Source organism: Haliotis rufescens, unplaced genomic scaffold (genome assembly GCF_023055435.1).
Source record: "Haliotis rufescens isolate VD_foot unplaced genomic scaffold, xgHalRufe1.0.p SCAF_47, whole genome shotgun sequence".
Classification (NCBI taxonomy): domain Eukaryota; kingdom Metazoa; phylum Mollusca; class Gastropoda; order Lepetellida; family Haliotidae; genus Haliotis; species Haliotis rufescens.
Window position 1 is genome coordinate 1,048,920 of NW_025964190.1, and position 62,813 is coordinate 1,111,732.

A 62,813-nucleotide genomic window follows, 5' to 3' on the forward strand; every position below is an offset into this window, starting at 1 on the left:
AAATCAGGTACTCAGAAACTAATCAGAACCCCTGTAATCTACATTTAATCTGAAGATCGTGTACCATCAACTCCCGTAATCCGCATTTATTCTGATGATCGTGTACCATCAACTCGCGTAATCCACATTTAGTCTGATGATCGTGTACCATCAACTCGCGTAATCCACATTTAGTCTGATGATCGTGTACCATCAACTCGCATAATCCACATTTAGTCTGATGATCGTGTACCATCAACTCGCGTAATCCACATTTAGTCTGATGATCGTGTACCATCAACTCGCGTAATCCACATTTAGTCTGATGATCGTGTACCATCAACTCGCGTAATCCGCATTTAGTCTGATGATCGTGTACCATCAACTCGCGTAATCCACATTTAGTCTGGTGATCATGTACTACCAACTCGCGTAATCCACATTTAATCTGATGATCGTGTACTACCAACTCGCGTAATCCACATTTAGTCTGATGATCGTGTACTACCAACTCGCGTAATCCACATTTAGTCTGATGATCATGTACCATCAACTCGCGTAATCCACATTTAGTCTGATGATCATGTACCATCAACTCGCGTAATCCGCATTTACTCTGATGATCGTGCACCACCATGAATCACATATTAAGATTTCAAACCTTCAGTCTGATCATGTGCATTTGTTTGTCTGTTTAACGCCGCACTCAGCAATTTTCAAGCTATATGAAGGCTGTCCGTAAATCGAGTCTGGACCAGACAATCAAGTGATTGATATCCTGAGTATCGGTCTACTCATTTGTGATATGATGACATGCATCAACTTGCTCAGCGAGCCTGACCACCCGATCCCGTTAGTCGCCTCTTACGACAAGCAAAGTCGCCTTTTAATCATAGGGTTTTCATGGAAAAAAGTGATGATCGTGTCACCTACTCGGGTTATCATGTTGAAAAGTGTAGTCAGGAAACATAACTACGTAATCATCGTACAAAGTGATGACCTACCCGGGTTATCAGCATGAAACCTGATGATTGTGTAACCCCCATCAGCAACCGTGACAGTATCTTTAGCTATGGGTGTTTCTAGATTCCTCTCTATCAGACCAGCTTCATCCATCATTTTGATCTCTTCTAAAGAGGTTGATTGGTTGACCTGGTAAATAAGAACTTGTTACTAGGAGAGCATCGCAATGTTTGACAGTGAGAAACGTTTACAGTGTACTCGACGTTAAAAGTCAACGCTTTAACTAGGCTACCCAGACAATCTCATTTACAAATGGTCCATCGATATGACTAGTAATAAGTGACGCCTTACCCTGTCCATCGCAACCACCCGGAAGTGATGGCCATGTAGATGTATCGGGTGGTTGGCGTTGAAGGTGACGCCCTCATCAATGAGCACCATCTCCACGGTGTCGTCCAGGTCGACCTTGATGACGTGGATACACTCACAGTATTGATGCGTGCAGTTCCTGGTGTTGTGGGGGCCGCAGAACATGTCCTGAGAGGAGAAGGTATCTGGTCATGCGTGTTTGAATATCTGCATAGCCTTTTGTTTCAATGTTGATCTCACTTACCGCCTCTGTGGTCTAGTGGTAGAGCGTCCGCCAAGAGAGCGGAAGTTCCGGGGTCCGATCCCCGGCCGCGTCAAACCAAAAGACGTTATAAGATGGCACTTGTTGTTACCCTGCCTGGTGCTCGGTATGAAGGGGCTTAACGAGGACTGGTGGGTGTCTTAGTGGGGTATTTATGTTAAACTGTGGCATGGTATCTTAGTGCGAGAGCACTATAAGTTTGGCATTGGTCCGGACACGTGTAATCAGCCAATCTATCTCACACACACACACACACACACACACACACACACACACACACACACACACACACACACACACACACACACACACACACACACACACACACACACACGTGTATGCACGTAGTGAGTGAGTGAGTGAGTATGGTTTTACGCCGCTTTTAGCAATATTCCAGCAATATCACGGCGGGGGACACCAGAAATGGGCTTCACACATTGTACCCATGTCGGGAATCGAACCTGGGTCTTCGGCGTGACGAGCGAACGCTTTAACCACTAGGCTACCCGACCGCCCCTATGTATGCACGTAGCTAAAAAGGGGGCAATAATCTTGAATGTGACGTCAAACCCCATTTCACCTAACATCCTTCTTAGCAGGAAAAACCACTACCAACACAATTGCACTGAAAAGGTTATGTTTTTGTTTGTCCTATTTCCAGATTATGTGCTTTTATTTCATTAATTAACAAAGTGACATATTTCTCTCTTTTTTGCCGGGGGCTGCTAGCGGCTATTGGGTATAAACAGCAGTATTTCAGCTGCATGTCGCCCCCTTGTCTTGGAATTTGTTCAATTACATTTCATCAGTTCATAAATTGCATGAAACCTCTGCATTTACAGCGTAAGTATGACCTCGTTTTACGGTTCCACGGTCGCGACGTTTGACCCCACTTCACCCGATGTTATTAACCCAGTACAGTACCCATCCATTCGTCAAATGCGAGTAATTTAGTAAGTATTGTATTCCATTTTGTTCATTAATAGATCTCAACATCCTGACTAGATATCGGTTTATTATGATTCCATCTTTGACGAATATCGTCAGAATGTAAAAGGAAGTTAAAACTAGTTTCCATGACTGGTTGGTATCAATTATGACTTTGTTGATTGCCCATTTGTCATAGACAAAAAAGAGGTACAATGATTGTTATGTTGGTACAAGAAACAGCTGAACTTGTTTCTAAACATCTCAGCTGAACCATCATGTTTACACACAAATTGCCTCCGATTCACAGATGGCAGAAAACGTTGTTGGCGACGGAGCGGCGAGCGGTATGCCAGGGCAACCATTCTTGACCATGATCGATATTGGGGCGGTAGTGTCATGGTGTGGGGCGGTATATATCACACATGGAAGGCGACTAATTTGGTTGTTGTGAATGGACATTTGACTGGCCAGCAATATGTTGACGAAATTGGAACTGCAAGATGACATTGCTGGACCACATCGTGCCCGGGTCGTCACCGATTATTACCGACGAGAAGGCAAACGAACATTGGACTGGGCCGCTAGGTCCCCTTATGTACATGTCCCCAATAGATGATCTGAGAGATGTTCTCGCCAGAGACCCAGCTAGTAGCCCAGCTTTGGATAGCTCTTCAGGCGGAATGACGGCCAATACCATGGCCAATCATACGACAGTTAATCAAAGGTGTCGTGCATGTATCACCCAACATGGTGGACACAACAGATATTGATCTCCACGCCCGAAATAAATTGTGAAGACATATATGGTCATTACACCTTCAAAATCATTTAATCAGTTCCCTTATTATATCTAAGAGGATGTGCGTGCATATTAGTTGATTACTCCCGCCACAAAGAGCGCCGAAGTTATAGGAAGGGGGATGTAAATCGGTTGCAAGATAAATGGAAAACGGTTATAACGAATTAAGTAATAATTTATATAATTTACAAAATACATTTCTCTAATCTTCCATATTGTGGAGGTTACATTTCTCAGGACATCAACATATGTTCCACTGATATATATCATGACGCTTCATCAAGCTGTTTTTATTGTTTTTTGTTGTTGTTTTCTTTTTTTTTGGGGGGGGGGGGGGGGGGGGGGGGGTAGCCTAATGGTTAAAGCGTTCGCTGGTCACGCCGAAGACCCAGGTTCGATTACCGACACGGGTACAATGAAGCCCCCCGCCGTGATACTGCTGGAATATTGCTAAAAGCGGCGTAAAACCATACTCACTCACTCACTCACTGTTTTGGGGGTAGGGTTAACTCCGGTTAACACTTGCTTGTTTGAACTCACCTTGGGAATATCATCATACTGAGACAACGGGGGTGACGGTGGTGCAATGTTGGTGATGTGGTTCATCTGTGGCAAATACAGTCTCTTGTTCCGGTTGACGGCAGCCAAGGGGTATAACTCTTCGTGATTAAAGACGTAGTTGTCTACCTTGTTGAAGTCCATTGCAAAATAGAACTTCTTATCAGGCACCTGTTTCATGTGAAGGGGGTCTGCCAGGGTGGTGTTCAGCCACGACACGGGGGTCAAATCAGGGGTGCCCTTCTTGTTCCAGGGGTTCAAAAGCTTTAACAAGGATAAGTTAGTGTTACAACACACAAGCTGCCCAACAAAAGACAGTACACATTTGAAAACTACCAAAATATTACAAACGCTATCAAAAGGTTGATGGCTGAAAACAGACACAGCAAACTTAAGGTCCAAAACACAACTATGATACCCGTATCAAAATACATCAGCATCTAATAAGAAATGACTGTGGGTGTGCTATTAGGTAAAGATATATAGATACGCATCTGGAAACGTGCCACAGAGATTGGCAAATGAGGAATGTAAAACATGACTCTGACGGATTGTTATGACCTTGTGAAGCCAACTCTCTTAGTCTGTAGGTCTACCTGGCTGGGTCACCTGTCATGCATATCACCTCCATGCTTAACTTCCCTCCCTCCGCCCCCTCTCATAGTCTGTCGATCCACTGGGCTGGGTCACCTGTCATGCATATCACGTTCATGCTTAACTTCCCTCCCTCCGAGGGTGGTCTGGTAGCCTAGTGGTTAAAGCGTTCGCTCGTCACGCCGAAGACCCGGGTTCGATTCCCGACATGGGTAAAATGTGTGAAGCCCATTTCTGGTGTCCCCCGCCGTGATGTTGCTGGAATATTGCTAAAAGCGGCGTTAAACCATACTCACTCACTCCCTCCCTCCGCCCCCTCTCTTAGTCTGTAGGTCCACTAGGCTGTGTTTCCTGTCATGCAAATCACCTCCATCCTTACCTTCCCTCCCTCCGCCCACTCTCATAGTCTGTAGGTCCACTAGGCTGTGTCTAATGTCGTGTATATCACGTCCATGCTTACCTTCCCTCTGCCTACTCACCTCGTATGCAGGTCCACTTGGCTGTGTCTAATGTCGTGTATATCACGTCCATGCTTGCCTTCCCTCTGCCTACTCACTTCGTATGTAGGCCCACAAGGTTGTGTTTCCTGTCGTGTATATCACCTTCATGCTTACCTTCCATCTGCCTACTCACTTCCTATGTAGGTCCACTTGGCTGTGTCTAATGTCGTGTATATCACCTCCATACTTACCTTCCCTCTGCCTACTCACTTCGTATGTAGGCCCACAAGGTTGTGTTTCCTGTCATGTATATCACCTCCATGCTTACCTTCCCTCTGCCTACTCACTTCCTATGTAGGTCCACTTGGCTGTGTCTAATGTCGTGTACATAACCTCCATGCCTACCTTCCCTCTGCCTACTCACTTCGTATGTAGGTCCACTTGGCTGTGTCTAATGTCATGTATATCACCTCCATGCCTGTTACAGGTGACCGAGATTGACCACCCGATGTTCAAGTCGCCTCTTACGGGTGACCGAGATTTTAACCCGATCTATAGTGTGGCCTCTTACAGGTGAGCGAGACTGACCATCCGATCCTCGCCTCTTACAGCTGACCGAGACTGACCACCCGACCCACGCCTCTTACAGGTAACCGAGACTGACCAACCGATCCACGTCTCTTAGAGGTAAGCGAGACTGACCACCCGATCCACGCCTCTTATTGGTGACCGAGACTGACCAACCGATCCACGCCTCTTAAAGGTATTCGAGACTGGCCGACCGAGCTGATCAGTCTCCTCTGACGACAAAAATAAATTTCTGGCCAGGGGTCCTATTCTAGCCCTATATTTCGTAACTACTTCCCTTCTCAACCCCAACTGCCATATTTATTCTGATACATCATACAGCGATGGCTGTTCTCTTGTTCTATAGTGTCTGTATCATTATCGCCGCTCGTACAAGGCATTACTAAAAACACGGTCGCTTTTGTTTGTAAATTAACGATCTCTACTGTCTTATCGTGTCTACATCAAAGGACGCACGGAATCCAATTGCCTGATTTTAAACGACATATGTTTGTTTTTTAAATGTCCACCTATAGGGTTGGAGAAACATGAAAGACATTGATTAAGTTTAATGCTTCTTTTGATATAAAAAAATAGGTAACTTTAATTAAATACCATGATAGATTACGAGTTTACGATGTTTTTGTATTTAACTGTGAAATAGGTTTGTAGTAGGTTGATCAAAGTCATTAGGAATGATTTATATTTCGTGAAATGTGATTTTTTATTGTTTCTACTTGACCCATTCCCAATCAAACCTCGGATGTTTCTGGTTGAAATCAATAATTTATAGATGAGTGAAAATAATTATGTATTTTTTATTTCAATTTCACAAATACTCTTACCGACATTGACATGAAGAGTGTGTCAATGTGGCCATTCAAAGTCAAATTTCGGAAGGCAAACTTTTTACAGAACAGAACAAAAACAAGAACAAAAACATTAAAGTTAAACAATAAATTGTCGGTAGGTAAAACAATACAAGACCTCATCTAACAACTGAACATCTGAATCATATTGATATATTGTTCGTTGTTTACGTGTTGTTTTACGCCGTACTCAACAATATTCCTTCCAGAGGAAGGCGGCCTGTAATGATGGGAATGATCCGTCGGTGCCAACCATATGACTGACCACCCGATCCATGATGCTATCTTAATGACAAGCAGTATCATTTAATTTTTTTTTTGATTGTTGTTTAACGCCGCACTCAGCAACATTCCAGCTATATGACGGCGGTCTGTAAATAATCGAGTCTGGACCAGACAATCCAGGGGTTGACATCATGAGCATCGTACCACGCAATTGGGATCGATGACATGCATCAACCAAGTCAGCGAGCCTGACCACCCGATCCCGTTAGTCGCCTCTTACGACAAGCATAGTCGCTTTTTACGACAAGCATGGGTTGCTGAAGATCTATCCTACCCCGGATCTTCACGGGTTTCATTTCAAATTGGTGCCTCTGAACCAAGTTGCTGAGAGCTTGGGAATGTGTATTGCTTCTGTCATCGTGTGGGTAACAAATTTATTTTAAATGAAATAGAGCTTCTCGTGTATGGTTCTCGTGGATTTGCGCTATGGAGTTATTGAGGGCGAGTTCATCAACAAGCCGAGAATATACACATGATTGTAGCCTGTTCCAAATGAATCAATAAATTTTATATATATCTCAGATGTTTACCACTTTGATGAAACCCATGAACACGAGTGTGGTTCTGGCAAACCTAGACACATTATCGGGGCGAACCGGGATTCGAACCCACAATCATAGGTTTCTTGCGTGCCCAAGGAATGCAATACTGAGTGAGCATCAAGGAGCAGGTCTAAGGGTTTGTTTTTCTCTTCAGATATCATTGTCCACTCCACGCCTGTGGGGACACGGGTGGCCCAGTCGTCTAAGGCGCCGCGATTCGCTGTGCAGAGTTGCGTCCCTTGGGCACGCCAGAAACCTATGATTGTGGGTTCGAATCCCGGTTCGCCCTGATTATGTTTCTAGGTTTGTCAGCACCATACCCGTGCTCGTGGGTTTCACCGAAGTGGTAAACGTCTGAGACCTGCATCACTTCGAGCTTTCCTCCCACATTAAGCTGACACGCCGGGATATTACTGGAATACTGTTAAAAGCGGCGTTAAACCAAACTCACTCACTCGCTGACGCCTGTACATGAACATACAACTGCAACGCAAGAGCGATGAGAGCGATGAATCAGACTCTCTTACAACAAAGTTCTGTTCACATATCACACATCACTTGTTCGAACAAGACACCTCATTCAGTCCGTCATGAACATTTGTAATACTCTTTACAATTATATTCTTAATGAACTCGGTGCCGATACTGTCTTAACGTTAGTCTCTCGTTTCTGAGAAAAGAAATCCGTAACAGCGACAACGTCATCGGACTGGTTCACTTGCCAAAGATTTTAAGTGATTATGTTTGTGTGCCGCCGATGCATTGTGATTTTATGAGCGCTTCCATATATATGGCCTTTTTTTCAAAATATTAGTTGTTATTGTCTTTAATGCATACCAATGAAAACCTTGACAGTGAAATCAATCTGCCAGATGATATCCAGTCTCAGTTATCTGCCGAAGAAGATTCCACTGGGCATAAAACTGAAAGTAGTGATAATAGTTATATGAATGGATGACTAAAATCAGAAATTCAACTCATTGAAAACAGTCAAGGCAAATTTTGATAGGTCCCTACTATTTCATACGTGTTTCGATGATTCGCCAACCCTGAACAGATATAGAACAAAATTATCATTTTGAGTCTGTTATGAAGAAATACCCTTCAGAGTATACAAAACGGCCAAATAATTTAAAAAAAATTTGAAAAGTATTTCGTAACTATTCATTAAATATCACTCTAAAAAGTTTTTCTTTTTACTGATGCATTTTCATGACAGCCAAAGACCCTATGGTTATTGAAGACAAACAAACATCGAAACGTTTTTATTCTTTCCAATCACCTGTTTGTATTCAGTAATCGCGATACAAGCCGGTAGTTGTGGACCCTCTTGCCAATCCCAGCAACAATTCCGATTCATATAAAAATGCTGGAAACAAAGGAAGGAAGCTGAGAAACATCTCGTAGACATCCATAATGTTAATGGGTCATGGCTGTGTGGACACTCAGTCTCCTTTCTCCCAAGGAAGAAAGCTGAGAATTATTTTCGCCGACATCCATAATGTTAAAGGGTCATGACTGTCTGGAATCGCAGTCCTCTTTTTAAATAGATATGCGTTTCTCAGACCGTTCATTGTCAGTTGAGCAGCCTGTCGTAGATACGTAAATAATAGAACGGTTTTCAGCTATTGTTTTTTGTTCTGTGATACAAAATAGAAAATCAAATTCTATAAGGAGAGCGTAAACTGCCACCTGATATTTCACACTTCTAAGACATTTATGAAAATATAATGTCACCTTTAACATTGTCGCTGACTGAACCCTTCTATCCATTCAAAATTAAAATTACTGACTCTTTTTCAGGTCATTAGTTCGAGTTCATTGGGACTACACCACGTTATAAAGCACAGGTTCTGTATCAATCTCAACATTGAACAAAATGATGTTTCTTGGCTTGGAGCTGGTGTTCCTTTTGTCAGCTGGTATTCCTTATATTAGGATGTATGGTAATACTGAAGACTCACCAAACCAACCTACCCCACACAATCTACAAGACACACTGGATCGTCAGTGTCGACTAATGAGAACTGAAAGCTGTAAGCATGGACCATGGATACTACAAATTTGCCAACGCAATGCGTCACACGTACATCTAAAGAACAAAGAACGACCAAAGACAACAACACTCCCAAGAACGAAATGGACAGAAGAGGATAAACGATCGGTGTTCAATTCCTCTTCACTTCGGCAGGACATACTTCAATCAACGACCCTTGACACTGCGGCCTCAAATGGCAGCTCCATAAACTGCCAGTGTCAGGGTAACAATTGTTCAGAGCCAAAGTTCATGATTGTTTTGTTCAAAGGGCGGTCTGTGTACTTCAAGGCGTATGATAGTTCGAAAAACACGTTTTATAAGTGGGCTTCGTTAACTATCCGTATTGCTGACGCTCGAGCTAGAATGCAGGTGGATTATTCTAGGTGTTACATCTATGTAGTGTTAAAGGGGAGATCAGTTTTGTTGCAATATGGAATAAGAAATGGACGAGCAGTTTCCAAAAGAAGAATTTGTTCAGATGTTACAGCTTTCGCTCTTGATCGAATCAGGAACGACTTGTTTATTCTGAAGCGCCGCCGTCATCAGTTCGAGTTGATAACAGTGCCTCTACAGGAGCCAAAGAAACGAATGACAATACCAGCACAGACCCTAGATCAGAGGGTTCCCATTTTGTGGTGTGACGCAGACATCACGAGTGTGTACTGGTGGTGCCCTTCTGTGCTCTGCAGATACGACCACAGCACGAACAGAGTCACAACACTGGATTTTGTCCGGTCTCATAGACATCATGTCATGGCAGTTGGCTCAGGGAAAGTATACTTCATGAACAATGGCTTACAAATATATGACATAATCATCAATAAAGTCCACAGAGTGAAGCAAATGTATGCCATGAAAAGATATTCCTTCCTAGACGTGACACAAGGAACTGTTATCTTTACCCGTGAAATACAGCAGCACATAAAAGTCATGTTATATAAGAAAGGACACCGTAAAATGATGCATATGAGAAAGGGTCTTAAAGGTTTAGATCACTTTGAGGTAACAGTTGGATAAGAAGCCTGGTATATTTTAGAACATTAACAATTATACTGTGTTTTAAAACCGCCTGATTTTAACTCCACAGACATAGTTGTCAGGTTTGATAAATGGCAAGTCATCCCAAAGCCCAAGCGTATGATGTGCTTGCTTGGATTGTTTTAAAACATTATTGTTTTCCAGAAAAATACTGGAACATCATTATGTCCTCAGGCTTTGCAAAAATGCGAATTGTCTGCTGGACATTCTGAATGTCCTTAACTGTGAAACTGTTGTATTTTGTGTGTGTTGAACCAGTGTCTGAGTAAATATCCCGTCTCTAATCATATTGGTTAGAGGGATGGGAGAACAGAACCTAAGTAATAAAAAGCTTTAAACGCCAACGACCTGCATTATTGTCATCCTTATTAAGCTGACATGCCCTGTATAACTGAAATATTGTTCAAACCCACGTCAACTCACTCACTCACTCACTCGCTTACGCTTTCCTTGCTCCAGAGTCACAAACTATGTATAATCCTTTGAGAATATTGTAACATACTGCTTCCTAAATGTGTAGTTCCATAGTTTCCAGCTGTGTGTGCCTCTTCCAGGCCACCTTGTGAAAAATGGAAACTATTTTCTATATATGACGCCTTTGGCTACTGTCTAATATCTACAGGTTAACTTAATAGCGAAGTGAAATCAGATGAACTGAGGTGAGTTGAAATGGGGTTAAAGGTTGCCTTCAAGATTATTGCACTTATATAATATGGGTGTGTTGCGGCTTGTACTACTCCGGACTCATGCGGCAGCTTAATATGTATATCCCACTGTGTCATATCTCTAATTTACACCGACTCGGGACGTCCTGTCCTGGACTAACACCATGGCATATACAATTGAACCTCGTTGTGTCGAACTTGGATATGTCGAATTCGCTGTTGTGTCAAACTCATTTCGGAGTCCTCAGAATTAAAATATATCATATAATTCCCCTGATGTCTGGAACGAAAGATAACCCGAACTTTATTCCAGGTCCCAACGATTTCGACACACCGAGGTTCGTCTGTTTTTATGTCCCTTCACCATCAGCAAAGAGACAAACACTCGGCCTCTTCAGACTCACATGTTCAATATCGTAATTAAATACGGATGGAGTGATATAAACTATTTTATTAGAAATAATTATTTGTGATAAAAAGACGCCATGTTGATGATTAAATCTGGTTGGAATATAGTACTTCGAATAATGTCTCACATACCCTTTCGGGGCTTTTTAACAACAAACAAACAATTTATTTATTGCCTCATTAAATGGAGATCTAAACAAACAGAAGGAACTGGAGTTTGTCAGGGAAACATATTTCAACTCCAAACAGCAATGCGTAAAACATACAAAGGAATATACAACGAGGGTAGTTCGTGGCTTCACATAAACCATAAATATTAGTCACACATCAGTAAAACCTCCTTTGAATTTCAGCCATGCACCAGCTTTGTAATCGCTGCCCTGTAGCTGGCGTAGACAGGCAGTCAACACGTCTTAACTGGAAACAACTCTACAGAAGTGATTTGAGTTTTGGGAAGAAATGCTGGGGGCATTCATAAGTAATTCAAATCTACAACTGCACCTCCTGCCTTGCGTAACGTGTGCATTCACACTGGCTAATAGATCATATATTGATAAGTAAGGAGCGTTGAAACATCTGATCTGATCACTCATTATCATTTATTCTGTTATTTTGATTACGTCACACAATGTTACATTCAATGTTGCATATTATAAAAAAGCTCATTGTCCATATCTCTAAAACTCGATGTTAAAAAGAAAGTACTTGAATAACGATACTGATAAAACATGTACTTGTTGTTCATATTTAATGCTTTTTCTCTCCATGTCAGATGACACTTTCCTTGAAGACAAAACTCCTAACATAAAAACTGTTATACCAAATAACACTTCATATAACATTAGGCGCCACAACTACACTGTGAATTGCAGATGAAAAGAGTAAAAGCAAACGGAATGAAAGTTGTGGAGCATCGGTCTTTCACTTTGGAATTTCATCAATGGCGAATGTATCAGTCAAAGTAAACATTTACAGTAAACTACATTTATAACGAACAGGTTTATAACAAACTGATGGATACAACAAACTTGTCTTTTCGGTCCCGGCCATTTGTTGTATATACGTTGCATATATGCTTAAAACGAAGGAAGGTTATAACGAACTAAAATTAGCGGTTCCTTTGAGTTCTTTATAACCGTAGTTTACTGTACCAATATTGAGGTGATCAATCGGCATGTGATATTTGTAATTTTCTGTCTTAACCAGACCAACAAAATATGGCAGAGTCGTGTGGCCATACCTCATAGGTCCAACATCAAAGAAAGTTAAAGGTTTGCATCCATGTGGATATTAGTGAGTGAGTGAGTGAGTTGGGTTTGACGCCGCTTTTAACAGTACTCCAGTTATATCACAGCGTGTCAGCTTAATGTTGGAGGAAAGCCCGAAGGGATGCAGGTCTCAGACGTTTACCACTTCGGTGAAACCCACGAGCACGGGTATGGTGCTGACAAACCTAGAAACATATTTGGGTTGAACCGGGATTCGAACCCACAATCATAGGTTTCTGACGTGTCCAAGGGACGCAACTCTGCACAGCGAAACGCGGCGCCTCAGGCGACTGGGTCACCCGTGCCCCCCGAGGATATTAGATGCTTATTACCCGGAGTTACAAGAATTTCAAACTCGTTGTCTATCAGGTCCTCACATGCATTATTAATACTTAATCTTTTTACACAATCTCAAATAATTATGATATCCTGATATACTAGTATTAAATGCTGCACTGATCTATCTGAAAAAAACTTTCCTTGAACCTCTTCTAAATAGCTTAAAGTTTTAAAGATTTATGTCACTGTACAATACAACTGAAATCTACTCCTGACAGACAAAGTGTATCTCATGCTCATCTGTGTGACTCACAGACTCGTTGATGATGGTGAAACCGGCTTTAGCAACCATCTCTCTTGCCAAAGATGCACCCCATGTAGCCCCAAGTGCTGCAGAGTCAGGCCTGCGCAAGCTTTCCGGAATACACAAGAATGTGCTCGCCGAGTAGTAGAACATAGCTGAAGCATTAGCAATGTTGCCAGTTATGCCTCCCTCTATTCCAACCTCAATCATGCTGAAAATACCCCCTGGTTTCAGACACTGGTAAATCTCGTTTAAGGCTTTCTGTGGATATGTTAAGTCATGAATAACTAGACGGGTTAGTATCCAATCAAAACTCTCCTTGTAGCTTTCAGATATAGTTTCAATATTGTCTGTGTCATAAGTGACATTCTGAAGGCCCTGGTTGCTTGCTTCCTCTCTGGCTTGAACCAATGGCACGCTTGCTACATCAGAACCAAGGAAGGTGCTGTTCTTGAATCGCGAAGCTAATTTGTTTAAAATTATCCCAGTTGCACAACCAAATTCCGCAACCTTGATTCCGGATTCTGTATTAAAAAACAAACAAGTTAAGTAAGACATAAGACAGAAACCTTGAAATACTTCAGAATTAGCACTCAAAAGTAAAATATCAAACACAATTCCTACCATCAACATATAGTCGAGTTGTATCAATATTAAATCATGTTAAGTTAAAACATATCAGTGCGATATGCCTTCATTTGGTTTCCCTTGTAAAGTACATAGTTAGAAGATAGGTACGTGGCACAAAAGCATATAACCTTTGAGCTCTTATAAATTTATTAATAAACTATTGCATAATTGTGATCAAAATTGGTCGTTAACGCGGGAATTGTTGTATTGTGCGCCTACTCGTCTATTCGTTTACCCACCTAACTTTGGCAGCAACAGAGGAATGGCAGACAGGATATCTGTATCAATCATATCTTTCTTGACTACGACCAAAATGTCTGTCAATGTTTCAAAAAGCCCAGGGGTTTGACTGTAGACTATTCCTGTAAATATAAGAAAACCATACCAACGCCAACGCAACTGAGAGAAAGCGTCAGGTACACAAGATCACTTCGTTATACAAAAACATGCGTAGAGATAAAAGCTGAAAGTATGTATGAATTTGCACAGTTTATCAAATAGTGATGATACCAAGTGTTCGCGAAAATTTGAGTGTATCCTCCCCTACCAGTGGCACCCATCACAAACACATGCAAAGGCAAATGAATTGTTCACCTGACCCCTGAAGATCCGGGGTAAAATAGGTATTCAGCAACCCATGCTTGCCGTAAGAGGCGACTAACGGGATCGGGTGGTCAGGCTCGCTGACTTGGTTGATGCATGTCATCGTATCCCAATTGCGTGGCTCGATGCTCATTATATCAATCACTGAATTGTCTGGTCCACACTCGATTATTGAGACATTTGAGATACAAAGGTAACTGAAACTGTACATTTGACATCCTTTATTTGACAAGGAAATGGGGACACAGAAATGAACCTTATAAGTCATATACCATCTTTGTATCTGCGTCACATCCTTTAAGGTGTGATTAAACATTGTTTAATGAATTGTATTGAATTGAATAAGGAAGATCATGCATAGATGGACAATATGTCAATGAGTGAAACTTGGTTATTTGTTCCTGATAAAGGACTAGATATTATTATTTTGTCATATTATTGATTCTAAGAGTACCTTTTCTAACAACAGTTACCATTGTTTCATAAAGTTGAATCACTTTCTACATGATGATTAACTTATGATCAACTTCAAAGCATAAATACCCCTGTTTTTCATGATCAATACCATATCGGATTCCTCATTGGAAGAACTGATAATACTTATGTTCCAGACGTGTGTGTCAATTGAAAACTCTACTTGAACGTAACTGTGTTTCTGCATGTTCACTCTCAACAGGATTACAACTCATGTCGAGAAATAGGAATGTAAATAAGTGTCTGAGTATTATATTGATGAAATCCATGTGAATGTACAATGTCCTTACCACCAGTGTTCCGTTGTTGAGCACAGTCCTTGATACTGGCATGTCTCAAACCAAACTGTGGCAAAAATCTGGAAAACACGGATATTGCATTGAATGTGGCCTTGCGGTCATCTGGAACATGGAACTGGGTGGACGAGTCGTCCACGCTGATGACCTCCCCGACAGCGAGTGAACCAAGTATCTCACGCACATACCTGTGGAAATATAATATAATTATAATTAAAACATTTATTTATCAAAAACTTGTTCAAAGCTCATAATGATACGAGGGCTGGTCAAAACGTTCTACGCCTGACTAACTTGCAACTATGGGCCATAACAAAGTGAACTAGTCGAGATAGAACATTATTTGAGTATTGAAACTAGTATTCACAAACATTTACAGACGAATAAGATATCTGCTCGTTGGGTACCAAAAGGTTTCTAAATTCTGATCTAAAGGAAAAGGAACTGACATTGACAGAGAAAATTAAAAGCTAATTGGGGAGGGTTTCGTCAAATTCCAAAAGATTAGTAACGGGGGATGAAACATATGTCTACCACTATGATGGCGCCATTCCACTTCTCTGGCACCAAAGAAATTCAAGTCTTCATGATCAGTGAAGAAAGTTATGGCCACTGTATTCTGAGATGCACAGGGTGTGATCCTTGTTAATTACCTTAGAAAGTCAAAAGACGATTACCGGTGGTCACTATGCTGATTTGCATTTATCGCCTGAGAGATTCTGTCAAAAAAAAGCAGTGAGGAATACTGACTGCTGGAGTTCTACTACTTCATGACAATGCCTCTTCTTACACTTCTCGACTTGCAAAGGATTCTGTGCGACAGGATGGTTTCGAAGAACCTTCTCATCCTCCATACTCGCCAACCTGGCACCAATGATTTCTAATCTATGACGACAACAACGACCGCAAAGCTGTCGTGAATCGGTTTCTTTAGGGTGGTTTCAGAAAACATCTTCCTGACTGGAATTAAAAAGCTTCACTATCGATTTGAGAAGTCTTTTGAAAACCTGGGAGATTATGTTGAAAAACACAATTAACCAAATCTCCTCACAATTATTGCTTTTGTTTGTTAGGCTTACAACTTTTTGACCAGCCCACGTATATAACTCTTACAATATAAACTCAATCGAGTGGACGGTCCCCATTGGTATGGAGCAATGTCACTTTGTTTGTAGGAGAAGTTCTGGGCAGTATTCAGGTTCTTAAACTTTCAGGGTCCCGGACGTAAATGGCGGCATAACAGAATATGTATGAGATGCCCTCCGCGTCTCCCCCCCCCCCCCCCCCCCCCCTTCATCATGAAACGGTATTTACCTTTCTCTGAGGTTCAGCTTGTCAGCCACCTGCTGTGATGTGAGAGGGACTTTGGCTTCCATCAACATCTTCACCACGCCCAACTCCCTTGCCAGGGACAAGCTTAACATGACACCACCGGCGCCGAAATAGTTCATCATCTTCTTGTGGTAGTCCGACATCGTCTCAAGTGTAGTAGTACTTGAGTTTAGCCTGCCAGCAAGTGTAACTAGAACAATTCCCACACTAAACCTATCACAAAATAGGCCAGTTACAGCAATGTGATATTTTATTGTAAGTTTGTGAAGCATTTTTAATGTCAAATTTCGCTTTCAAATCTGTCGTAAGCTGTTCTTACAGTTAAGATCTCGCAGCGTCTCGCAACAAACATCTCCGCACACAAACACGCTTCCTTTCGCACTCACGAACAGTTCAGTCTTTGCTTCACACAACGTTTTAGCTGAGGGGACTATTTGACCTACTCCTCTTTGATATCCACAAAGACACAATAAGAAAACTGTCGTTTCTGTCAAGCCTGTGGTTTATCTCACAATGGTTTGCTAGCCATACTTCACAGACATTCTGTTCACTTCTCTAACGCTCACCTGAATTTCTGTCAAATGTAGGTTCACTGTTAAATCTTCCACTAACACAGCACCAGCACACGTCTGTGTGCTACTTGACGCTCTCTATTTAGGTCAAGTGGGTCAAGTCTCCCAGGCGATGTGTGTTTTCTGCTGTTAAGTAATAAGAAAACCACTTGTAAATCTATCGTTGACATAAGGTTTCATTAAAAAAATATTCAGTATATACACGCATTAGTGAAAATTAACTTTGATAGGTGTTTTGTTGTTGAGATTTAACCATCTTGCAGCTGTCTGTTATAGTTTTCGTATTCACTCACATGAAATCAAGACGAAAATAGATTTAAGTACCGAAATAATGAATGTTTTTTCATTAAATATTTTGTTTACCTCAATGCACAATAAGAGTGAAAGTATTGTTTTAAGAATAGCAACAAATAACACTAAACTGTGCCCAAACAAGTCCATGGTCAACCAGTGTTTGGGGCTCAGGGACGTCTGCTACATAAAATTGGGATATTTCTTAAAAACTTTTAATGAACGTCTTGGTCTTCATTACACGATGGCCTCCGAAGATTAGTATTTCGAGTTATATCCCGTTACTTTCTTGACAACTTATGTCATAGCAGTTCATTCTGTGTGCACCTTTTTATATACTAGTACCTACATTACCCTTCGCTGAATACCTCTGCCCCGTACTCCCACCCCCTGTCATAAATGGCCGGGCCCTTAGCTGCAACGAGAGGTCATACCCAATACCCTAAAGTCAAATACCCCGATTAAGACTCGCTAAGTTTCAGTGAAAGTCCTTGACATCCAGTCCCAACGATTTTTTTCAGTGCTTGTGGCATGCCGATATTTAATGCTAAAGTACAGCCGCCCACCAACTGTAATCTTGGGGTGATTACCCACACATCGCAGATACAGGGTGCAACCGGTGTAAAATGATAAGGGTTAATGGGGGAGCTATGAAGTTGAACCAATGAACCAATTATTGGTTGGAGTGAGCTGTTCACACCGCACCTGTTAGGAGGGCCGACCCTTCATGACCTTATTACTACACTACTGCCCAAAAGTTCATTCCCCTTACACGCATGGGTAATGCGTGACGCAACCCGTGTGCACCGCGTTGGTCACTCGTACAGAACCTGTCCGCTTCGCGGCTGACACCCGTGTGCGACGCGTTGAACACTGGTGTGCACCCCCTTCGCCACCCGTGTGCAACGCGTGACACTCTCATTTCATAAGGCACAAACGTTTGACTAAAGGAGGACCCATGTTAAGTTGAAACTAGAATTAGTAACAAGTAGAACATTTTTTTATATCCTGACGAAAAATGTTCAGACACATTTTATGATATATACTTGCTGGTGTCTCCTTTTTAGATGTGATTTTGTAGGAAAATATGAGTAGCGTTGTGATCAATCAGTTCTTATCTATAAGACCATTGGCTTCTTCATGATCGTTTGCTTTTGTGAGAACGAATGATCCTGGAAAATTTGTCATTATCATATATTGAAAAGTTTGTGTGATTTGATATTAAATGTCTGTAGTGCGACTTCCAGTGATTATATTTATGAGGTTTGGCGGAGCATTGTTTTCATTGGACACTAATCACCTTGTGATGGCTGGGTCTCCTTGTCTCAGCTCAGTAGCCGTGAGAAAGTGCAGCAGTTACTTATTGAGAGTAGGTTATATCATGGAGGATACATTTGAGGGAGAGGGTTCTACTATTGCCTTGCCGCAGGAAGAGACTAGCAGATGTGCGCGCGTGGTTGTGAATAAGGTAACTGTGGCGTAGTGGCCACCGACAGAGGTATAAATAGAGGTAAAATATGAAAGTATAATACTTACCCGACCTGCATTTACTTATCTCTCTGTCGTTATCAATGTTAACACCTGTCTGTTTTAAAGTGTATGTACGTATACTAGAACATCGTACTGATTACGGAATGGTACATCATCTTAACACATTTACTATTATGTGCTGCATATACCACGATATTTTGATTTTGTAGTCAAAAAGAATTGTTACCCCGATTATTACTGTATGATGGTTCACTCCTGTTCAGACGTGACATTCTGACAATTAGGTCATGTGTAATAGTCATCACAATCTCACCGGTTGTGGAGAAGTCTTGCGATAGTTGAGACTGATAGGCTGAGATATAAAGCAACTTATTTTCACATAGACGCTAACGCTTGCCATTTCATAATCCATTATCTTGGTGTTGTGGTATAACTATTGTATTGACAAGACCGCTTGTGTGGTGTGGTGTTTGTTTATTTGTTGTTTAACGCCGCACTCAGCAGTATTCCAGCTGTATGACGGCGATCTGTAAATAATTGAGTCTGGACCACACAATCCAGTGATTGACATTTTGAGCATCGATCCACGCAATTTGCATACGATGACATGCATGAACCAGGTCAGCGAGCTTGACCATCTGATCCTGTTTATCGCCTCTTACGACAAGCATAGTCGCCTTTTACGGCAAGCATAGGTTGGTCTGTTCTACACTGGAATCTTCACGGATATGATATTGGATAAAGAATGAGTTAAAATTTAACGTTGCATCGTCATAAATACATCTATATAGCGGTTAGAACAAGTTGATATACTATACAACTGAGTCATGAATACAAAGCGATATTTGAATACAGATTTGTCAAACATGTCATGACAATAATATTTACAACTGTTTACAACAAGGACCATAAGCTTCCTGCACAATATCCCAGCAGGATTTACGTCATCACCTTTAGCTGCTTGTGGTTGTACTCAATTCTAGTCAATTCTAAAAAGTACTCAACAATTAGTTGGCTGGTTGATGAGCGCTATGTTATGATAGGAATAAGGGGGCAATACGTTTACAGTACTTTAACCTCCTTGACAGAGCTTTGAATAATCTTTGTTGATGCAAGCATCACACAAATTTTATAAACAAGCAATTAGTGACACACATGCATATTTTTTTTCATTCATGATACAGAACAATTTCTTTCAAGTTGCTGAGAATGAGATGCCCGCTTACACGGGAAATCATTTTTCAGATTTACTGTTGGGTAATTTGAATCACTTTGCAAGTTCACACAGTGAAGCAAAGTAGGCTTGACGGTGAACCTTTCATCACAAGGAATACACTTGGATGGTTCGTCCTTTTCTGTTTTAAGCAGATATTCGCGGGTAAACCGACTTTGGCCAATACGACATCGTTGCAAAACGACCACATCATGTCTAGACGGACAAACCAAGTAATTTTGACTGAGTGTAGGTTTAAATTCGTGAAGTTTATTGATTCCTACCTGACTGTCCCACCTTTTTTTGCATTAGATCACGAGAATAACTCCTTATGGTTGGTTTGAAATCACTGTATGGGATAAGAAGTGGAGATAGCGGTTCGTCAAGATCGGCTTTAGCTGCAGCATCGGCTATTGAGTTAACTATTTTTTCAACATGACGAGCAAAAGACGATGTCAAATTAGCCAGAAGGAAGAACATTAAAAGATCAGACTCTCTTACAACAAAGTTCTGTTCACATATCAGACATGACTTGTTGGAACAAGACACCTCATCCAGTCCGTCATGATAATTTATTATACTTTTACAATTATATTCTTAATGGACTCAGTGCCGATATTGTGTCTTAACGTCAGTCTCTCGTTTCTGAGTAAAGAAATCAGTAACATTCACAACGTGATCGGATTTGTACACTTGTCAAAGATTTTAAGTGTTTATGCCAGCGTGTGACCGATGCATTGTGATTGTATGGGCGCTTTCGTATGTGGCCTTTTTTCAAAATATTACTTGTTATCACCTTGAATGCTTACCTAAGAAAACATTGACAGTGAAATCGATCAGCCAGATGATATCCAGTCTCGGTTATCTGCCGAAGCAAATTCCATTGGGCATGAAACTCAAAGTAGTGATAAAAGTTATATGAAATCAACTGGATAGGTCCTTACTATTTCATACGTGTTTCGATGATCCGCTAAAACCGAACAAATGTAGAACGAAATTAACATTTTTAGTCAAACGGCAAAGTAATTTAAAAAACATTTTTGAGAATTGTTTCGTAAATATTCATAAAAGATTACCCGAAAAGGTATTTCTTTTAACTGATACATTTCCATGACAGCCAAAGACCCTATGGTTATAGACAAACAAATCTCGAACAATTTTTATTCTTTCCAATCACCTGTTTGTATTCAGTAATCGCGATACAAGCCGGTAGTTGTGGACCCTCTTGCCAATCCCAGCAAACATTCCGAGTAATATAAAAAAGCTGGAAACAAAGGAAGGAAGCTGAGAAATATCTCGCAGGCATCCATAATGTTAATGGGTCATGGCTGTGTGGACACTCAATCTCCTTTCTCCCAAGGAGGAAAGCTGAGAAATATTTTCGCCAACATCCATAATGTTAAAGGGTCATGGCTGTCCGGAATCGCAGTCTTCTTTGTAAATAGGTATGTCTTTCTCAGACCGTTCATTGTCAGTTGAGCAGTCTGTCGTAGAAACGTAAATAATAAAACAGTTTTCAGCCATTAGTCTTTGTTCTGTGATACAAAATAGAAAATCAAATTCAATAAGAAGAGCGTAAAGGGCCACCTGATATTTCACACTTCTAAGAAATTTATGAAAATATAATGTCACCTTTATCTTTGTCGCTCACTGAACCCTTCTATTCATTCAAAATTCAAATAACTGACTCCTTTTCAAGTCATTAGTTCGGGTTCATTGGGACTACACCACGTTATAAAGCACAGGTTCTGCATCAATCACAACATTCTACAAAATGATGTTTCTTGGCTTGGAGCTGGTGTTCCTTTTGTCAGCTGGTATTCCTTATATTTGGATGTATGGTAATACTGAAGAATCACCAAACCAACCTACCCCGTACAATCTACAAGACACACTGGATCGTCAGTGTCGACTTCTGATAACTGAAAGCTGTAAACTTGGACCATGGATAATACAAATGTGCCAAGGCAATATGCCACAAATACATGCAAATAACAATGAACGACCAAAAACAACAACAATTCCAAGAACGAAATGGACAGAAGAGGATAAACGATCGGTGTTCAATTCCTCTTCACTTCGGCAGGACACACATCACTTCACGACCCTTGACACTGCGGCCTCAAAAGGCAGCTCCATAAACTGCCAGTGTCAGGGTAACAATTGTTCAGAGCCAAAGTTCATGATTGTTTTGTTCAAAGGGCAATCTGTGTACTTCAAGGCGTATGATAGTTTGACAAACACATTTTATAAGTGGGCTTCGTTAACTATCCGTAAAGCTGACGCTCAAGCTGGAATGCAGGTGGACTCTTCTAGGTGTTACATCTATGTAGTGTTAAAGGAGAGATCAGATCTGTGGCAATTGGGGATAAAAAATGGACGAGTAGTTTCCAAAGGAAGAATTTATTCAGATGTTACAGCTTTTGCTCTTGATCGAATCAGGGACGAAATGTTTATTCTGACGCGTCGCCGTCATCAGTTCGAGTTGATAACAATGCCTCTACAGGAGCCAAAGAAACGAAAGACCCTAACTGCACATACCCTAGATCAGAAGGTTCCCATTATGTGGTGTGACGCAGACATCACGAGTGTGTACTGGTGGTGCCCTTCTGTGCTCTGCAGATACGACCACAGCACCAACAGAGTCACAACACTGGCTTTTGTCCGGTCTCGTAGACGCCATTTCATGGCAGTTGGCTCAGGGAAAGTATACTTCATGAACTTTGGCTTAAAAATATATGACATAATCATCAATAAAGTCCACACAGTGAAGCAAATGTATGCCATGAAAATATATTCCTTCCTAGAAGTGACACAAGGAACTGTTATCTTTGCCCTTGAAATACGACAGCACATAAAAGTCATGTTATATAAGAAAGGACACCAAAAAACGACGTACATGAGAAAGGGTCTTAAAGGTTTAGATCACTTTGAGGTAACAGTTGGATAAGAAGCCTGGTATATTTTGGAATATTAACAATTGTACTGTGTTTTACAACCTCTTGATTTTAACTTCACAGACATAGTTGTCAGGTTTGATAAATGGCAAGTCATTCCAAAGCCCAAGCGTATGATGTGGTTTCTTGGATTGTTTTAAAACATTATTGTTTTCCAGAAAAATACTGGAACATCATTATGTCCTCAGGTTTTGCAAACATGCGAATTGGCTGCTGGATGCCCTTAACTGTGAAACTGTTGTGTTTTGTGTGTGTTGAACAAGTGTCTGAGTCAATATCCCGTCTCTAATCATATTGGTTAGAGGGATGGGAGAACAGAACGTAAGTAATAAAAAGCACCAAGCGTCAAAGACCTGCATTATTGTCATCCCTATCAAGCTGCAAGCCCTGTATAACTGAAATATTGTTCAAACCCACGTTAACTCACTCACCCATTGGCTTACCCTATCGTAACCCCAGAGTCACACACTATTTATCATCCTTCGAGAATATTGTCACATACTGCTTTCTAAATGTGTAGTTCGATAGTTTCCAGCTGTGTGTGCCTCTTCCTGGCCACTTTGAGGAAAATAGAAAATGTTATCTATATATGACGCCTTTGGCTAATATCTTCAAGTTAACTTAATAGCCAAGTGAAACCAGATGAGCTGAGGTGAGTTAAAATGGGGTCTAAGGTTGCCTTCAAGATTATTGCACTTATATAACGTGTGTGTGGCGGCTTGTACAACTCCGGACTCTTAACATGTATATCCCACTGTGCCAAATCTATAATTACAACGACTTGGGACGTCCTGTCCTGGACTTCCACCCATGGCATACACAGTCGAACCTCGTTGTGTCGAACTTGGATATGTCGATTTCGCTGTTGTGTCGAACTCATTTCGGAGTTCCAAGTATTAAAATTACACATGAAATGTCTGGAACCAAAGATTACTCGAACTTTATTCCAGGCTCGAACGATTTCAACACAACGAGGTTCGGCTGTTCTTATGTCCCTTCATCATCAGCAAAGAGACAAACACTTGGCCACTTCAGACGGACATGTACATTATCGTAACTAAAACGGATGTATTGATATGAAATATTTTATTGGAAATATATATTTGTGATAGAAAGACGCTGCATTGATGATGTATTGTCGATGCGAATAGGTACATTATGACTCGCATTCCTTTATGTATTTATGTGTTCAGTGTGTGATCAAAACAAGACATTCTCATAACCTATCACGATTCTAAGAAAAAAAGTTTTGTTATGACCTGCTGCACACAGAGCACGGGATTCAAAATTCCTTTCCTCTTACATCGAGTGCTTGGATTCAACCATCAACACTTTGTCCACACGATCCCTTAGCTGAACATCTTCAGTAATGTCACAAACAAAGAAATGTCAGTGCTAATAAAAATTTGATCTTCTTCAAAAAGACATGCACCAATGTCTATGCACGACACGACGACCCGTTGAGTGTAATTATATGAATATCGTTCATTTCACATGGATTTGATGCACAAGATGCTTAACATGGCAGCATACATCAACAGCCAGGACTCTCTGTGGTTGCGTCCTGCTCCATTGACGGGGCACCGAGGCTTCTCCTCCACATCGACCTCCTCTTTGTACTGCCAGTTCCCACACTGGGGGAAGTGTTTAGGGGGTCGGGGCATCTGGTTCAGCTCCCCAACCTGCACGATGAGGCCCATCCCGATTGACTGATGGAAGTCAATGTGGCAGTGCATCAGCCAGAAACCTGATAATATTGAAAGCAAGAGTGAGTGAGTGTATGTTTAAGTGAGTGAGTGAGCGAGTGAGTCAGTCAGTCAGTCTTGTTTTAGGCCGAACTCAGCAATATTCCAGCTATATTACGGCAGTCTGTAAATAACCCTGTCTGGATCACACATATCAGTGACCGACATCTTGAACATCGATCTACGCAAATGAGATGCGATGACATGCATCAACCAAGTCACCAAGCTTGATTACCCGATCCCGTTAGTCGCCTCTTACGACAAGCATAGTCGCCTTTTACGGCAAGCATGGGTTACTGAACACTCCCATAAACCTGGTATCACTATCCAATAAATATGTAAATGAGGGTGCTAAGCAGGAACTATATTCAAAACATCTAAATGATGCGATGGCAAATTTGTCAAAAACCTTACATAACACTAGACAAAAGTCAATTCCCGATCAAGTAAGCTAACGTCGCGGCAAGTACCTCTGGACCCTTCAATCCCCACTTTCATTTCTACACTAGTGAAGTTATGATGTCATTTTGTGTTCTGAATTTGATCTTTTCTACACAGACAGTATTGTCGGCGTTAGATCGAACAATAAAATATCATAACAATTTCTACTTTATTTACGATACAAAAACATACTCGGGTAAAAAGGTATACATAGCAAAAAACGAGTTCTGAACATTGAAGTGACATAAAAAGATATTTCAAATACATAGCTTATGCAAAATCGCTTGTAGGAACATATGTGGTTTGTCATTCAGGAATATTTCAGTTCTGTCGCGGCTGTTTGAAAATAAATCAGGTACTCAGAAACTAGTCATCAGAACCCCTGTAATCCGTATTTAATCTGATGATCGTGTACCACCAACTCTCGTAATCCACTTTTAATCTCATGATCGTGTACCACCAACTCCCGTTATCCACATTTAATCTCATGATCGTGTTCCACCAACTCCCGTAATCCGCATTTAATCTGATGATCGTGTACCATCAACTCCCGTAATCCGCATTTAATCTGATGATCGTGTACCATCAACTCCCGTAATCCGCATTTAATCTGATGATCGTGTACCATCAACTCCCGTAATCCGCATTTAATCTGATGACCGTGTACCATCAACTCCCGTAATCCGCATTTAATCTGATGACCGTGTACCATCAACTCCCGTAATCCGCATTTAATCTGATGATCGTGTACCATCATCTCCCGTAATCCGCATTTAATCTGATGATCGTGTACCATCAACTCGCATAATCCACATTTAGTCTGATGATCATGTACCACCAACTCGCGTAATGCACATTAAGTCTGATGATCATGTACCACCAACTCGCGTAATCCACATTAAGTCTGATGATCATGTACCATCAACTCGCATAATCCACATTTAATCTGAAGATCATGTACCACCAACTCGCGTAATCCACATTTAGTCTGATGATCATGTACCACCAACTCCCGTAATCCACATTTAATCTGATGATCATGTACCACCAACTCGCGTAATCCACATTTAGTCTGATGATCATGTACCATCAACTCGCGTAATCCACATTTAGTCTGATGATCATGTACCACCAACTCGCGTAATCCACATTTAGTCTGATGATCGTGTACCACTATGAATCACATATTAAGATTTCCAACATTCAGTCTGATCATGTGCATTTGTTGTTTAACGCCGCACTCCAGCAATATTCCAGCTATATGAAGGCTGTCTGTAAATCGAGTCTGGACCAGACAATCCAGTAATTGATATCCTGAGCATCGGTCTACTCATTTGTGATATGATGACATGCATCAACTTGCTCAGCGAGCCTGACCACCCGATCCCGTTAGTGGCCTCTTACGACAAGCAAAGTCGCCTTTTAATCATAGGGTTTTCATTGAAAAAAGTGATGATCGTGTCACCTACTCGGGTTATCATGTTGAAAAGTGTAGTCAGGAAACATGCCTACGTAATCATCGTACAAAGTGATGACCTACCCGGGTTATCAGCATGAAACCTGATGATTGTGTAACCCCCATCAGCAACCGTGACAGTATCTTTAGCTATGGGTGTTTCTAGATTCCTCTCTATCAGACCAGCTTCATCCATCATTTTGATCTCTTCTAAAGAGGTTGATTGGTTGACCTGGTAAATAAGAACTTTTTACTAGGAGAGCATCGCAATGTTTGACAGTGAGAAACGTTAACAGTGTACTCGACGTTAAAAGTCAACGCTTTAACTAGGCTACCCAGACAATCTCATTTACAAATGGTGCAATGGATATGACTAGTAATAAGTGACGCCTCACCCTGTCCATCGCAACTACCCGGAAGTGATGGCCATGCAGATGTATCGGGTGGTTGGCGTTGAAGGTGACGCCCTCATCAATGAGCACCATCTCCACGGTGTCGTCCAGGTCGACCTTGATGACGTGGATACACTCACAGTACTGATGCGTGCAGTTCCTGGTGTTGTGGGGGCCGCAGAACATGTCCTGGGGGGAGAAGGTATCTGGTCATGCGTGTTTGAATATCTGCATAGCCTTTTGTTTCAGTGTTGATCTCACTTACCGCCTCCGTGGTCTAGTGGTAGAGCGTCCGCCAAGAGAGCGGACGTTCCGGGGTTCGATCCCCGGCCGTGTAATAAGCCAATCTAACACACACACACACACACACGCACGCACGCACACGCACGCACGCACGCACGCACGCACGCACGCACGCACGCACGCACACACACACACACACACCTTAGCTAAAAAGAGGACAATAATCTTGAATGTGACGTCAAACCCCATTTCACCTAACATCCTTCTTAGCAGCAGAAACCACTACCAACACAATTGCACTGGAAAGGTTATGTTTTTGTTTGTCCTATTTCCAGAGTATGTGGTTTTATTTCATTAATTAACAAAATGACATATTTCTCTCTTTTTCGCCAGGGGCTGCTAGCGGCTATTCGGTATGATCAGCAGTATTTCAGCTGCATGTCGCCCCCTTGTCTTGGAATTTGTTCAATTACATTTCATCAGTTCATAAATTGCATGAAACCTCTGCATTTACAGTGTAAGTATGACCTCGTTTTACGGTTCCACGGTCGCGACGTTTGACCCCACTTCACCTGATGTTACTAACCTGATACTGTACCCATCCTTTCGTCAAATGCGAGTAACTTAATCAGTATTGTATTCCATTTTGTTCATTAATAGATCTCAACATCCTGACTAGATATCGTTTTATTATGATTCCATCTTTGACGAATATGTTCAGAATGTAAAAGGAAGTTAAAACTAGTTTCCATGACTGGTTGGTATCAATTATGACTTTGTTGATTGCCCATTTGTCATAGACAAAAAAGAGGTACAATGATTGTTATGTTGGTACAAGAAACAGCTGAACTTGTTTCTAAACATCTCAGCTGAACCATCATGTTTACACACAAATTGCCTCCGATTCACAGATGGCAGAAAACGTTGTTGGCGACGGAGCGGCGAGCGGTATGCCAGGGCAACCATTCTTGACCATGATCGATATTGGGGCGGTAGTGTCATGGTGTGGGGCGGTATATATCACACATGGAAGGCGACTAATTTGGTTGTTGTGAATGGACATTTGACTGGCCAGCAATATGTTGACGAAATTGGAACTGCAAGATGACATTGCTGGACCACATCGTGCCCGGGTCGTCACCGATTATTACCGACGAGAAGACAAACGAACATTGGACTGGGCCGCTAGGTCCCCTTATGTACATGTCCCCAATAGATGATCTGAGAGATGTTCTCGCCAGAGACCCAGCTAGTAGCCCAGCTTTGGATAGCTCTTCAGGCGGAATGACGGCCAATACCATGGCCAATCATACGACAGTTAATCAAAGGTGTCGTGCATGTATCACCCAACATGGTGGACACAACAGATATTGATCTCCACGCCCGAAATAAATTGTGAAGACATATATGGTCATTACACCTTCAAAATCATTTAATCAGTTCCCTTATTATATCTAAGAGGATGTGCGTGCATATTAGTTGATTACTCCCGCCACAAAGAGCGCCGAAGTTATAGGAAGGGGGATGTAAATCGGTTGCAAGATAAATGGAAAACGGTTATAACGAATTAAGTAATAATTTATATAATTTACAAAATACATTTCTCTAATCTTCCATATTGTGGAGGTTACATTTCTCAGGACATCAACATATGTTCCACTGATATATATCATGACGCTTCATCAAGCTGTTTTTTTTGTTTTTTGTTGTTGTTTTCTTTTTTTTGGGGGGGGGGGGAGGGGGGGGGGGGGGGGGGGGGGGGTAGCCTAATGGTTAAAGCGTTCGCTGGTCACGCCGAAGACCCAGGTTCGATTACCGACACGGGTACAATGAAGCCCCCCGCCGTGATACTGCTTGAATATTGCTAAAAGCGGCGTAAAACCATACTCACTCACTCACTCACTGTTTTGGGGGTAGGGTTAACTCCGGTTAACACTTGCTTGTTTGAACTCACCTTGGGAATATCATCATATTGAGACAACGGGGGTGACGGTGGTGCAATGTTGGTGATGTGGTTCATCTGTGGCAAATACAGTCTCTTGTTCCGGTTGACGGCAGCCAAGGGGTATAACTCTTCGTGATTAAAGACGTAGTTGTCTACCTTGTTGAAGTCCATTGCAAAATAGAACTTCTTATCGGGCACCTGTTTCATGTGTAGGGGGTCTGCCAGAGTGGTGTTCAGCCACGACACGGGGGTCAGGTCAGGGGTGCCCTTCTTGTTCCAGGGGTTCAAAAGCTTTAACAATGATTAGATAGTGTTACAACACACAAGCTGCCCGACAAAAGACAGTACACATTTAAAAACTACCAATATATTACAAACGCTATCAAAAGGTTGCAAGGCTGAAAACAGACACAGCAAACTTAAGGTCAAAAACACAACAATGTAGGTCCACAAGGCTGTGTTTCCTGTCGTGTATATCACCTCCATGCTTACCGTCCCTCTGCCTACTCACTTCGTATGTAGGCCCACAAGGTTGTGTTTCCTGTCATGTATATCACGTCCATGCTTACTTTCCCTCCCTCCACCCACCCTCATAGTCTGTAGGCCCACTTGGTTGTGTCTCCTGTCATGCATATCGCCTCCATGCTTACCTTCCTTCTGCCTACTCACTTCGTATGTAGGTCCACTAGGCTGTGTCTAATGTCGTGTATATCACCTCCATGCTTACCTTCCCTCTGCCTACTCACTTCCTATGTAGGTCCACTTGGGTGTGTCTAATGTCGTGTATATCACCTCCATGCTTACCTTCCCTCTGCCTACTCACTTCCTATGTAGGTCCACTTGGCTGTGTCTCCTGTCATGTATATCACCTCCAAGCTTACCTTCCCTCCCTCCGCCCACCCTCATAGTCTGTAGGCCCGCAGGGTTGTGTCTCCTGTCATGTATATCACCTCCATGCTTACCTTCCCTTCCCTCCGCCCACTCTCATAGTCTGTAGGTTCAGTAGGCTGGTCCTCCGTGGCGTTCTCATACCTCAAGATGGCCACCTGTTTCGCAGACTTCACACCACAATCTGCCATTCCTCGAGTTCGAATCCAGTAGTTACCCACATCCTTGTCAGCGTCCAATATGAAGTCGAACCTAGCAACATGGACAACACACTGAATGAAACGGTAGAGAATGTTAACATGGCTGAATGGTAATCGGAATCCAACAACGTATGTATCAATTGTAAACTGATTGTCGTTGCAAATAAGTTGGGTTTAAAACCTCTTTGAACAAGATTCCAATTATAGTATGCAGTGACAGGCTGACGTTGTATGAGAGCCCAGAGGAATTACCAGGTTTTACACCTTTTTCCACTTTCTTGAAACCCACGAGCACGGGTAGGGTGCTGAGAACCCACGAAACATAATCAGAACGAACCGGTATTCGAACTGTGAATTTGACTCAGTACCTCTAGACGAACACATTTGAGTCGAGATACCTTTCTCCAGCGAAAATGTTGAAGGAGCTGACAACGACTGGTTCGTGTGGGACACCGTCGGTGGCGATCATGGTGATGTCGTGGTGATCCACAGAGACTTGGATGGGGCAGTTCAGGATGCCGTTACTGATGACCCGGAAACGGTACTTTTGGTCCTTCCTGACCTTGAAGACAGAGTAAGGAGTGTGGACGGTTTGGTTGGTGTCTGGATCCACAAACTCCTGGAACGCTCCACGACCTGGAGACAGAGCGAGTGATTTGGCTTTGAACAGTATTGCCGTTATATCACGGTGTGTGGGAGGAAAGGTAGATATGATGCAGGTCTCAGAACGTAACCACTTCGTCGAAACCCGGGAGCATGGGTATGGTGCTAAGAAACCAAGAAACGCAATCGGGGTGAACCTGGATTCCAACCCTGCTCACACGTTTCTGTTGTGCCAACGGGAAGCGCCTCAGCGAATTACGACGCCTTAGGCGACTGGCAGGGGCCACCCGTGGCCCCGCCTGGAGACAGATGACATACACGTACCTAACATAACATTGACAAGTGTTCTCTCAAAATAGTATTGTTTTCCCCTTTCATCCTGATAATATTGTAACGTTTTACACCTGATATACCTTTTTGTAAATCAGAGTTGATAAGAATTATTTTACTGCCCGAAAATTGAACTAAGTAAATGGACTGTTTGTATTGAACTGATTTATGAACAATTCATAGCAATTTGAAACAGGTCAAGAAACACACAAATACCACTCAATTGATTCAATGTGATGACTTGTTTTTTTTTCGAAAACCGCTATTTAACCGTTATTTAAAAAAGAAACAATATTTTAATTGCTTTAGAATGTGTGTTTATATGTATGTATGTATGTATGTGTGTGTGTGTGTGTGTGTGTGTGTGTGTGTGTGTGTGTGTGTGTGTGTGTGTGTGTGTGTGTGTGTGTGTGTGTGTGTGTGTGTGTGTGTGTGTGTGTGTGTGTGTGTTTAGAAACGTTGATGTATCAAATTATGTACACTGCCCTCTGTGAAAGTAGCAAACGGGTACTCAGTGTGAAACTTCGAGCTTATATTGGCGTTAAGATTGGTTGAAAGTATACGTCACCATTGATTAGCATGGACGCAGGTTTGTTGTCGTAGCCCGCGTGATGGTGGCCGGCAAACCTGTTGATGGTTAGTTCAACAAGCCAGTCGTGTACAATCATGGTGTGTTCTGGAAGGTCATGGTCATACAGGTGCGAGGCTGGATCACGTGACAGAGGTTCCCGGATGATCAGCGCCCCGAACAAACCGTCAGAGCGATGGAGGCCGGCATGACCGTGCCAGAAGAGAGTCCCTCGGTTAGCTGCCTTGAACCTTCAGGAAAAAGAAGATTGTGTTTTAATGCTTCATTATTGCCAACACCTGGGTAACATTGTACAAAACAACCTTACCGCATCGACTGTCGTAAGTCTGTATTCTAGTATTGGAGTTATGACCACCTTAGCGCTAAGATGGCTTTGTACAACAGCATCCAGAACGCCAGGTGGCGTGAAATATTGCAGTGTCACTGAAAACCATAACATTGACAAGCATTCTCTCAAACAAGTATTGTTTTACCCTTTCATGTTGATTAATGCTGATGTAAAAGATATAAATGTACGTATTTTACTCTAGCATGCGTCATTTATCATGCTATATTAGACCGCCTCTGTGGTCTTGTGGTAGAGCGTCCGCCAGGAGAGCGGAAGGTCAAGGGTTCGTCAAAGAAAAAGATATTAAAAGATGGTCCTTGTTGTTACCCTGTCTGCTCGGCTTTAAAGGAGTAAAACAAGGACTGGTCGGCTCGGTGTCAGTATATTGTGTCTGAATGGAGTACTCATGTTAAACTGCGGCATGGTATCTCAGTGTGCTAGCACCATAGATCGGCATCAGTCCGGACTAGTACAAGCAGCCACGCACACACACACACACACACACACTTCACCTAACCTCAGCTCACCTCGGCTCACCTCACCTCACCCCACCTCACCTCACCTCACCCTCACCTCACCCTCACCTCACCCTCAACTCACCTCGCCCTCAACTCGCCCTCACCTCACCTCACCTCACCACACCACCTCACCCTCACCTCACCTCACCTCACCTCACCTCACCTCACCCTCACCTCATGCTATATTAATGCAAACAAGTGTCCTGCCAACAGCTATCGGATGAACTTATATTATCTGCTGTTGGAGACTAACTAATGTTCAATGTTGTGCCTGACGAATGTTATGCTTGCATCAAATCCTATATTTCTTGTCAATGTCATACCTCGCGTTTACCCCTGGGAGGAAAGAGGTACAACTATTATTGTGCCAATATGACATTACATAAGGAAGTCTTTAAGGAACATTTGTTGTTGTTTTTGGTTTTTTTCCTGAAATGTCAAGATACCAACTTGAAATTCCAAGATGCTGTGTTGAAATTTCAAGATGCTAACTTAAAATTTCAAGATACAGAAGTTGAAATTTCAAGAAAATGATCTTGAAATTACAAGATAGTAAGTTGAAATTTCAAGATACTAAATTGAAATTACAAGATACTAACTTGAATTTTCAAGATAGATACAAAGTTGAAATTTCAAGGTAATCATATTTAATTTAAAGATAATAACTTGAAATTTCAACTAAGTATCTTGAAATATCATCTTAGTATCTTGAAATTTCAACTTAGTATCTTGAAATTTCAACTTAGTATCTTGAAATTTCAACTTAGTATCTTGAAATTGTACAAACTATACTGACATAGTTAACCACGTTGATGTCGAACCAAGCTTCAATGAAGGTGACACATGTAAAGGATGGAGCATATCTATACCACACTGTATGCCCTCCCTGTCCACCATAGTAAATATTATTTTATTGGTACAATCGCCACAATGTGTGCCGTATGAGCCGGAGTGAGGACAGGCTGGTACAGTATACCTTTTCAACAAATATGTTGTGGGATAGTAAGTTTTCTTGCGCGCACCTGTACTGGAACTTGGAGTGAGATGTTATTGGACACTGGGTGATCATGCTGACGCCGTCATGATGTTGGTATCCTTTCTGGAAGACGCCGTGCCAGTGGATGGTTGTTCCTTCTGACCCATACAGCTTGTTGTGCACGTTGACAATGATCATGTCGTTGTGGCACACCTTCGCGGAGAAGAAACATGTTTTTACGTAAACATAATACAGTTGAACGTAACGTGCTTTCCGCGAATGTAACACACCACATATGGTATTCAAGCGTCAATGTGCCAATAACGTAACAGCAGAGTGCCGGGATATCTTTTCATAGCATAATTGGCCTTCAGGTTTAAAAAAGTAGACTGTTTGCTTGACGTGCGTTGTGTTGTGAAAAACATTAAATTGTTCGGCTCATCCTATCACAGCAACAAGATGTCCTAGGTTGATGACATGCTTATTGTTATTGGCAGAGACACTAATCATGCAAGGGTTTATTTATGTTGTTAATTCAGACGATGATCTGTAAATAATCGAAAAATCCAGTGATTGACACCATGAGCACCGATCTACGCGAGCCTGACAATCATGCTTCTGAGTTGATGATCTATATTTATTAACGAATCAATTAGTTGTGACATTATATACATATATAATGGCACAATCAATTACTTCGTTGGTAACGTTTCCGTTGTTCCATCGCTGAGACAGGCTCACGTTTTCGCGAACACCTGGTGTCGTCACAATTTGGTTGTCATTCATAAATATATGCTGATGTTATGTTCGGAATCGCACGAAGGACACTGTTTATAGTGGAGACTTTTTGATAATTATTCTTCCGGGTTCAGCACCTGGTAGTTATATCTTACCTGTATCGCAGGTCCTGGTAGCATCCTGTTAACCGTGATGATGCCCCTCCCAACGCCGTCAGTAGCGACACAGTGCGGCCTGTAGCAGTCGGTGACGTTGTACGGACAGTCGTAGCAGGCCTTGGTCAAGACGAAGTAGTTTTCTACTGTGAAGTTGTAGGTGCACGACATAGGTGACGCCCCCTCCACACACTCGCGCATACATGGGTGGCTTGCATAGTCTGAAACACGTGTCCATGGGTTCACTAATGTATAAGGCTCGGGGATGGAGGTTGCCAGATATACAACCGACAAAAACTAAACGATTAAATGAAAGGGTAGGCGTAAGAACGATACATGTCTGTAAAATTAATTTCGGATTGTACATCATTTTGGGCGAAACATACATGGCACCTTAGTGGCATACGTTTGGTTGCCTTGCGTTTGGTTGCCCTTGGTATTGCCAACCATTCCGCCTGAAGAGCTTTCCCATCATATAATCACCGCAAAAAGAAATGCGAATGCCATACATAATGGTTCATGTATGAAGACTCACAGTTACTCATATTCAAGATATATTAAATTGGTTAGATACACAAATGAACATACTGATGTGTTGTATGAACAGATGCTCACAGACTCATCACATGTGACGTCATAGATTCATGACTCGGGATGCACCATTTGTCTCGTGCAGGATTAGCGTGTAAATTGACTTTAAAATATAAAGTGGTCCACTCTTTTTCCTTGTAAACGTTAATTGATTCAAATTCACTTATAGCTATTAGATAAACAGATCTATCGCTTATTAATTTTAAATAGTAAATTACATGGTTCTTTTCTAAAGAATGATGGGGATAATTGAATCGTTTAACGTGAGTGTACTTTTACACCTTTTACATTAACAAGTATGAAATAGTAGAAATATATTTTATTTACTCAATACATGTAACTGTGACGGGGGCACGGGGCCAGTACAGAGTTGCGTCCCTTGGACACGCCAGAAACCTATCATTGGGGGTTCGAATCCCGGTTCGCCACGATTATGTTTCTAGGTTTGTCAGCACCATACCCGTGCTCGTGGGTTTCACCGAAGTGGTAAACGTCTGAGACCTGCATCACTTCGGGCTTTCCTCCAACATTAAGATGACACGCCGTGATAAAACTGGAATACTGTTAAAAGTGGCGTTAAACCCAACTCGCTCACTGTAACTGAGACTACTCAGACCATAAAACAACTATAAATTAGAGGGGTCACAAGCCACAAATATGCACCCTTGAGCTGGTAGAAAATACACTTTGCAATGCTGTCCGACAGACAAACTGAGTCATCAAACTGAGTTGATGCGTTCAGTTCTGACCCTCCCCTACCATATTTCACAAAAAATATGTCCGAAATACCTCCTCTGTGAACGAAAGTCAGATTGTCACTTAGAATAGAGATCAAGGTATAGTTAATAAACATTTCCAATGTTCTAAATACAAACAGCTAGAAAGTGTCCGTTGTTTATTCTTGAAATACATTGTATATTAATAACCAAATACCATAAACAAGCTTGACACCTATGGCTGTGGGCATTCCTTAACAATTGAAATTAACGTTACTCTGCGAGACATGCGTCCAACAGTCATTTTCACTTCGACCCGAAAAAAATTCATTAAGGCCTATTTTGAAAAACGCAATTTCTCGTTTGTATAGGAGATGTGGTTACACCCCGGCAGAGATACAGAGAGGAACAGGATTCGTGTAATAAGAATAACGAACACTCCCGTTAACTTCACCTTATTGAATACCGGGGACGAATGCTAGCTAGCTGGGTATGTAGCCTGACTTAACTATCAACAACCCCACGTGATATCCCCCTTGCCAGGGCAACGGCTGACTGCACAATGACTGCCCACAACCACCCCGGCATATAACTGGCCCTGATGTGACATATAAAAAGAGCAGCCAAGGATAAAAATGAAATTATATTAATATACGAAAATAGAAATCATATCAATACAAAAAGAGAAATTATGTGAATACCAAACTCACAATAGATATGTGTACCCTATTCACACACATGAGTCCCAAAGAGGGACAGGTCAGCCGAAATTGCTTAGAAAGAAGGCCACCTCTTAAACACTGAATGCAACAACAACAACAACAACAACACATTGTGTCAAATGTAACGTAAACATCTGGTATATAACCGGCACTGACATGACCTCGTATCCAATATAACGCACGATATCACCAGAGCGAAAAGCATCTCTCCAACCGAAGTACCTACAATTTCAAAGGATAAAATCTTACATTGCTGACCAAATAAAATATTGAGGTTGCTGACCTTCCTTTTCTATAGGCCGTGTTTGAGGCCATGACGGTGATTGTGTTTGGTCTGACCTCAAGTTTCCCGTGTCTCCTGTTGCGTGTTAAGTTGACCATAGAAAAATACCTTTTTTCGCCACACCCATGAGAAAACACTTCTCGGTCGCCCTCGTTTTCATATTGATTTTGTACCCAAAACAATTTAATACCTTTATAGTACCTATGTTTTTTGTTTCAACCATATACATTCTTTTAGCATCTTAAAGTCACATTACTATCACTTTCCTGTCAAAAACGATACAATTATCTTGCAAGCTCTGACAGTACTACCGCCTCCGTGGTCTTGTGGTAGAGCGTCCGCCCGGCGAGCGGAAGGTCCAGGGTTCGATCCCCGGCCGCGTCATACAAAAAGACGTTAAAAGATTGTACTTGTTGTTACCCTGTCTGGCGCTCGGCATTAAGGGGCTAAAACAAGGACTGGTCGGCTCGGAGTCAGTATACTGTGTCTGAGTGGGGTATTCATGTTAAACTCTCAGTGAGCTAGCACTATAAATCGGCATCAGTCCGGACTAGTACAAGCAGCCACACACACACATACACGTGCATGCACGTCGCTATATAAGTGCAATAATCTTAAACCCAAACCTCACCTCTGACAGTACTTCATAGTCATATTACGAGCTTGATGAAAAGTTTTATTATATTTTCTGCTCGCGCCAAAGACTACCAATCAAAATTGTAATTTGCAATTTCAAAACTTAACGTTTCTATATATAAAATCAGAACTTTAACATGCAACTTAATTCCTTCGCGTCACTGAAAATCTCAACATATGTTCCGGAAGAAACTAGTTCCATGATGAACTGATCACCCTTGTAATTTGCAAAACACGTCAAATTAAATATATTTTTAAAGTGAAATATAAATGGATCTATCTTCTTGGGTACAAAATCATTTGGGTACAAATTTGTTTTGTATACAAAATCACATACTTTGGTCACCATTACATTGTCAATGAAATAACGCTACAATTTAAACGGAATATACATGCGATAACATGATATAGACTGAACAAAGACATATCTACTCGAAGTATTGTTTTACAGACAAGAACAAAAATCAAAACCCTGTCTGTTCCAGCTGAGTGACCCAAGGGAAATAATCGGAATCGGTTCCAGTTCTAACCCAGACGTCCCGACGTGGGTACAATGTCTGAAGCCCATTTCTGGTGTCCCTCGCCGTGGTATTAATGGAATATTGCTGAAAGCGGCGTAAAACCATACTTTGAAGATCAACATTTGACATACAATGTTAAATGTCTTGTGTATAAATGTGGGTATGGTTACATCTTGGACAACCAATGTTTCTAAGAGGATCATGCCATGTTCATATCGAAAATATGGCAGACGCTTTTTGACATGTACTTTAGATGTTTCTAGCAAATGCGAATAATAAAAATATTTAATAATGCAAATATGCGCAGAAAATTATTTAACTGATGTAAATATAAGAAAATGCAGGATATCATAAACACAGTTAAGTGAGTGAGTGAGTTGGGATTATCGCAGCTTTTAACAGTATTCCAGTTATATCACGGCGTGCCAGCTTAATGTTGGAGGAAAGCCCGAGGTGATGCAGGTCTCAGACGTCTACCACATCTGTGAAACCCACGAGCACTGGTATGGTGCTGACAAATCTAGAAATATAATCGGGGCGAACCGGGATTCGAACCCACAATGATAGGTTTCTGGCGTCCCCAAGGGACGTAGCTATGCACAGCGCATCGCGGCGCCTTAGACGACTGGGCCACCCGTGCCCCCAACACAATTAAGATGCAGCTCACACAGGTTAATAGTTGAAGCTGGCAGACACAAATAAATACCAAAATGTTTAAGATTATGTAAACAATGTTCTTTAAATGTCGTCGAAGATGAACTTCACTTTTTACTTCAGGAGAAAATATATTGAACAAAAATACTATGTACATCAAAATAAATAAAGCTTATCTCTTTAATATCACATGTGAGCAAATCGGTTATCCACAATCTATTTATATATCATGCCATGCTATTAAGAAATGAATCCTTGTAACCTGTTTAACCGCTTTCTCATTGTAATGTATTCTGCACTATGCACTCGTAGCCTTACAGCTATATATGAAAAACTGAATTGACAAGCATAAAGCTTTTTATTCTACCCCGCATCGGCTATTTACATACCCACACAACCCAAACTATAGGTCGGCCAGCCGTCGTTTGTACACTCCAATTAAAAATCTAAATAAGTAATGATCAAGTACGAATTCCGAAATTATCAACAAGCGGTTTTTATGCTTCATATAAACATCAAATATCCCTCTTCGAATACCATGGTTAAACATAGGGATGTCTTTACTGAAACATTCATACTCAATCGTAAACTGTAAGTGCGGATAAGATTAATGGTTTTATTCAAGTGATGTACAGAGTATGGTTCCTAATTGTAATTAAGAAGTTGTTCATCCATCAATCTTATCCTTGCTTAGTATCCAACTTCTAAATGCAACTCAAAGAAGTCAATGTGAAAAACTCACCCGATAATTCATATTCTGCTAAAGCAACACTGACGCCAGCGAATACCAGAACTAAACGTTCTATCATGTTGGACATGTTGTGTTTGTGTTGACCACAAGAGCTTACTCCACTGACCTCTGACTCGACCCGCGCCCGACAGGTAGCGCTGTAAACTAATAATTGTCCTCGGATTGCAAAGTTAGTGAAGTGTGCAGCCCATGAAACAGGTGAACAATGACAAGCACACTCATTTTTGTTAAGGTTAGCTGTGAGTGTGTGTGTGTTTGCATGTGAGGGTGGAGAGAGGGGGGCTGCCTACTTGTTGATCCTGCTAGGAAGCCTAGGATGAACAATTCAAGCCAAATTTTATGTGTTGATGTTATTTAGACCTGTTACATTTGCATTATAAAGGCAGGAAGAAGATCACCATGGTAAAAATACCCGTTACCTCCCCATACTCCTACACTTTGTTAAAACAATGCATAGGGTTTACCTGTTGTTAGTAGAAGGACAAGCCGGGGTAAATGACATGGATGAACTTGACATAACAGTTGTTAGTTATTTTAACTGCAACTGAGGGATCATATATGTATCTTGTTGTTGTTGCTTAAAGTGTTTAAGAGGACGCCTTCTGCCTTAGCAATTCCGGCTGATCTGTCCCTCTTTGGGACTCGTGTGTGTGAATAGGGTACACAAATCTGTTGTTTGAGTATTTATAGAATTTCCGTTTTGGTATTGATATGATTTCTATTTTCGTATATTAATGTGATTTAATTTTTTTTCTTTGGAGTCTCTAATTGTATGCGTTCCAGAAGCTGTCCATTCTCAGAAATAGAGTTAGTTTGGCCTTCGCTATTGCATCTCCTGGCTTTAGAAGATCTACGACAGACAGCGGATCTAACTGCAGTTCTTGATTTAACCAGCCCTGGCTGGGGCATGGTCTTGACATTCCAGTAACAAGTGAGCAATGGATTCAGGTTGATTGCAAGATGATTAACCTTGTTAAAGTGCTTTTTGTGACCGAGTCTGAGGCGTGCGTGAGATGGCTACTTCACCTTTCCTTAATTTGAGTATGAGAATGCCTTTTGGTTAATCTTGGGTTTCAATTTTTCCGACCTTACTTGCGTCCCACTGGGCTTGCCATCTTTGGGCTATGGTGGCTTTGCGTTTGCTTTTTATCGCTAGTTTACTGAAGGGGTTAGGCAGGAATATCACAACATCAGCTGCGCATTATCTCATATTAGCAGTCATGTTATAACACAGCCCCGCATTGTCGCATTAACTGTCATGTTAATTGCCAGCCCCGCATTATCTCATTAGCATTTATATTCTAACACAGGCCCGCATTATCTCATTAGCAGTCATGTTACAACACAGCCCCACATTATCTCATTAGCAGTCATGTTATTACACAGCCCAGTATCATCTCATAAGCTGTCATGTTATAGCACAGGCCCGCATATGTCATTAGCAGTCATGTTATAGCACAGCCCCGCATTTCTCATTAGCAGTCATGTTACAATACATCCCCGCATATCTCATAAGCAGTCATGTTATAGCACAGCTCCACATTATCTCATTAGCAGTCATGTTATAACATAGCTCCACATTATCTCATGACAGTCATGTTATCACACAGCTCCGCATTATCTCATTAACAGTCATGTTATAACACAGCCCCGCATTGTCGCATTAGCAGTCATATAAAATGACAGCCCCGCATTATATCAACAGCCATATTATATGACAGCCCCGCATTATCTCATTAGCAGTCATGTTACAACACAGCCCCGCATTATCTCATTAGCAGTCATGTTATAACACTGCCCCGCATTATCTCATTAGCAGTCATGTTATAACACTGCCCCGCATATCTCATTAGCAGTCATGTTATAACACATCCCCGCATATCTCATTAGCAGTCATGTTATAACACAGGTCCGCATTATCTCATTAGCAGTCATGTTATAACACAGCCCCGCATTATCTTATTAGCAGTCATGTTATAACACAGGTCCGCATTATCTCATTAGCTGTCATGTTATAGCACAGCCCCGCATATCTCATTAGCAGTCATGTTTTTCACACTGCCCCGCATATCTCATTAGCAGTCATGTTATAACACAGCCCCGCATTATCTCATTAACAGTCATGTTATAGCACAACTCATCATTATCTCATTAGCAGTCATGTTATAACACAGCTCCGCATTATCTCATTAGCAGTCATGTTATAACACAGCCCTGCATATATCATTAGCAGGCATGTTACAATACAGCCCCGCGTTATCTCACCAGCAGTCATGTTACAACACAGTCCCGCATTATCTCATTAGCAGTCATGTTATAACACAGCCCCGCAAAGCTCATTAGCAGTCATGTTATAACACAGCCCCGCATATCTCATTAGCAGTCATGTTACAACACAGGTCCGCATTATCTCATTAACAGTCATATTATATGACAGCCCCGCATTATCTCATTAGCAGTCATGTTACAACACAGCCCCACATTATCTCATTAGCTGTCATGTTATTACACAGCCCAGTATCATCTCATAAGCTGTCATGTTATAGCACAGGCCCGCATATGTCATTAGCAGTCATGTTATAGCACAGCCCCGCATATCTCATTAGCAGTCATGTTACAATACAGCCCCGCGTTATCTCATAAGCAGTCATGTTATAGCACAGCTCCACATTATCTCATTAACAGTCATGTTATAACACAGCCCCGCATTATCTCAGTAGCAGTCATGTTATAACACAGCCCCGCATATCTCATTAGCAGTCATGTTACAACACAGCCCCGTATTATCTCACTAGCAATCATCATATAGTACAGCATCAGGCACGCATTATTTCATTAGGAATCATGTTATATCACAGCATCAGTGCCGCATTATCTAATTTGTAGTTATTTTATATAGCAACATTCGGGCATGATCTTACTGGCAGCCACTTTATACACGGCCCTGTACCTTAGCCTGTGTACTGTACCCTGCATCCAACCCTGGATCTACTCTACCCTTTAGCATGTATGTATCCACTACTAAACCCTGTTAATATACCCACTTTATACACTGCCCTGTACCTTAGCCTGTGTACTGTACCCTGCATCCTACCCTGGATCTACTCTACCCTTTAGCATGTATGTATCCACTACTAAACCCTGTTAATATACCCACTTTATACACTGCCATGTACCTTAGCCTGTGTACTGTACCCTGTATCCAACCCTGGATCTACTCTACCCTTTAGCATGTATGTATCCTCCTGTACCAAACCCTGTTAATATACCCACTTTATACACTGCCCTGTACCTTAGCCTGTGTACTGTACCCTGTATCCAACCCTGGATCTACTCTACCCTTTAGCATGTATGTATCCTCCTGTACCAAACCCTGTTAATATACCCACTTTATACACTGCCCTGCACCTTAGCCTGTGTACTGTACCCTGTATCCTACCCTGGATCTACTCTACCCTTTAGCATGTATGTATCCACTACTAAACCCTGTTAATATACCCACTTTATACACTGCCCTGTACCTTAGCCTGTGTACTGTACCCTGCATCCAACCCTGGATCTCTACTCTATAGCATGTATGTATCCTCCTGTACCAAACCCTGTTAATATACCCACTTTATACACTGCCCTGTACCTTAGCCTGTGTACTGTACCCTGCATCCAACCCTGGATCTCTACTCTATAGCATGTATGTATCCTCCTGTACCAAACCCTGTTAATATACCCACTTTATACACTGCCCTGTACCTTAGCCTGTGTACTGTACCCTGCATCCAACCCTGGATCTTTACTCTATAGCATGTATGTATCCTCCTCCACCTATACCCTGTTAATATACTCTGTTTATTATATTCTTCAATGTGAAAGATTGCGTTTTCTGAAGTTGAGAAAAATGATGTTTTCATTGCAGTGAACACAACATTTTGACGGAACTATTGTCATACAAGAGCTACCTCCCGGCAAAGTGTCACCCTTTATCGTAAGTGTCAGTTCCGTACACAAACTGTTGACTTCCACTTTATGTTAATTCCACAAGGCAAGATAATGACTGATGGTCAATCATGAAGTTCATATCGCTTTTTGCCGTTTGTCATTCTCTTGAAAGTGTGTCGTTATAAACTGTAAATTACTCACTTAACTCGTCAATTGAGACTGTTCGTTTCGCAAAGCGCCATTTTTGTTACTTGAACAACGTGTATTCCCACGCTTCCAACAGCGGTCCCGTAGCTTTCAAGAATATTATTTGTCAGTTGATTTTGATTATAATCAGATGCAAATGTATGAGAACAATTCTTAGTGACCTCAAATACTTTTTATTACTTTTACTTTTATATTTTTACGATTTTGCAAACTCGGAACTACTCGGAAACGTCCCCACGTGTCAGGTAAGAACAATTGTACGTTTCAAGGTCTTAATCTTGTTATCAAAAGCATATTTCACTCAACACATGAAATATCCTCTATATACTGCCTATAATTATCCAACGTGTAAGTCTAGATTAGTTGTATCCGTTTGAACCACACGGCACTTGAACGACTGACCAAGCACTGTGAACAAGAACATTGCCTTCTGAGCAGGAGTAGTTACGCTCCAGTGCTTGTCCTTGTACTGACACAGGTGTCAGACCATGAATAACTTGATGTCAACAAGGTAGGTATTTAATCTCCTCATGCCCCCAGGTAAATATAGATACGGCCAGTGATTGTTGGACATCTCCCAAACGTACAATCGTACGAGAAAGTCATGCAGTGTTCAATGTAAATAGAATTTGGAACCGAACGTGTTATTAAATAACCTAGCTCTACATTGAAAACATCCTTCAGGTCATCACAAACAGGTAAACATCGTCCTCCTTTAAGTCACCATGAACAAGTAAACTTAGTTCTCACTTGAAGTCATCATAAACAAGTTAACATCGTCCCCCTTTTAGTCCTAATGAACAAGTAAATCTTATCCCCTTTTTGCTCATGATAAACAAGTAAACCTAGAGCTTCTTTAGTCATCATGAACAAGTTAACCTAGAACCCCTTTAGTCATCATGAACAAGTAAACCTAGCCCTCGTTTAACTCACCGGAAACTAGTCAACCTAGTCCTCTTTAAGACATCATAAACAAGTAAATCTAGTCCTTTAAGTTATCCTTACCATAAAAAAACATAAACCTAGTCCTTGTGAGGCTCACCATCAACACGTATATCAATCCCTCGTAAGGCTCAAATCAACACGTAAACCTAGTCCTCGTTAGGCTCACCATCAACACGTAAATCTAGTCATCGTTAGGCTCACAATCTACACGTAAACCTAGTCCTCCTCGTTAGGCACACCATCAACACGTAAACCCAGTCCTCGTTTAGCTCATAATCTACACGTAAACCTAGCCCTCGTAAGGCTCACCATAAAAATCTAAACCTAGTCCTCGTTAGGCTCACCATCAACACGTGAACCTAGTCGTCGTTAGGCTCACCATCAACACGTAAACCTAGTCCTCGTTAGGCTCATCATCAACACGTAAACCCAGTCCTCGTTAGCCTCACCATCAACACGTAAACCTAGTCCTCGTTAGGCTCGCCAAAAATACTTCAATCTAGTCCTCGTTAGGCTCACCATCAACAAGTAAACCTAGTCCCCGTTAGGCTCACAATCAACACGTAAACCTAGTCCTCGTTAGGCTCATCATCAACACGTAAACCTAGTCCTCGTTAGGCTCATTATCAACACGTGAACCTAGTCCTCGTTAGGCTCAACAGCAACACGTAAACCTAGTCCTCGTTAGGCTCATCATCAACACGTAAACCCAGTCCTCGTTAGCCTCACCATCAACACGTAAACCTAGTCCTCGTTAGGCTCATCATCAACACGTAAACCTAGTCCTCGTTAGGCTCACCATCAACACGTAAACCTAGTCCTCGCTAGGCTCGCCATAAATACGTAAACCTAGTCCTCGTTAGGCTCATCATCAACACGTAAACCAAGTCCTCGTTTAGCTCATCATAAGTAAGCAGAAAACAGACAGCCACCCCTCTACACCTCCCTGTAGCCGACGTTACCGCCAAATTGACGCCGGTCTTAGCTCACTGAAAGACGACCTCATCGACCACCATCTGACTGACAAGGACTCCAGGGACCAGACTACATCACCTGGACTAATCCCACTCACCACTGATGTGGATACATTTAACTGCTTGGTTTGAAGATGGTACTCCTTTGTTTTCCCCTTACTTGCCTGGTACCTGTACCTGTGGCTCTCCGAATAAACGCGATTTGACGCCCGTCATAGCTCACTGAAACACGACCTCATCGACCTTCATCTGACTGACATAGGACTACGCAGACCATACTACTTTATCTGGACTAAACCCACTGAAGATTGATAAGGACCCGTGCAGATCCGGGGAAGTATAGGTCTTCAGCAACCCAAAGGCGACTGTGCTTGTCGTAAGAGGCGACTAACGGGATTGGATGGTCAGGTTTGCTGTCTTGGTTGATGAATGTCATCGTATCCCATGGTGCTCATGATGTCAATCACTGGATTGTCTGGTCCAGTCTCGATTATTTACAGACCGCTGTCATATATCTGGGATACTGCTGAATGCGGCGTTAAACAACAAACAAAACAAAAAGAAGATTAACATGAATAATATGTACATTTGACGTTGATGAATGAACCACCTCAAACTTCAGGATTGTCCATTTCTATACTTTATACTTGGTTAACTACGGTAATGAAATTGGAGACCGGAACTCTCTTGTATTCTCTGTATTTTGCCTTGTACCTGCAAAGACACATCCTTTGTCAATTATCCGTCTCTATGCTTTTACAAGTCTCGGGAGAGCTATCATGAGTTTTTGAGACTCTACCGGGCAGTAAATGTAAGATGGACAGAATGTAGTACGTATACGAAGCTTGAACACCTCATGGTACATGGTGGGGGAGACGTAAATATATTTACAATAACATATAGGCGATGTTGAGATAAGGGGCATTAGACGCATCTGGAGGTACAGTGGCACACGCATTGGCAGAAAAAGGCAGAATTTTCATTTTGTTTTGGTATGATTCCACTACATTACCACCCCGAAGTCAAGTCCCTTTACACCCGCTGAGAACGCATGTGATACGGTTTTTGTTGGTTTGTTTGTTGTTTAACGCCACGCTCAGTAATATCCCAGCTATATGACGGCGGTCTGTAAATAATTGAGTCTAAACCAGACAATCCAGTGATTAATATCATGAGCATCGATCCACGAAATTGGGATCGATGACATGCATCAACCAAGTCAGCGAGCCTGACCACCCTATCCCATTAGTCGCCTCTTACGACAAGCATGGGTTGCCGAAGATCTGTTCTACCCCGGATCTTCACGGGTTGGTTGTCAGTGTAAACATGAATTTGATACAGTGTGTGTAACTCATACATACATTGTGTAACTCATAGATACATTGTGTGTAACTCATAGATGCATTGTGTGTAACTCAAACATAACATCGGCAAACATCGGCTCAAAACCTACTAGATCATTCACTCAGAATGAGTCTTATCTCATTCAATTGTCAATGTACACTACTGCCTAGAAGCTCATTCTCCTTACACGCATTGGCACCGCGTTACGCAACCCGTGTGTACCCCGTTGGTCACTCGTGTGGAACCTGTCCGTCACGCGTGTGATACCCGTGTGCAACGCGTTCAACACGGGTGTGCACCCCGTTCATCAATTGTGTGCAACGCGTGACACACTCGTTAGAAGGGGAACAAACTTTTGACCAAAGGAGGACCCATGTTAGGCTGAATTTTGTGGTGGTAACAAGGAGAGACATTTTTTATATCATGACGAAAAATGCTAGTACACATGTTTTTTTTGTACTTGCTGATGCTTAATTTTTATATGTGTGATTTTGTAGGAAATTATGATTAGTGGTGTGGCCTCTACATGCATATGATGTTTTGCGATGGTGTCAATAGAATACACGATCCTAGTAAATGTTATTGCCATTTAAATGTTATTTTTTTCTAATTTGACATTACATGTCCGTAGTACGACTTTCAGTGATTATGTTTGTAATGCTTGGCGGGACATTGCTTTTATTGGACCCGAATTACTTTATGATGGTTGGGTCTCTCTCTCTCAGCTCCATAGCCGTGACGCTGGAAAAGAGACACATTTAATTAATCTTACATATAAGATACACAAATGGTCCTTACAGTGTGGTAATTCATGGGATAAGAGTTCAACGAATTTTTGACAAATATGGACTTTTTGATGTTTTAAGATGTAATAAAAGAGTGCAAGATGGGTTTTATCTAGGATAGAACTTTCATTCAAGTCCAATGATAATGACACCTGGCTTCAATCATTGGAAACTTAACCGAAAATGAGAACCTACAGAACATTTAAAACAGCGATTTATACAGAGCCTTATGTCCTCCTTCCCCGTTATAAAAGGTCGGTTTTATCATCTTTAAGAAGCGGTTCATTGAAGCTCTAGATTGAATTGGGACGTTATGCTAATCCTCCTGTGCCAGTTAACCAACGTTTTTGTAAATATTGCCCTGGATGTGTAGAAGATGAAAATCACTTTCTCCTCCACTGCTCACTTTAAGATGAAGTCCGTGTTACCCACCTTCCACAAGTATTTAACCCCACAAATGGCAACTTAAATAACTATATTGAGCTGGTATATATTTTAAATGATTATAATATTATTTCAACACTAGGTAGTATGTGCTACAAAATGGCTGTCCGAAGACAATCTCACTACCAATAACACCATATATATTTATATTGCTTTTTATATGTTTTTACTCAATTTGTTTTACTATGTATTATGTATGGTCTCTTATAACCCACATCGTGGGTGGCAGATATACTTTATAGTGTACTTTTATAATAATGTATATGCCTACAACCTGTAGCTCCGATGAGACAAAAATAAACAATTTGTCATTGTCATTAATGAGAGTAGGTTATATCATGAAGGATACACTTGAGGGAGAGGGTTGTACTAATTACCGTACCACAGGAAGAGACCTGTAGACGTAAGCGCGGGGTTGTGTATAAGATGGCCGTTGCAAAATGGCCGGCATGAGAGATAAACATTCAGCTAAAGCACATTTGTTTTCACGGGCCTGTTTAATAGTTTCCCAGCGCTACTGTCAATATATCGTCTACTTGATCCTTGATACATCATTTTGGCATTAACAATATATTATTTTCAACGTAGATTATTAGTTTACTAGTCATTTGCTTTTGAGTATTTGTCAATTGTGTTTAGCTAACAAGCAATAATGGTAATATATGGTGACATGTAAATATAAAAAGATCAAATAAATATACAAAGTACAAACAAAGTAAATATAAATATTCAAATTGCATAAAAGTACAATCATAACAAGATACATATGTAATTCTAAAACCTGTGTTCCACATTCAGAGCCAGGCGGAAAACTTATTAATTAAAGGGAAGAAGCTTGCCCTTACACATATGTAGATACATCGACTGAATGTGACTATATATGTAAATGTTAACATACTGTACCTATCTACACGAACTGTAAAAAATGGGCATAAGGTCACGGAGACGAAGGCTATAGATATCACACCTAATTCGATTTTTTAGATGATAAAGTACATAATTTGATAAATTCTGTTATTGATTTCTAAAAATCGATTTGCGGTATCAATAAACATTTCATGGTATAATAAAATCCATTCTTTGGTACCCATAAATGAATAATTGATATAGAATATGGAATAAATAGTAAAAAGGCGCCCCATATATTGTTCTTTGTGGATTGTATTGAGTAACGCGATTGCATCAAGGTAATAGTGTTAATTGCTAGTCTTTTTTCTGCACCATCATTTCTTTCATCTTTTCAAAAACTGTTTACGAAATGGTACTTTGATTCTGTAGCACAAAAAAACATCACCCCGAATTACTGTGTAACGGTTAACCCGTTGTTTTCAGACATTTCATTCAGACAAATAAATCAGGTGTGACAGTTACCGGTTATTAAGAGTTGATACATACTGACTTCCTACCTATTCAGTATGTTTACGTATGAGTACATGGCTGTGTGTGTGTGTGTGTGTGTGTGTGTATGCATATGTGTGTGTGTGCGTGTGCGTGTGCGTGCGTGCGTGTGTGTGTGTGTGTGTGTGTGTGTGTGTGGACGAAAATACAAGATTTTTTAAGTCGACGTAAAAGCTACAATTGATAATTATAATATAGGAATGTTGTTGTAACAAGCGCAGCGTGTGGAGATAGATTTAAATACGTTGGACACAGTAACATGTTTCAGCACCTTTTGAAACGGTAGAATTAGATACATTTAAACGTTAGTAGCATATAAACACTTGAATTGAAAGGTCTACAAAAAGATATATTTCTTATAATAGAAGGTCCACAAGGGTATTCAGAAAAGAACAGTAGCTAGGTTACGACAAAAATAGTTCTCTTGATATTCAATACTGGACATTTCCCCACACCCAACTTTTTGTTGTTGTTTTTTTGTAAAAGTTAACGAGAGGATGTTTGGTTGGGGACTTTACGTATCTTTTCAGAGGGTGTTACTCTGACATTACCCACTGTTTATTGGAGGATACTGGAAATGAATATAGACTGTCATGTTGTCTGACTGTAGCTAGGATTTGTTTTCTTAACAATCACTGGGTGTGACCATGTGGACAGTTTTACAGGTTCCCTCCCATAACGTAGACCTAAAAAATGCAGACCTCCCCAAAAGCAGTTAAAATTAGCTCACTAATTAATTGGGCCTTGCTGGTCACACCTAATTAATGAATGGACTGGTCCACTCCCCTGCTATGATGGATTATCAATATGTTGAGACAAAGAGCAGTAGTGGACAACAACAACATTGTCTTAAAAAACTCCTCTTTTCTTTAATCTGCTCCCGGTACATCACAAATCGTATTCAAACATTACCTTTAAACAAGTTGTGGGATTTGTGTAAGAATATACCAAATGTTCTCAATCATTAATACTTCCTTCTCTTGTGTATGGTATAACATATATATATATATTTGAACATGAGCTTCCACCCACTATCCCTTAGAATCCCAGAAATAAGCTTAAACCTACCCATCTCCAAATCAGAAATTAAAAGTGTCATCAAACAAAAAAATCACCAAAAAAATGGCATAACCTATATCTAAACATAAATGGCCAAATCAAAAAGGTTCTAAAAAAAACCCTAACCAAACCAAAAACTCTACATCCGTCCATAAAAATCGACAGAGTAATCACTTAACTCCAAACAGGACATACCAACCTAAATAACCACCTCAAAATAATAAAAAAACACGCAACAGGAACCTGCACATATTGCAAACAACAAGAAACCCCAGAACACGCACTCATACACTGCACCCACTACCTAACACACCGAACTACACTACAAACCACCCTAAATCTAAATAAGGCTCTTAGTCTAGAAGCAATCCTAAACCCACAAAATAAAATAGAAAAATTCAAAGCCTCAGGCATATACTTTATCAAAACAGGACTAATAAATCGCATTTAAAACCCCAATAAACTACCGAAACCAAACCACATAATCAAACTAACAAACTTCCATACTCAGCTCCCTTAGTTCGCCCCCCAAACCCTCTAAAACACCCCTACTGGATTGCCAAACAACTTTTTCCCCTTTCCAGAAACACATTAAATGGCCTGGCCGGGCCTGTGTGCGAAATACGCTGCAGTCGGAAAGCGCACGTAAAATCTCCAATATAAGTAAGTAAGTAAGCTTATACCTCGTCCAATTAAGCTATGGCCGGCCTTATGAAAGTTGAGTATGTCTTGTCCCAGAAAGGTGCCCCACAAGTTCTCCGTGACGGCTACACGTATGCTAAGAACAGGACGAAGAATGAAAATGATTACTGGAGGTGTGGAAACAGATCTTGCAGTGGCAAGTGCACCACACTCAGAGACTACGTTCGCGGCACGTCAGAACACAACCACCCACCTAGGGTACAGGTTACTAATTACTGATGCAACCAGCTATAACGAGTGTTGTTTTAACGGGTCTACGTTTTGGGAAGATACCGTTTCACATTAGGGGCTGTGATTTTTACAATTGCCCAAATGATCTGATGGAAAGAAGTCACTCATGCATACTATGTTAAAGAAGATCAGACTTGGTTAGAATCCATGTTTATCCGTGACAACTTCCAACAGGTGACATTTCAGTGAACTTGGCAAGCGGTGGTGAATTTTGACATTCATAATATTATAACCTGTCAAATTGTACCTAAATGTGTGTTTAAATCATAAATTTTCATAGGGACTGTTCCCTACACCCGTCCATATGTTAATTAATAAACATTATTTATTGTATGGATTATATAAAGATTTTATCTAAGTTTATGTTTGACATTTTGCGTGCATGAAAGATGGGATTAAGGGAGAAAGGAAATATTTTCCTAAAAGTTGCCAATAACTTATGGAGGAAATTGGAAATGGCGGAACCTCTAGTATGTATCAAATCCGTGACAGATGTGACAGATCTCACAGGGTGATATTCAACAGGCCTATTACCTTGTGATCACGTTAGCGTTTTTCTTAACAGTTTAGAAAAAAGATAAGAAATTTGAAGTGAACTACTTTGGAAAATGAGAGAAGAAATTGATAGTCAATGTCTTTAATCATACAAAACTCTCTGTTCAGTAAACAACAGTTGTATTTTAGTACTTTCAAGAGGAATCCAAAACCTTCTCTTACTCTGTTATGATATATTATGTCAAAGTGAAAACAAAAAAACATGAACATTTTTATTGGACTTGTTAATTTGCTTATTGTTGATATGCATGTGTTCAGATTAATGAAAACATAGACTATATCAACTGTAATATGCTCCCGTGTGTGAATGCGTCTAATACTTGCATATTGGCTCCCCGGTTCTCACAATACTTTATATGAAAGCAAAATTTTGTGTTTAATTAACCTAATCTCTCTTGTCAGAGACTGATTTCAAACCGCATGTCTTGGTTTTACACAGCCAGTGTCCCAACTCTTGTGTATCTACTTTAATGTTTCGCCCTCGCGATCTTACGTTCTAACATTTCAGGACATAGACATCATCTTATACACAACATATGTGTTCTGGACATGTTATCTTATATAAGATATATTATAAGAAATGTAGCAGTCAATGGCTCCTTTAGTTTACTGACTTACTGTTGGTGATATCCGTTTTCATTTAGCAAATAAGGGTATAAGTAGTAACACAAAAATACGATATACAACGATTGTTTTTCACAACTATGACAAAATCATTCGACAATGACACCTCGTCAAACCCCGCGGGAGACTGGACACAGTTATGGGCGCACCGATCATATAATCCTTACCGATAGGGTGGGGTGGTGGTTCGGTCTGTTGTCTAATAGACAGACAGACAATTGTTTATTAACGTCTCACTTCTGTACAACATACTACATACATATATACATAGAACATAGATAAAAGTACAGAACCACTCAACATGAGTTATGAGAGACGAGGTCACATAAAAATAAATACAAGTAGAATATATAAGAGGTCAAATATATCACGAAGGTAAATCTAAGCATTATGTAAAATATTCTTGCGTTTTTCAAGTAAAAGTTTGCAGGTTTTGGCCGTTAGAAACAACAAATCATCATTGGACATAAAAAAAGAGAACTTATCAACATCAGATATAACTTGAAAAGTATCACAGAGATTCGCACATGTAGTTAAAAGGCTATCAGTAATGTTTTGATATAAAGGACAATGAAATAAAACATGGCTTTCATCCACCACGCATTCATGACAGTTAAAACAGACCCTTTCATTCAATGGTATATTATTGTAGCGACCTGTCTCAACACGGAGCGGGGCAACACCACAGCGGAATAGAGCTAGAGCACGGCGGTGAGACCGGGGTAGGGGAAACTGCAAATACCGTTCAACTTCAAAACTTGTCTTTAAATGTCGATAAAGTCGGAGTTAAAAAGTGTATATAAAAAGTGTTTCCAATAGGGATAAAATGGTCTGTAAACTGTAAACTTCGTAATTTCTTGTTGACACGGAGATTCGAGTTACGTGTGCCTAATGACGCCACTGAGTCTGCCCACTTGAACACTTTAAATACAAGTCTGTCAGGATTCACGTCGCACGATCGCTTGTAGTACCTTGCTACACTTCTCCATAGCCGTACACTCGGTGGCTCTCATCCCATGTCCCCTGATACAGCGCTGTTTGGGGTTGACTTCCTCACTCCCATAAACTACTCCCGGCCCTGATATGTACGGTGCTGATAGCTGATAGCCCATATCGCAGCTCCATAGTCTATTGTTGCCCACACCATGGAGTCATACAGCTTGGTAAATGTTTTGTACTCCATACCTCCTAGAATCTTGCTCTTTGATATGGGAAGTCCAAGAGCACGACTTGTAGCACTTGCCACGGCATTCCCCATCCGAGTGTAGTCCAGATGTTCTGTTAGTAACAAACCAAGGTAACAGTGACCCTCCACTATTTCCAAACTAATGCCGCTACACTGGAATAAACTATCCGTTCTTGTCACTGCCTGGCACCGGAAATGCACAATCTTCTATTTGTTGGGATTAATTGACATCTTGTTTGTCGTACACCACTGCCCAATCCCGTTAAGAAGTATATTTAAGTCATGTTCACTCTCAGCCAGAAGAATGATGTCGTCAGCGTTAGCCAGAACAAAAATGCATTCATCGTCAACAGTTAAACCAACTTCTAAGGCATTCAGCGTAGTTATGAGGTCATTGATGTACAGGTTGAATAACAGTGGAGAAAGTAGGCATCCCTGGCGTAGACCACTCTTGACGTTAAACCAAGACATAAACGACCCGTTTATCCGCATACAAGCCTGAACATTCCGATACAGTGAGACAATAGCCTTAAACATATTCCCCTGGATCCCGATGTCACTCAGTTTAATAAATAGAATACCTCGATCAATACAGTCGTAAGCTTTCTTGAAGTCCACGAAAGCAGCAAAAGTTTGTTTCCCCATACTCTTCCGTGTCTCTATTATGGATGCCACAGTAGAAATGTGCTCTGCAGTTGACCGTCCTCTTCTTAAACCGTTTTGTTCATCACATAAAATATCAACCCCTTCCACATGTTCTGTCAATCTATTGCTTAAAACTCCACAATACAATTTATAAGATGAGTTGGCATGGTTATTCAGTGTGTTATCAATACAGTCTCTTTCAGGCAGTAAGTCGACACCTTCCCCGTGGTCGCGTAGATCTGCACACCTGCTGTTGAAGTCTCCGCATATATACCTAATATTCTGAGTCTGATATAGGTACACCTGAGACAGTAAGGTATCTAAAAACTCCGACGCATCAACATGTCGAGTGGAGTTCTCAGGCGGCAAGTAACATACACAGAATGCTGACTGACAGTCAGGGATAACTTTATGATTCAACTGCAATCACAGGATACCTTCATACGTATTGTCTTATAACTTGACATCATATAAATCACATACAGTATTTTTAACTAAAAAACCAACCCCTCCAGAACCACATTTGGCACTTTTGTGAAGGAGAACTCTGTTGTGCCCAAACCATGTGTAGTTATCGACAATTAATTTAGTGCTACTAATGAGATGGGACTTGGCCACACCAATAATATCTACATCTAGAAAGTTGATAAAAGATTCATGTACAATAAAATTATCACTTTAAACATCAGTTGTCCAGCCGGCCACATTCCAAAACCCGCATACAACCTAGTTGTTATTGTCTGTCACGGAGTTACGCTGGGTAAAGGTGTCACGACCCGACCTTTCACCTTTGTCCCGATGGCGTTCTCCATCCCGATTGGCTGGTGGTCCACGTGGTCGCGATCGCTGTTTGTCAACAAAGCCACGTGTGCGGTTGTACTCCAAATGCCCGGTAGTGTTGTTTATGTCGGTTTTTCGCCTCTCACCGTTGAGATCACCGGTTCCGTTGTGTGTCCGGTTGTTGTCGTAGTTGTCCCTCCTACCCCGGGAATAATTGTCTCCTCGCCTCGGCCTCGAGTCCTGACTAGAGTTCTCCCGGTTGTCAGACCGCCTCCGTGGTCTTGTGGTAGAGCGTCCGCCCGGAGAGCGGAAGGTCCAGGGTTCGATCCCGGGCCGCGTCATACAAAAAGACGTTAAAAGATTGTACTTGTTGTTACCCTGTCTGGCGCTCGGCATTAAGGGGCTAAAACAAGGACTGGTCGGCTCGGAGTCAGTATACTGTGTCTGAGTGGGGTATTCATGCTAAACTGCGGCATGGTATCTCAGTGAGCTAGCACTATAAATCGGCATCAGTCCGGACTAGTACAAGCAGCCACACACACACATACACGTGCATGCACGTCGCTATATAAGTGCAATAATCTTGGACGCGACGTTAAACCAAATTTCACCTCACCTCACCTCTCCCGGTTGTCTATTACCTGGATCCGTCCTCCGTTCATCTTCAGGTTTCCTCCCACTGCATCCACCAGTTTTTATCAGATTTGATTCTTGAATTCTGTTGTAGGGGTTTATCACTCACAATAAACACGTCCTTCTAATTTCTACTGTCCTTCAGTTTCATTCTGTCACTCAATATTTGCTTTTTATCATCCAAACTACGACATCTAGCAATGATCACTCCTGCATACCTTCTGTTAGTTGACTGTTTCCTCTCCGCACTAACAATGTTTATGTTACGAAGGCTCAGTCCTTCCTTAATGAGACTGTTAACTTTATTCACCACATTTTCGTTACCAGATACGGGAAGATTCTTAATAACAATGTTCAGATGTATTGCTTCTGATCTCGCCGTGTCTGCATAAGACTGTGAGCTACGCAGGCTGTCTATGCTTTTCTCAACTCTCTCGTTCTCCACGGCCTGATCATCACGTAACTGGGTCAACTGTCTATTCACTCAATGTCTGATTCAAAATCTTTTCTCATCTTTGAGATCTCTTCCTCAAAACTAGTTTTCAGTTTGACAGTTATTCTATCCTCCATAGAATTAACACGTTCATCAACATGTAGCTTTAGCGTTTGTATTGCCACCAACACATCATTGATTGATTTCAAACACGATGGCGAACAGTTCAAGTTTTCAGTTGCAATACGATCGGGCACGGGAAAATCACTCGTCTCCCCTTTCTGCTTTTTAATAAATGATGTGTAATAAATGGGTGTCTAGCCGGTTGAGCCACATTTAAAAAATGACTTGCATTTCGCCTACTCTAGCCGGTAATTAATTAATCAGATTACCAATACCTTTAAATGAGTGTCCCACATTTAAATTGAGTAAACTCACCTCAATTAGCTAGTAGAGATTACTAAGCGTGGTGTTCTTTAATGGCGGTCTTAATTGACGTTGAGTTAATCCTGTTATTCATAACATATTTAAGTGACGTCCTGTTCACTCCATGTCACAACCATGGCAAATAAAGTTCATTAAAGTTCATTAAAGTGGCAGAGGAGGCGTCATTTTGTACTACGATGGCTGTAAGAGCAGTCGTGGTGAAAGAAGATACTGGTCCTGTACTGTCAAGGAGTGCACTGCAAGGATCACAACTCCATTGAGATCATGGGTCACTCCCACGACCCACTACCGTTCGAGTTTGAGGTTGATGCCTTTAAGGCTAGGCTGATGGAGAGAGCGAGCATTTACACAGACGGATCCTGAGATCCGATCTTCAAACACACAGGTTTTGGAGTCCACATCACACAAACAACTAAAGCCACACAATCCTACCGACTCCCAAACAATCAATCAATATTCACGGCCGAACTAATGGGCATGGCCTCAGCCCTTTATAATCAACAATCTAAAAAACAACCAAAAATCCTAATACTTACCGACTCGCTCAGTGGACTGCAGCCCTCAAAAATAAAAACACCCCAAACCGCCCTAAACTAATAAATCAAGTACTAAAAAGCTCATACGACTTAAGGCAGGCAAACAAATAGTATTCATTTGGATCCCCGCCAACGTAGGAATATACGGCAATGAAAACGCCGATAAAGCAGCTAATATTTCCCTTAAAATCCCAGAAATAAGTTTAAACAGAGTAATCACTAAACTCCAAACAGGACATTCCAACCTAAATAACCACCTCAAAATAATTAAAAAACACGCAACAGGAACTGCCCACATTGCAAACAACAAGAAACCCCAGAACAGGCACTCCTACACTGCAACCACTACCTAACACACCGAACTACACTACAAACCACCCTAAATCTAAAGAAGGCTCTTACTCTAGAAGCTGGAACCCACAAATTATAATAGGAAAAATCAAAGCCTTAGGCGTATACTCAATCAAAACAGGACTAATAAATCGCATTTAAAACCCAAATAAACTACCAAAACCAAACCACATAACCAACTAACAAACTTCCATACTCAGCTCCCTTAGTTCGCCCCCTAAACCCTCTTGGCATTTTTGACAAATCTCAAAATTTCCAAATTCTACATAAGCAACCACTAAAACCCCCCTACTGGATTGCCAAACAACTTTTTCCCCTTTTCGGAAACACATTAAATGGCATGGCCGGGCCCGTATGCGAAATACGCTTCAGTCGGAAAGCCCCCGTAAAATCGCCAATATAAGTAAGTAAGTAAGTAAGTAAGTGAGAGAGCGAGGACAGAAACGACCCTTTTACAGACTATCTACGGAGAGGAGATATCCAGACAACGCCTACATCACGACATCGTCTCAGATGACCTCCTGAAGCAAATACCAGCCCTGAAGTCTCTCACCACTATCCTCTACCGCCAGAGACACAAGACCTTGCCCCGCCTTCCTGACAGCAGACCCCAGATCCAGCTGGAGGAGAAGTACTCCCAGACTGACGGAGGCGACCACTTCCTACACCGTTTTAGTGACGACATCCTCCTCTTCACTACAGACAAGAACATTTTTGTTCTGCAGACATTGTATTTTGTGATGGTATATTTTATGCCTGTCCCACGTTGTTTGATCAGATTTATTATTTACGTGCTGATGTGTTTGGCCATATGTTTCCTTTAGTATTCAGATTGTTGTCCAATCGAACAAAAGAGTGTTATGTCAACATTTTTCAGTACCTGTGCGATTTTGCTAGAAGGCGAGGCCTGGAGTTTGCCCCACTTACAATTCAGTTCGACTTTGAACGTGCAGCTCACAATGCCGTGACTGATGTATTTATCTGGAGGAGGGTGTAGAAAGAAGGTCTGGTGATGGACTATAAGGAAGATGAGGAGGTTAAGAAGCTGGTGAGAAGAGCTGTTGCCCTCCCTCTAGTACCTCGTGACAAGGTGGATGATGTGTGGCTTGATACCATTGCTGACTCTCCTGCTGGCCCTAAAGTGACTGCCTTCATGGACTATGTGGCAACCAGTTGGGTTCAAAGACAGGCGTTCATCCCAGAGATTTGGAATCATTTCGAAAACCAAGGCCACCGTACCAACAATCACCTAGAAGGGTGGCACAAAAAAGAGATTTGTCAGGAAGTGCCACCCAAACATCTATGAGGTAGTGAAGCTCTTTCAGCGCGAGCAGTCACTCACAGAGGTTGCAGTCCTGAGACTCTCTCACCAGTGGTCAGAACCTTCACGAAGAAGGAAGTATAAAGCAATCGATGCTCGTATTGCATCCCTCAAGACCCAGCGCCTGAACCAACACCTATATGCTGACCACGTGGGCGACCTCCTTCTTCTGCAGTAATGACATAATGGTAGTGTTCGGCATCACCAAGTCATGCAGTAGCGTAATACATCTGTGTCTTACATGTAAGTGCAAACATTGTCATTGTTTTAGATGTGCTACAAAACAATTCATTACACAATCATGACCTGTAATGTGACAATGTAATATGACCTGTCATGATTTCCATCAATGTAATGTTTTGATGAATATATTATCCCTGTTATGGTCTGAATAAAATCAAGACTTGTTTTGTTAAATACGGTATAAAATCACAAAGCATGTTTTGACAGCATAGCCACGAGAGCCACATTACACAATCACGGAACCGTAACCATTGTCCCCCTAGCCACATCAATTTTGGCTATCTATTTTCGAAATGTGGCTTATGCGGCCTGTAACCAATAAATGCTGGTCTCAACAGGACCCTAACCATGGTTATATATCAACTCACTGTCTCTATGTCTTAAGTTGTTAATCTATAATTGCAGTCCAAATTTATCAACTTATTAATCTATTGTTGCAAACGTAACTGATTTGCTTACACAATAAGAAAGGTAATCGACCATGAACTACTGAGGCAGTCAAGCACCTGTATAAAAATGTAAAAGCAGCCATGTTACATGTAATCCAAAAGTATTAAATTCATCCATCACTAAAATGTCACCAGTTGGAAGACCAGTTCACAGATAAACAAGGATTCTAACTAAGCTTGAATCTATGAAAGTTAGCATGTGAATAAACTTAGTTCACTGAAATTTAAATATTCAATGCACTTGCAGTGACCAGTTAACAAGTAATCAGTGAGTTGGAATATAAATACTGGGAACGCCAAACAACTTCATTGTAAATAGACACATGCACCTGTGAATAATACCAGAGGCTATCTAATGTCCAGTGTGTCAGCAACCATGCAGAGTCCTTGGATGAAGTCGGATGAAAAGTGAAACAGAAGACAATTTGTTTGCCTCTCAAGACCAGTCACTTTAAACTCGAAACCGTCAGTGTGCGATTTTGCATCAAATTGTAAATATGAAATTTAGATTATGCAATGAATTTAGCGATACTGTCCAACACAGTGGATGTCCAGCTTTGGCACAAACACAGTATTTTAAGCGATACGATGAAGTGGCTCGATCAATTTATTACCGTCCTCGCCATGCTTGTGGTTTTGACACAGAGGTCCAACCATGGTACGACCCAGAATATGTAGAGGGCATCATGGAAAATGATAAATACATAATTCTTTGGAATAGGCCCGTATACATCCTCAGACGTATCCGGGCCAACAAACCTGATGTTGTCCTTTTTGATAAATCAAATGGAATCATTTATATCATTGAATAGACGACGACGATGGCGATGATGTGTCTTTCCGGATAGAGAATAGATCTTTAGCAACCCATGCTTGCCCAAAAATGCGACTGTGCTTGTCGTAAGAGGCGACTAACGGGCTCGGGTGAAAGATCAATGCTCATGATGTCAATCACTGGATTGTCTGGACCAGACTCGATTATTTACAGACGCCGTCATATAGCTGGAATATTGCGGAGTGCGGCGTTAAACAACAAACTAACAAACAAAACGTATATGAACTTGTGTCTTATCTCGTAAATAGGCTCTTACTTCTACATCGGCGCCACTGACCTGAGATCAGAGGGCATCTGGACCTGGGAGCACCCCCTGAGGAAGGTAGTGGGCTACACCAACTGGCACCCAAGGGAACCCAATAACAAAGCGGGTGAAGAACACTGTATGGAGATGAAAGCAGCCTATCGTTACAATTGGAATGATTATAGTTGCAATGCAGACTTGCGGTTCATTTGTGAACGATCTCGTGTTTGATTTTCTCATAAATCCACAAGGAAAATGCAAAAGGCAGTACTTGTATCTTGCTGAATACAAACGTATACCCTCTAACAATGGACTTGTGTGTTCAGTTTGAGGATATCCACATGCCTCATCCCTAGGTTTGTCATGAATAATTAATGTCCAAACATAGCCACAACTACAAATAAACTGACGTCCAAAAGAAATTTTACCAGAGTTCGAAATCACTCTTGCTCAAAAACAACAAAACATACATGCATGAAGCAAAGTGTATTGAGAAGATCAATATATCAATATAATCAAAACTGAAAATGACAATCATACCGCGACCGAGAATGACGTCAGAGCCCCCCAAAGTTGGGTGTGGTACAAAACTCGACCTTTCAGAATTATGGACAATAGGCAGAGTACATACACAATCGCTCACGTTCAATAACAAGTCATTAGTAGCGTGTGTGACCACCAAATGCCTGAATACACACAAAAACCCTTCGACGCACAGAAAAAGTCAGTGGTCTGATGAAGTCACGTGGGATTTGACGCTATTCTTCTTGGAGGGCCAAGATCAGTTCTTGCCGGTTGGCTGGAGAGTGTGGTCGTTGTCGAACCCGACGATCCATCAAGTCCTAGAGGTGTTCTATGGGGGACATGTCGGGTGAGCGTACAGGCCACTGCAGGGCGTTGACGTTGTTGGCTGCGAGGAAGTTAGTGACAATTCTGGCTGTATTGACTCTAGCGTTGTCATGCTGATACATGGTCCTGGTACCGGTCATCATGGGGCGTGGTCACCCTGTGTCTGCCTGTTCTTGGCCTGTCAGCGGTCCGCCCTGTCTGTCTGTAACGTTGCATCAAGTTGGTAACGGCAACATGGGAGCAACCGAAGGTTCGTGCAATATGGGCGACTGTGAGTCGTGGCATTTCTTTTTTGTTTTTCAATCACTGTTGATGTCTGACTTGCCGTTATAATCGTTTTATACCCTTACCCGCACGTGCATTTGCAGTTGTCCGTGGTGCACGTGTTTTTCACTTTTTACGCGTGTTATCTCGCAAACATGTAACCGCCCCGAGTAACAATGACACATGGATACAAGGTACATTGTCCTTGTCAAAAGATTTGTGTAACCACAGACTTGAAAGTCACTGAAAAGTCATAAAGCTCTGGTTTAATACTGAGTCCACCGCATGCAGCAATGCAGGCCACAACACTTCGCCGCACCAATGACGTCCAACGCATGTTGACGTTTGCGGGACTCCGCTGCCATGTCTCCAAGTCCTGAAGGTTTACCGATGGTACTGGTCGCCTTTTAGCTTGCCTTTGAAGATGATACCACAAATGTTCGTTTGGATTCATGTCTGAAGAACATGCAGACCATGGTTGGTTGTTTGGTTGATTTGTTGTTTTACCCCGCACTCGGCAATATTCCAGCTATATGACGGCGGTCTGTGAAATAATCGAGTCTGGACCAGACAGTGATTGACATCATGAGCATCGATCCACACAATTTGGATCGATGACAAACATCAACCAAGTCAGGGAGCCTGACCACCCGATCCCGTTAGTCGCCTTTTACGACAAGCATACACTGGACAAAATATCATCCATTCCAAAAAATCCAAAACTTGGAAATACCACCATTCCAATTGGAAATATGACCATTCCAATATTTGGAAAGGTCATATTTCCAAGCTTGGATTTGTTTGGAAATGTTTGGAAATGTTTGGAAATGTTTGGATACAACATGTCATAATCATATCGGTTAAAAGTTGTACAACTTTTGACCTTATGTGATATTAGTAATGACATGAAAGTAAAAAATTAAGAGTATTTTGGCACTATGTACCACGAAAAGACCAAA

At 41.4% G+C, this 62,813-nt stretch overlaps 2 protein-coding genes across 2 annotated transcripts; both read right to left on the minus strand.

The window, feature by feature from the left end:
- Positions 1 to 13,118: 13,118 nt before the first annotated feature.
- Positions 13,119 to 17,163, minus strand: LOC125372749 (uncharacterized S-adenosylmethionine-dependent methyltransferase Rv2258c-like). Its single transcript, XM_048383323.1, has 5 exons — positions 17,059 to 17,163; positions 16,475 to 16,666; positions 15,155 to 15,348; positions 14,027 to 14,149; positions 13,119 to 13,681 (listed from the first exon to the last, which is right to left on the minus strand). The coding sequence occupies exons 2-5, from the start codon at positions 16,633 to 16,635 to the stop codon at positions 13,119 to 13,121; spliced, it is 1,041 nt and encodes a 346-aa protein (XP_048239280.1). The 5' UTR covers positions 16,636 to 16,666; positions 17,059 to 17,163.
- A 6,922-nt stretch (positions 17,164 to 24,085) lies between these two features.
- LOC124151297 (laccase-like) lies at positions 24,086 to 39,599 on the minus strand. Its single transcript, XM_048383340.1, has 10 exons — positions 39,429 to 39,599; positions 34,564 to 34,784; positions 33,717 to 33,883; positions 31,828 to 32,078; positions 30,725 to 30,962; positions 30,201 to 30,378; positions 29,248 to 29,529; positions 27,054 to 27,239; positions 26,743 to 26,890; positions 24,086 to 24,763 (listed from the first exon to the last, which is right to left on the minus strand). The coding sequence occupies exons 1-10, from the start codon at positions 39,502 to 39,504 to the stop codon at positions 24,507 to 24,509; spliced, it is 2,004 nt and encodes a 667-aa protein (XP_048239297.1). The 5' UTR covers positions 39,505 to 39,599; the 3' UTR covers positions 24,086 to 24,506.
- Positions 39,600 to 62,813: the final 23,214 nt, after the last annotated feature.

What these genes read in the sequence shown, in the direction of transcription:
- LOC125372749 (XM_048383323.1), bottom strand. Translation starts at nt 16,635, where the DNA reads ATGTCGGACTACCACAAGAAGATGATGAACTATTTCGGCGCCGGTGGT. An exon ending in AAGCTGAACCTCAGAGAAAG is followed by an intron (nt 15,349 to 16,474) that starts GTAAATACCGTT and finishes ATATTTCCACAG; the next exon opens with GTATGTGCGTGAGATACTTG. An exon ending in TCAACAACGGAACACTGGTG is followed by an intron (nt 14,150 to 15,154) that starts GTAAGGACATTG and finishes TTATATTTACAG; the next exon opens with GAATAGTCTACAGTCAAACC.
- LOC124151297 (XM_048383340.1), bottom strand. Translation starts at nt 39,504, where the DNA reads ATGTCCAACATGATAGAACGTTTAGTTCTGGTATTCGCTGGCGTCAGT. An exon ending in GTGGGCGGAGGGAAGGGAAG is followed by an intron (nt 29,530 to 30,200) that starts GTAAGCATGGAG and finishes TCATTGTTAAAG; the next exon opens with CTTTTGAACCCCTGGAACAA. An exon ending in GTTTCATGCTGATAACCCGG is followed by an intron (nt 24,764 to 26,742) that starts GTAGGTCATCAC and finishes CAATATTATCAG; the next exon opens with GTTTCTGGCTGATGCACTGC.